Genomic DNA, 72,089 nt, shown 5'->3' with positions numbered 1-72,089 from the left:
TGTTACCTTGATTGTTATGTAGCAATAACAATCCCAAATCTCCTTGTATTGACTTTGGAAGGCTTAGAGTCACAAGTGTCACTCCTCTAATGGCTCACAAACACCATAAGCAAGTAGAGAAGGTATAAGGAGAGAAGTGAGAGGTTAGAATTCGTATCTAGGACCTCTTGGGAAGGGATACACGAATTCATGGCCCTAGGGGTGTTTATATAGGTGTAGAGATAGGGTTTCAGTCATTATCCTTATCTAGTTGATTATCCATTAAGCAACCAATAAGATAATCCTTGAATCCTTATCATACTCGAATTCTAAGGGATTTACACCTCAAATTCGTTCACCATATATATAAGATAATCCTTACCTTATTTTGTAACTATCACATTATTACAATTCAGCCCCTCTAGTTTAATTAATTACATTTGATCACAAAACTAATTCTTAATTAATTATTGACCAATATTAATTAAACAAATATGATTTCTCCTTTAATATATTATTCTTATAACATATTAATAAATCATATTATCCTCTCTCTCTTTATTCATTTCTCCAATCAAGTTGCTTTGGTGAAGGCAACCCAAAAGGACCATGCACCATCGGGTCAAGTACATACCAAAATAGTTATGGACTTAGACACTAATCCAACAGTAATCACTACAACAACCCAAACACACCTGCAACACCTATTAGGACCACCCCTCCCTACTCTGATGATGTTCATCCTCAAAATCACACGTCTTATGTTGTTGTTAACTCCTAGAAAGCCGATCCATACAACATTCATGCCTCTTCTAGTGAGGACACCTCCATTCTTGACCACCCCATACAATCTCAAAGAGCCTCTCGAATATCTCACACCCTTCTCGTTATTCCATACCAACCACCATATACCGCTCCTAGTACATACTCCATGGCTACTTGTGCATCGCACGGTATTTACAAACCTATTGAAAAACTTAATCTTCACACAAACTTCATCTCATCTTCCTCTCCCATTTCGTGTTCTTACGCTCAAGCCTTTCAAGATCCTAATTGGCTAAATGCGATGAAAGACGAATATAATGCACTTATTTCTAACTAGACTCGGCTACTTGTACCTCGGCCTCACAATGCTATCGTGGTTAATTGTATGTTGGTTGTTCATAAAGAAACTTACTGTAGATGGCTGTCTAGCTAGATAGAAGGCGAGATTGGTTGCTAATGGTCATAGCCAACGACAAGTTATATGTAACAGCCCAAAAATCGAGATAAAATTTTTCATTTTTTAATAAGGTTTACAACAAGAATTTTGATACTAAAACTCCATTACATAAAAACCATCATACAAAATCATCAAAGTGTTTATATCAAAGAATGTAGAAAATAGTGGAGAGTGCATGTTACGCCATCAAAAAGGGCCCTTCCCTTTGTAACCAGACGCACCTGAAATTACAATACAAACTGTAAGCAAATCCTTAGTGAGTTTTCCCAAAATAAAACATATCAATCATACAAATGGGCCAAGTACTACGGTTCATTCCAACCCAAAACAAGTATGGGCCCCGCCCTGATAGATCGCAGTGGGGCCCGCCCTAGGGTATATTTCAATCTGTTATGGCATACTGGGCCCCACCATGGGGTATATTTTAACCCAAAAAATGTAACATAAAACAACGATCATACTACATAAATGAATATTGGCTCGGCCTGGGTGCCTTAGACCTGAAGTTATGGTGAGAAGTTAGACCTTAATCTGCTGAAAACAATAGCTGCTCAGCTACCAATCCAAAAATATCACATTGAATAAATATACAAATTACCCTAATTAGGATTATGACACAACCTATCCAAGGGCCAAAAATCCTAAGCCATACTCCTTCAATATGGCCTAAAATCCTTTCTTTCTAAACGGGCCTAATATCCAAGGTCCAAAACAATAATGGGCCACAAGGCTCAATAGACCCAACCATGCCACATATGATTCAAACAAGTACAAAGGCGCAATAATTTTTAATGGGTCTAAGCCCAAGGCTAAATAGGACCTAAATAGCTCAAAAGCCCAATGAAGCCCAAACTCCACTGGGGAGTGTATGTCCAGCATACCTCATCATTACGCTTAGCGTACTGACTCCTTTGGTTGTACGCAAAGCGTACATATCATTACGCCTAAAGTACAAACAGTTGTAGCAAAAAAAGCCCATTAAGTGCTTAATACTCGAAATCTCAACATCTAATTCCAGATCTGAGTCTATTAAGATGTCACAGGGCATAAATTAGGCAACTTAATTCCCTTGCATGCCACATGGGACCCCACCACTTCGTTTTTCTCATTAAGACCCCTTTTAAGACCTTAAACTCACGCATGGTCCCAATACAACCATCAAGTTAGCATTTTTATGCATCTAACATGCCCAAGGAGTTGAGATCTAACATTTCTAACCTTTGGAGTTGATCAAACTCATAAGATTGGGTCCATGGACCAAAAATGGACTCCATAACAAACCCTAACTCAACCTAGCAAAAGAAATAGCAAGGTCTAGACTTTTTAACTCTAGAAGTTCCCTAAGATGAACTAGATGTAGGATCTAGAAGCTCAATAACATCCTAGACCTGATCACCACCTTCTCCTTCTTGCAAACCCACTAAAATGGCCACCAAAAACACTTTTATGCTAAAGGATCACACTCTCATTTAAATCTAGGGTTTTGGTACGATAAAAGGCAATGGAGGCTATCTAGGGTAAGGTCCAAATAGCATAATAGTTTTTAAATAGGGTCCTTGCCCTAAAATTAGGATTTTGGTCTTAAGCCACGTACGCCCCACATACTGCTTGGTATGCCCCACGTAAGTGGTGCATGCCCACATCCAGTCCTCCCTAGTATGCTAAGTGTACGCATATGTACACCCAACATACGTAGGGACCCTCCATGCGAAATATAGAGTGCATATGTCCTCCATGCTAAGTGTACGCATATGTCTCTCATCTCGTCCTCCGGCTCCCAGCTCCATTCGGAGCCCCTTTAGTGCTGCTAGTGCACCTTGACTAGCTTCACCACTTTGTTACAAAGTGCTTTAGTTTTTCTATCTAGAGCTGCAATGGGCTACTCTACATAGTTCAAGCTGTCATACACATCATCCAATGAAATAACTGAACCATCATATGATACCCACTTCTGCAGCTGAGACACATGAAATATGTTATGGATTTGACTCAGCTCATCAGGTGGATCCAACTGCAGCTGAGACACATGGAATATGTTATGGATCTGATATCCATCGGAATACTATGTAATGTCTGTTGATAAGTCTTTGTGACTTTGTGAATAATTATTACAAGAGGATCAATGCATATAAGTTTAAAATCTAACAGATTTCGATAAATGATAGGAATTGGAATTCTTACATTTTCGATAAGGATTTGCGAGTGTGAAAAAAGAATCATTGAAATTTTGTTCAAGTTCACAAAGTAAGGATCATAAACGAACATAGAGTGCATAATTGATGTATGGCAAAGCTATTGTTTAGAAAAACATAGTGTACATGCTTGGAGCATGGGACAACTAGTGTTTTTAATTCAAGTATAAAGTTGATAGTTTGAACCAGTATACAATGAATAATGTATAATCAATATGGTGATAAATAAAACGTATTTTATTTATGTTCATAAGTTCTGAGACCATATGGGATTCGATTATTATTGTGTTTCATTTTGCATGTTTTGACTTCCAGAATAAACAAGATCATTCTTCCCGAATGACTAAGTTATTCAAACCATCCACAGTCAGTCATATGTTGAAGTAGATATGAATCAAGATTGTCATGGGTTGACTTGTAAAGGTCTAAGATGTTGGACAAAGTGGTGATACAACACTCATGAGTGCTCATAAGTTCTGACTATTGGATTCAACCCATGCTCATTGAATCACTTCATGGATTTTATTACGAGTGATCATGAGACGATAATATTTTACATTCTTCAAACCTAGAGATATGAGTTGTTACTATGATTTGGTTATACATTGATTGCATGAAGACGCATTGGTAACTCGATGTTATAAAACGTGCCTTTGTGTATGATTCAACAAGTAGTAGAACAATCCATATGAGTCGAAGTTTATCCATTCCTTTTACCTTTGGGATAAAAGCGATATATGTGGGCCCCTCGATGATTTAATGATGATACATGTGAGTGCTTGGCCAAGCCAGGACTAATTTGATCTGCTCAATCAGTCAGTCATCATGAATAAGAAATCGGGAAACAAAATATGGACAGACATAATGATTTATAATCCATGTCTCAGTCTATATGATATCTAGAATGGAGGAATATATGATCTCTTATCTAATGGACAATTCATTGACAAAGGTCAGAGTTCATCGACAAGGTCAGAGTTCGATAGCGACTTTTGAAAGCTACAATTGCTAGTTGGTTCTTGAAGTCACAGTCAATAATAGTTTTAGACTTATCCAAGTAGGAGACTGTTGGATTAGTGCCTAAGTCCATTACTATAATTGGTATGTACTTGACCCTACTCGGCATGGTCCATTTGAGTTGCATGGAATCGGAACATTTGGATAGACCGTTTATGAGAAGAAGACATTTATGACATATTAATATATTATAAGTTCTAATATATTAATATGAGATCATGTTATTTAATTAGTATTGATCAAGAATTAATTTGGACTTAATTTAGTGATCAAAAAGAGACTAATTAAATATAAGGGGATTAATTGTGTAAACCATTCATTCTTATATATGTGGGCTTATGATCCATGATTCCTTATGTTGGGTTTAACCCATGTGGTCACCCATGGATACTCCATGGAGGTTAAATCCGATGGAGCATAAGGAATGGGTAAAGTCATGGTTACATGGTGTAACCCTAATGTGCACACTATATAAGGACCCCTTTAGTTCTAGAAATTGGCACTAGTGCATAAAATGGAGGACAAGCCGATTTCCATGTATCATGTCTTCTTCTCATGGTTATTTTAAGTGTTGATGATGTTGTGTGAACCATTTGAGGTGTCACACTTGGGGCAATAGGCCCTCGAGCTTCATGGAGTCAAGCTACATCAACAAGGTATGTACTTTATCTATGTTATTACCCAAGTATCATAAAGATTGTATGCTAGTTATAGTAATACCTTGGAATATTCATATTTGCATGTATAATAAAGAAAACATTGATCCAAAGTATTTAGGGTTGTATGTATACCATAGGAGTGTTAGAATGCTCAAAAACCCAATAGTAAACTACGATAGGTATAGTTTAGGAAGTCACTACTCACTATTTCTAGTACAATGAAACATACAAAGAGTCAATTCATACATGAGTCAATACATACTATAAAGAGAAACAGATAGATAATACTATAATGAGAAACAATACATACTATACACTATACAAGAGAACATATTGTGATGAGAAACAAAGAGAACATACTACATACTAGACAAAAAGAACATACATTACACTAGTATATACAATACATATACAAGAATACTATAACATAAATGTTAGTCACTACTTCGGGGCATGGCATCACTACTATGGCTCGTTTTGTAACCAGAGTCTCCTTGTTGGGTCAAAATATGGTTTATACTTTGCTTTTCTTGGAAATTATATTTTTCTGTAATATTTCTGGAGTTTTTCGCCCATGTTTACGGTTGAGTTTACGGCCGTAAACACCTTACGGCCGTAAACCCATTTACGGCCCATGTGTTATCCGGCCCATATTCCAAGTATAAATAGAGGTGTTAGGGTGAGGAGTAGAGATTGATGAACCCCTAAGGAGTTTACGGCTAGAGAGAAAGGCACGTTTGTGTGTGTGAATCTTGTGTAAGGAACTTAATTCATATTATCAATACATTCAAGATTCATCATATTCTTCTTCTCCTTCTCTTCTATTTGATTTAACATCATCAGTTTGATTAGGATTCCGCACCATCAAACGGATCTGACTGATACACAGTCAGATTAGGGACTTACAATTGGTATCAGAGCCAAGTTATATCAGTCAATTTTGTCAGATTTGGGGCATTATTTGATCTTATTTTTGAAATATTTTTGCGTTTTTTGATAGATCTCGCAAAAATAAAGGGGGTTTGTTCTTCGCGTTTTTCGTAAAAACAGGTTTTTGATCGAGTTTTGGAGCAAAAAAGGGCAAAAATCACGGTTTTTGGTCGTAACCTGCGAGGGGTGGCAACCAGCAGCTAGGGTTTCTGAGGAGTTCACGGCACGAGGTTTGCGGCCTCGGAGTTCACGGCCTTCGCGATCACGGTCCGCCTCGGTCAGCAGCGTGTGCGAGACTTCGATCGGGGTCCGAAGTTCGCACGCATACACTTAAAAAAAAGGGGGCGCAGAGCAGTTTTGGGGGCTGCCGGGATTCGAAACCGGGTCTACCCCATAGAAAACCAACGCTTTACCAGTTGAACCAAGGAAAAACTTGATTAAAACCTTTCGTTTTTTTATTCATAAACACTCCTGTCGCACCACTTTTCCTATTTTGACACTTTTAACCCAAAACTCAATTCCTTTTAATTTTAAATTTCTTTTTCATCGAAAATAAAAAATAATAATATTAATAATAATAATAATAATAATAATAATAATAATAATAATAAATAATAATAATAAATTAAATTAAATTAAAATTAATAAATAAAATTATATTTTAATTTTTAACTTTTGACCTGAAATTTTGACTTTGACTTCCAAGTTTGAACTTTAACTTTTTCGTTTAACTTTTAAATTTTCAAGTTTAGTTTTTCGGTTTGACTTTTAAGTTTCACTTTTGAGTTGAACTTTTTAAATTTGACTTTTAAGGTTGACTTTTGAGGTTTATAATCAAAGGGTTTGACTTTTAAGTTTTATTTTATCTTCTAGTTGTGTTTTTTTAATTGATTTTAAAGTCTACGAGGGAGTTGAAAACATGAAAGAGAGTCGTTAGGATATGTTAAGACAAAATTTCAACATATTCGATTATATCCCTGGAGAAACCCTTGAAACTCAGTTGCAACGATTTACTACACTCACTACTGAGATGAATATAGTCGGATCTTCTTGACTAAGTCCGAGATAAACAAAAAGCTGCTAAATTCACTTCCGAAATCGTGGGACATGAACGTGGCTATCATCAAGAAGACAAAAGATCTCAATCATCTTAGTCTTGCTGATGTAATTCAAGAACTTGATGCTTTGAAGTGTAGAGAAATAATGAGTTCTGAAAACATTCCGGTCACTGAAGTTACATGTACTCCAGCTTGTGAAGCTACGATTATATTTCTTCGGGAACAAACTGAATTATTAAAAAGAAAGTTGAGGACCTAAGAAATGAAGGATATCAACTCAGGAAAGGATAGAAACCCTTGAAGGCTGAATTAGAAGGAAAAACCAGGGACTTTAGGAAGCTTCGGGAAGAGTATAGCAACAAGTGTGAAAATTATGATTATACTAAGAGACAACTTGTTGTTGTAACTGAAGAACTTCACGCTTTAAAAATTAAGTGTGGAAAAACATATGTTAGTTTCAAAAATTATACTGCGTCAAGTCAGACAGTCGAGTCCTTGTATGAAAATCAATTAAAATTCAAAGAAAATCAAAATAAGGGTCTAGGGTATGATAGTGTACCTCCTCCTTATAATCATAACTACACATTCATCCCTATGACACAGGACGAAACTGATAAGGAGCAACATCTTCGATATGGCAAACGAGTTGGATTTGTGTCAGGAGGAGTTATTATTGTTGAAAATACTAATGCTTCTGTTTCATGTGCAGGTAAAGTAGCAGAAGATGAAAACAAAGAGAAAACCAATGAACAAACCAACATCTCCTTGAATTCTGAATCTGTTGCTTCGAACTCAACTGCTTCTGATCAACCTTCCGTTGAGAAATACAGGCCTCCAATCCCAATGCAACAGAGTGCCTGTCGCAAGTGCGCATGTGGGAACAATAAGAAACAAGGCAAAGATACGCCACCAGGGGCAGGAAGAAACAACTTCCCGGTGAAGAAAAAGACTTGTTTTCACTGTGGAACACCTGGTCACATTGGCCGAAATTGTCCAAATCGTGCATACGTTCCCTACTATGCACAAGGATGGAAGAACGCACCAAGAGGGCGATACTCCAAAAGAAACCCCTTGAGATCACGGTCAGACGTTGATGACTGGAATGCCAAGAAGGCCAAGAATTCGACTCCAAAGGACAAGAATCAAAATCCCAAAGTCAAGAAGGGAATGTCGGTGAAGAATCCCAATCCAAGAGATGCTCCACCGAAACAAAGACCAGTTAGGTCAAAGTCATCTCAACGGCCGACGTCAACATCAAAAGCAAGTACCGAGCCACCCATCAGATCGAAAAAGAAATGGGTTAAACCCAACTACAAATGGGTACCAAAGGTTCAATCCCCCAAATCAACTAACGACTCAAATATTTCTACATCTTTTGTTTGTGATAAGCAGGACATGTCATGGGAGAGAGTACCGTGCAAGGATGACAAAGGTCGAACCAATTTCAAAATGTACTGGGTTCCAAAGACCAACTGATCCCGCTCTGTGCTGGAGCAGCTATGGAGGCATATCATCAGACTTCAGTTTGTTGGTAGTGGCTGCTCCTGGCATATGATTGGGGACATCTCTCGATTGTATAACATTCAGACCTTTGTTGAGAGTATGTGTTCTTTTGCGGGAAAGGAAGAAAGGAAGAGATCACAAATGGGGTTAGTGCTTAATGATATGAAGAATTTTCGGATCTGTTCTGAGGTTATGCTTGCTGTTCTCAGACCTTCTGAATGCAGATTCAATCGGTGAATTACGGTTTGCGTTTTCTTCTCTATACTCCTGAGTTTTTCTTAAGCTGATTTGCTTTAAAGACTAATTTTTGTTTTAGGATAGTTTAAATTTGCGCATTTACTTTCGTTTCTCTCCTATGCACAAATTTAGGGGGAGAAATAAAAACAAAACAAAAATTAGAAAATTTTCAAAAATCCAAAAACATTAGAAAATCAAAAAATCAAAAATACGTTGGTTATGAAATGTTCTTGAGGGAGATGTTCTGGGAAGTGATATTATCAAGTGACAACAGGCAACCTGAGTCTGCGTAACGTACCCAAAGTTGAAGGGTCTATGCTCTGACTTGATGCGTCGGTAGGCACGAAAAATTCTAAATGGACTTGACTAGGCAGAGTTGAACTTAGGAAATTTATAGACTTGACAAATTTTGACCTAGTTACATCCGTTCAGCCTGACAATACGACGCTTGGATAGGTTGAGCAGGGAGATATATATGAGAATCTACTTGTCACATTAATTGAACCCGTACTTGGAACCGTGTCTTAACTTTTCCTCGATGTGCGGATTCTGTCCTTAATTCCAGTTGGATGGGGCGACTGGTAAATTCCGATAAATTAGGTCTGTAGAATATCATTTTCTTTCTTTCCGTCTGTTAGTCATATGTTGCACCCTTTGCGTGATTGGAAGAGATCCGACCTGGATTGAAACATATGCAACTCTATTTCTCTGCAAGTTATACATGTGAAATACTTCTTATCTGTTAGCCATATGTTGTCTCCTCTGCGTGACTTCTAATCCGACCTGGTACACAGCATATGCAACCTTCTTGCTCTCAACCCCTCTGAAGTAATAAGTAATAGAATTCTGAATCTATATTCTCTATGAATGGTTGTCTGCTCACCCGGTGTAAGGAGTACTCTGGAAGTTCTTGATGGCTGGGGCATATCAGGAAGCGAGAAACACGTTCCAGTACACTTAAAATTGAACTCATACTGATTGTCTATAGATCTCGCTGCTCAATTTAGATGGACAACAATATCCTTAGTCGTCGTCAGATGAATGGTCCTTAAGATATAGTATTTAAAGAATTAGGATCATATGTAAATTTTAGGATTTTAAGTTCACCCTGTCTTGTAACAAATAGTATGTCCTAAATCTGTCATAATTTTTCGTGTTTAAGTGGACCACAATACCGACGATTGACCATACAAAGATGTGAATATGAAAGGTACCAACAAGTGGATAAAGATTGTCTAACAACTTTGATCCCAAATCACTCTTAAAGTTAGATATCATTTTATTTTTGTTAAATTTGTTCATAGTTTCTTCTAATTTAAATATTAGGGGAGAATTAAAATTTTTTAAAAAAATCAAAAATTAAAAATCCAAAAATATTGTTATTTGTGTTTTATTTCTTGTTCAAAAAAATCAAAAAAAAAATCCAAAAATATTTTTGTTACTGTTTTAATTTGTGTGCTAAGTTTTCTTTTAGTTTTGTTTTGTCTTGAAAAGTGATTGCAGATATAGATAAGACTCATGGAGTTTGTGTTGAAGATTTCTGAGCCAAAGCCTCGTCCGTGAGCATCGAAGAATTCACATTCGAAAGAGTAAGAAATGAAGATTATTCTTTCAAATTCAACCTTTCAACCCCAGAAGCAAGGTGAAGCAGAAATTGAAGATTATGTAACGGATTGCATTGAAGCCTCCTCAAACAGTCTGCTACCATCGTTGTACCTACTGAAGTGATCCAGAAGATTTGTTCTCTGTGATGTTTTCTCTGAAGATTCTCAAGCTGAAAGCATCATCTTTCAAGAATCAGTACAAGAAGCCTCCTCACCTAATGTGTGTTCAATGTCAAATTCTGAAGAAAAGCCCAACTGCTCAAGATAAAGTCATTCATTGAAGATTCATCAAGTTCATCTTGAAGTTGTGAAGTTATCGAAGATAAACGCTCAAGATAATTTCCAATTGAAGATTGACAAGAAGAGCCAGCTACTTTTTAGGGGGAGCTTGTTGGTTCATTAAGAAAAGAAAGCTATAAACCAAGGGGGAGATTGTTGGGTCAAAATATGGTTTATACTTTGCTTTTCTGGGAAATTATATTTTTCTGTAATATTTCTGGAGTTTTCGGCCCATATTTACGGTTGAGTTTATGGCCGTAACACCTTACGGCCGTAAACCCATTTACGGCCCATGTGTTATCCGGCCCATATTCCAAGTATAAATAGAGGTGTTAGGGCGAGGAGTAGAGATTGATGAACCCTAAGGAGTTTACGGCTAGAGAGAAAGGAACATTTGTGTGTGTGAATCTTGTGTATGGAACTTAATTCATATTATCAATACATTCAAGATTCATTATATTCTTCTTCTCCTTCTCTTCTATTTGATCTAACATCATCAGTTTGATTGGGATTCCGCACCATCAAACGGATCTGACTGATACACAAGTAGATTAGGGACTTACACTCCTAGAAGGAGAGCATGAATTTTTGTATAGATCTATATGACACTGGCCGTCCTACACCTTGCTGCAAGCTACAGTGGGACCTACAGGTCTACGGGTGATGAATGTCATACCATTTCGATGTCTTCGAACGTCGTGTTTTACTAAGTCGATCAAGTATGGTTACAATTATATCACATTATACCTTAATTAACAATTTGTATAAGGTAGTTAGTACAACAGTAGTCATTATAATACAACACTACAATACTTTATTATTTTCCCATTGCATTCACTTTGTGATCTTCTCACATAAACAGTAATGTAAAAACAATATTTTTGTTAATTATAGTAATGCTTGGGAAAAATACACACTTTTACAAGAAACAAACATACAAAACATTTGATGCCTTGGTAGAAGGCTACTTTTAGTAGAAAATATAGGATTTTCTAGGAGATACAAACATTTACTACAAACTTTTACAAACTTATACTTCAAACACTTACAAACATTTTCATACAAACAATGACACTAAAATACTTATGAACTCACCAGCTTTAAAGCTGATAAACTCTTTCAAAATAACTTGTATTCTCAGGCCATCAGTAGACAGGTACCAATGCCAGGTTTTGAGAAAATGGAGCGTTCAAGACTCATCTCTTATTTTGATTCATGTTTTGTGTGTCTTATAAACTATATAGAACACTCTTGTATTAAATTATATTAGTAATGTAATGGATGATGTTGTTACTTGTTTACTATTATGCTTTGTTGTGGTACTATACATGATGTCCTTCGTCCCGGAACGTTTCTGCCGTTCAGGTTTTGGGCTGTGACATCAACCTTGTCGTGGTCTCCACCCTCAAATCTGAAACATAAGCCAGAAACCCAGAACAACCTTCCTGAAGAAGTCTCCTAGCCCTCGCTGCTGAACAAAGAGTTGGCCCATGCGAAGCTCTCTCACCAGAATGACAAGTTCTCCCCCAATAGGTGTTCGAACTCTCACCAACTATCGCTCACAATCAATCATGGCCCCATTGGTCCCCAACCAATCCGTCCAAATGATCACCTTCAATCCCCTCAAGGGAATTAGTACCAAGTCAATAGGAAACCTCTCTCTGAAAATGTTCAGAATACTCCTCCGAAATACCTTCGCAACGCTCATAGTATGGTCATCCGCAATCTCCACCTCAAGAGGGAAATCCAAAGTCCCCGGAGCATCTCGAAACTTCTTATTAAGCACAACAGATACAAATGATTAGGTAGCCTCCAAATCAAAAAGAACATGAGGCGAAAATCCATTGACCAAAAAGGTCCTACACAAGATTATAACAACATAAGCATAATAATAATAAAACAATAAAGATAAAGATAAATCACATACCAATCATGACATTCGACGCTGCAAGGGCCTCATCCATGGTCAGCTGAAATGCTCTACTCTTCATCGCAGGAGTCTTCACCTTGCCCTGAGGGCCATCTGTAATCCTCAATGTAGTGGGCGTAGGCACCGCCACTGCTCCTCTAGACAACCTCAGACAATCAACCATTTTATGATTGTTCTGGTTGGAGTGAAAAAAAATCAAGGCCTTCCTACGCCAGTCCTTTCTCATATGGACCGCCTGGCCACAACCAAAACATCATAATCCCACTGATCGACAAGGTCCACCGTGAGTCTTGTCACACTTGGCGCATCGGCCTCTGCCCTGTTGGCCTTCTCACTTGGCGCATAGGCCAATCCTCTTCGTGCGGAGCTCTAACTTGATTTTCCGCTCACGGGCCTTCTCAACCATGTCATTCAAGGTTTTGCTTCCTGAGAAACTGACAAACTCCTGGATATCATCCCTTGGCATAGCGTGATATCTCGTCTTCCTCGTATCCTCATCTACATCGTACTATGGAACCAATAGTGCCCTCTCCCTAAACTTGGTGGTAATCTCCGCTATAGACTTCGTGGTCTGGTGAAGGTCATAGAACTGCCTCACTAGTTGTTGCTCCTTTATGGCTACTGCAAACTCCCGATCAAACCTCTTTACAAACTTATCCCATGTCATAATAGTCACACCTACCAACCCTACCTCGCGGGTAACCTCCTCCCACCAGTCCCGCACTCTATCCCTCAACATACAAGATGCGAATCCCACATTTGTTGCATCGGGGAAAAAACTCGTGCACTGAGCATTCTCCATGCCAACGATCCAGCGGCGACTAGCGATGGGATCCTTAACCCCAAAGAACTCGAGCGCACCATACGCTTTGAACTCCCGAAATGAGGGAGTTCGAGTCCCAACCTGACCCGCCGCGATCTCGGCTCGAAAAGACCTAAGCCGCTCCTCCATAATCTCCATGATCCCCTCCTAGACAGTACCGAAAATCACCGGGGTAGCATCAAGGATGCCACGAGTAACCTCAATTGCGATAATCTCGTGTAGCCTCTCATCGATAGGCTCTGCACCAGAGCTTGAACCCAATCATGAACCTCATCCCAAACTTGAACCTCCTTGTGTATCCATCACCATCCTCAACTAAAAATACAACATAGAAAACAGTTGATAAGGAGATTCGAAGGGATTCCTCCCCAATGGAGTCTTTAGAGCTTCCAGGTTTGTCCTTGTCTCGCATACAAGTTCTATGCTTTTAGTAGTATGGGCCCAATACTACCTTCCACACCTACATGTACCTTCCTCATGGCCATACCCGATACCTCTAATTCACCCAACTGTAAATAAAACATGACCTACAACATACATCACATACACATATCCTAGATTCTTCTAGGATTTCTCAATCCTCACAGAACCAGAAACCTCAATCAACACCACAGGTTGCCTTATGCATGTAAGTTCTACATAAATAGAATCACATAGACTGTCAAATAAAGCCTCTACCCTATGACCACAACCAAACAAGGAACAGGAAATAAGGTTGAACTCATCATTCTAGGGCTACGCAATCCTAGACATGTACAACTTGGAAAGGATACACTTATCAAATAACAAAGTCAAACTCAATTCCTAAAAATACATTCATAGAATGGTTAAATTTTGGGAAACACTTACTTCAACTTAGCTGATGTCGCGCATTGCACTCTCCCTTTTTGCTTAAGAAAACCGGTTTTAGAAAAACTTGAATTTTTTTTCTTTTGAAAAAGCCTACCATTCCTCAATTTGAGTTCTGACACACCCGAGAGTATGCCCGAATCCCTCAAACCAAGGCTCTAATACCAACTTGTAACAGCCCAAAAATCCAAATAAAATTTTTCATTTTTAAATAAGGTTTACAACCATAAGTTTGATACTATAAACCCATTACATAAAAACCATCATACAAAATCATGAGTGCCCATATCAATGAACATAGAAAAGTGCTAGCCTATTTTTGTGAAGCAAGGAACCCTCTCTCAACTCCTCCATTGTTGGTGGTGTTGTCTGAAGCATTTGAGGCATCACAATTGGGGTGCTAGGCTCTTAAAGGTCCAAGGAATCAAGCTACAAGAAAAGATATGTCATTCAACTAGATTTTTGTATTGTATATACTCCATAATATGCTAGTTAGGATGATGCCTTGGAAAATTGAAATTTTGCATTTATAATCGAGAAAACAAAGATCCAAGGTATCTAAGGGTGCATGTACACCATAGGAGTGCTAGAATGCTCAAAACCCTTCACTTTATGCCCTTGCATGCCACATGGGACCCTAACATTTCGTTTTTCTCATTAAGAACCCTTTTAAGACCTTAAATCATTCATGATCCTGATACAACCATCAAGTTAGCATTTTTATGCATCTAACATGCCCAAGGAGCTGAGATCTAACATTTCTAACCTTTGGAGTTGCTTAAACTCATAAGAGAGGGTCCATGGACCAAAAATGGACTCCATAACAAACCCTAACACAACCTAGTAAAGAAATAGCAAGGTTTAGACTTTTTACCTCCATAAGTTCCCCAAGATGAACTAGATATAGGATCTAGAAGCTCAATAACATCCTAGACTTGATCACCACCTTCTCCTTCTTGCAAACCTACTAAAATGGCCACCAAAAACACTTTTAAGCTAAAGGATCACACTCTCATACAAATCTAGGGTTTTGGGACGATAAGAGGCAATGAAGGTTGTCTAGGGTAAGGTCCGAATAGCATAATAGTTTTTAAATAGTGTCATTTCCCTAAAATTAGGATTTTGGTCTTAAGCCACGTACGCCCCACATACTGTTTGGTACGCCCCACGTATGTTGTGTGTGCCCGCATGCAGTCCTACCTGATATGCTAAGCGTATGCATATGTACGCATAGCGTACGTAAGTAGCATCCATGCAAAAGAAATTTATTCCAAGGGTAGAAAGGGTAAATACATGTATTCCGACTGTTACAATATAGATTGCGATGAGACGTTCAACCCGGTTGTTAAACCGACAACGATTTAGATTGTTCTGAGTTTGGCAATCTGCCATCACTGTCGGGTTCACCAATTAGATGTGAAGAATGATTTCCTTCACGAGCATCTTCAGGAGACAATCTACATGCATCAACCTCCCGGTTTTCAAGATCCATCGGTCCCCGATCACGTTTGTCTCCTTCAACACTCTCTCTATATGGTCTCAAGCAGGCTCCATGTGCTTGGTACCATAGATTTGCTCAATTTATCACTCATTCAGGTTTCTCAAATAGCAAATTAGATTCATCTCTTGTCATATACAAATCGGGTGATCAGATTGTGTGTCTTCTTCTTTATGTTCATGACATTATCTTGACTGCCTCCTCTACGAATCTCCTTCAGCTGGTTATCTAGATGCCTCAGTCAGAATTCGCCATGATAGATTTGGGATCATTTAATTATTTTCTTGGTGTTACAGTCACGAGAGATATACATGAAATGTTTTTGTCCCAACAAAAATATGCAACTGATATCCTTGAATATGCAAAAATGTTTTGTTGCAAACCCGCTCGGAATCCTACTGACACATCAGCAAAATTTGATGGTACTGGCCCTCCATAGTCTCTGATCTGACTCCTTATCGAAGCCTCGCAAGCGCGTTATAGTACTTGACTTTCACCCGTCCATACATCTCTTATGTCATTCAGCAGGTATGCCTCTACATGCATGAGCCAATAGATCCTCACTTTGTTTCTCTCAAGCAAATTCTATGTTATATTCAGGGCATTATTCATCATAGTCTACAACTCTATGCATCCCCTTCTAGAGGTTTGATTGCATACTCTAATGCCAATTTGGTCGAGTGTCCATCCACCAGACGTTCCACCTCGGGTTATTGTGTTTTTCTGTGAAAATTTTCTCGCTTGGTTATCCAAATGAAATGGTACGATATCTCGGTCTACTACTGAACTCGAGTACCGTAGTGTCGCAAACGCCGTTGCAGAGACCAGTTGGCTTCACAATCTTTTACGAGAGCTTCACTACCCACTGCTTTCTGCTACTCTGCTATATTATGGCAATGTCCACCCAGTTCGACATTAGCATACCAAAACATATTGAGATTGTCATTCACTTTGTGTGAGACAAAGTTAGTTTAAGCCAAATTCATGTCCTTAATGTTCCATTGTCCTCTTAGTATATTGACATCTTCACCAAAGGTCTCCTTTCTTCGCTGTTTCTTGACTTTAGATCTAAACGTCCGTTCCAGACCTCCTTTTGTGACTATGGGGGTTTGTTAGACGTATTTGTAATATTCATATTTATGTTATTTGTTTAGTCAGCCCATTTTGTATTTAGGCTTATATTTTAAATAGCCCATTGTATTTATATTAAGCACACATTGTATTTAGTGTATATAAGTGGCAGAGCTTCAATCTTTCATTGGGGGGGGGGGGGGGGGGGGGGGAATATAATTTGTACAAAAAATGGTGAACAGAAAGAACCATAGTCAAAATTTTATATTTTGGGGCCTAATATGTATAAAACTAAAATATAAAGACTATTTCTGCCAAAAAATAAAGTAGGGCCACAGCCGCCCATGGTGTATATAATAATATCTCAAGGCTATTAGCCGATTCATGGGAAAATATGATCTGCAACAAACAAAACATATTTTCTAGTTACAGATCGATTTGGTATGAACCCAACAAAAACTATGAAATCAGAGAACCAAAAGTATGTCAAAACGCAACATATAATAACAACAAAAAAAAAAAAACAAGAATGTATATTTATTAGTTGAACACGTATGTACGAGAATAACAAAAAAGTCATTTTGATTTTTTTTTTTTTTGTTTTTATAAACATTATTTATTATCAAAAAATATATATATATCAACTAAATATATCAAAAATTATAATTTTGTCAATTACTAATAGATATTTATATCAATATATCTTTTATAATTTCAGCTAGTTCAAATTCACACGAAAATTTATCGTATTTTTTTTACAAAAAAAATGTTTCAGCCTATTCATATCCACATGTGAATCCGAACTATTATTTTTTGTTCAGCTCATTTATATCTACATATGAATCAGAACTATTATTTTTATTTTTTGTTTAAGTTCATTCAAATTCACATTGTAAATCTAAATTATATCTATTTTTACACATTAAAACTTTACATGCACCATATTTATGCAAGCATTGTTGGTCATGCAAGATACCTTTAGATTTTAATGTTGTGATTAATTGTGATGATATTGATAGTAGTGATGAACTATTGAAGAATGTCACCAAATTTGTAAATGTAACTGAAATTTTGATTTGTTTAACTATTAGAATCTCTGATATTTCATAACTTGTGCAAACATTAAACCAATTTATGCATAGACAAAGGAGGACTTTGATATCTCTAAAGTAAATTCATGATAAAGGTATTAGTGCTTCTAGATCAGATTCATTAGCTTTTAAAGGTATCATTCCTTTAATTTATTGGAAGAGTAACAAACAAGATAATGTTTCAAGATATTCCAGTGGATGTGGGTACATGGCTCTTGCATTAATATCATATGAAATAATGTGGATTTTAAAAATTTTGTTGGTTTTGGTATTAAAAATGTAACCCTTCTCGATGTTTTATTATTTTTTTATTTTTTATTTTATTTTATTTTTGCGATAATGAATCATTTATTAAATTGCTTTATCTAGTTTTTCATGAAAAAAACAAGTAGATGTTGTGTGGGTTAACACGTCATAATACATTAACCCAACCCAACTCATATATCTATTCAGGTTGACGGGTTGGCGGATCGTCGGGTTCGCTAGTCAAAAACATCAACCAAACCCAACCTACATAATCCATTTAATTATAAAAGTTCGTGGGTTTACGGGTAGGTTTCACCAATGGTGGTGGTTTAAGGATACAACAAAAAATAGTGATCCAATGGAGCGAATGTATACCATTGGTTTGCGGTTTTGCACCGGTGGGTTGGTGGTGTGTGACGACGATGGGAGGTGGTACCATTAAGTGAGCGGCAGTAAGGTAGTAAGGTAAGGGGGATGAGCAATTTGTGGTCTTTTCGAGTAACAAGTAGTCAATGATTGGATTTTTGATTGAGTAGACAACTTCACCTTGTAAGTTATATTTCATAAATAAATATTAATTTTATAAAAAATATAATATAAATTGGTTGGTTGACCGTTGACTCACAAATCCAAACACATAATCCAAAACAACCAATGAAATAAACAGATTGGTAGATTAACAGATCAAAAATCTCAACTCAAATCCTTTTATTTTCGTATCGGTTACGGGTTTGATCAAGAACTACCACTTATCAAAGGGAATAGGACTTGTTAAGGTAATTAACTTTTCGGGTTATTCATATATAGGTAACTATCTTTTTTTTTGTACACATTTAGGTAACAAACTTTTTGGAATTGTTTACATATGATCATTATAACCTGCTGTAGCAGGTTACGTCTAGCTACAACAGGTCATAATGGTTATATGTGAACACTTTATCAAGTTACTTACCTAAATATGTACAAAAAAAAAAAATAGTTACCTAAATATGAACAAAACCAAAAGTAAGAGTAAATTACATGAATGGTTCCTATGGTTTGGGGGAATTTGTGCATTTGGTCCCTAACTTGTTTTTTTTAACTCGGATAGTCCTTATTGTTTATTTTTGTTGCGCGCTTAGTCTCTGTCTTACTTAAAAAGACTATTGTACCATTATTAATTTATTTTTTTAATTAATTTTCTTATTTATGTTTTTGTTTTTATATATTTAAAAAAAATAATAGACGATACATATATGTATCTTATCACTGTAAACTTGAAACCACATTTGAAAATTTTAATCTGGATCCCACCGGTCACCATCCCATCTCACATCCTCTTCAAACTCTATATTCTTTCAATCTTTAGTGACATGGAAGTCTTCGTCATCCTTTTTTTTGTTTTTGTCCTTCAACTCTGGCGAACAAACACCATAACCCAATGTCTCTTCACTTTATTAGGTTGTGGTGTTGGTTCGCTGGAGTTGAAGGACCGAAAAAAATAGATGGTGAAGACTTCGATGTCATTAAAGATGGAAAAGAAATAGAAGTTGAGGATGATGAAAAATAGGATGGTGAGGAGATACATATACGTGAGGTCTATTAGTTTTTTTAAATATATATAAAAAAAATACATAAATAAGAAAATTAATTAAAAAATTAAATTAATAATGACACACTAATTTTTTTAGATAAGACAGTGACCATCCGAATTTAAAAAAAAAAAAAAAAAAAAAAAAAAAAAAAAAAAAAAAAAGTTAGGGACCAAACACATAAATTCCCCCAAACCACAGGGATCATTCGTGTAATTTACTCTTACTTTTGCTTTTATTCATATTTGGATAACTATTTTTCTTTTGTACACATCTAGGTAAAAAACTTGTTGAAAGTGTTCGCATGTAACCATTATGACTTACTGTAGTCGAATGTAACCTTTTATAGCAAGTCATAAGGATTATATGTCAACAGTTTCAAAAAGTTTATTACCTGCATATGTACAAAAAAAATAATAATGATAATAATGACCTACCTATAAACAAACCAAAAAATTAATTACCTTTCTTAATGTTATTCCCTATCAAAAATCAGCCACAAAACTCAGCAATTAAAAATATCGGTTTTATGTCCATTCTCCATCACCCAAAAAAGGTAAAAGAGCGCCAGCCAAACGATTATTTCAGTGCTATATAATGAGTTTTTATAGTTTGAAGCTGGACAACAAGAACATATGCTTCATTTAAGCCCAAACCCAAAATGTTAAATATAGGAGCCCATTTCACGTCCAAACACGGGAGTGTTAAGTGAACGTAGAACGTAATATAGAAGCATTACATGTGCCACGTGGTACAAACAAAATGTACTCCGAGAAATAGATTTAAACATTTCCATGTTTAAATCTATATTAGCTTAATACAAAATTTTAAAGTTAATATAAATTATGTTTTTTGTAAACAGATGCAATAACCAATTGAGAAATCAAATATGTTGATTTATCGAAGCTTATGTTGCTAAATGCTCATTATCCAACTTGTGAGAGTGAAAACAAAGAAAAAAAAATATATTACTTGCGGTTTAATCTTTTTTCTTCCCGGACTAAAATTGACTGGAGTATTGCTAAGAATGGTTGTTGAAATATAAGGGTAAAAGAGTAATTTTTGTTTTAATTAATTGGTTTAGAGACCTTATTAGATATTGTTAGCCGTATATATTTCCTATATATGTTATTTTATATTGTAGTTTTTTAGTATGTGGTTCATGTATAGTTAGTCCACATTCTTGGTCCTATGATTATTTGTATTATAAATATTTGGTGGAATACAATTTTTGGATATGGGAAATTATTTGTCAACATGGTATCAGGCCAATTGAAACCCTAGTCGTTTCCCTCCTTGTCCTGTTATTTTCTCTTGTCGTCATTCCTCTATTGAAGTTGTCTTCCTTCTCCAACCCTTCACCGCTTAATTCTTTTCTTGTCTGTTCCAACATGATCACTCCTCTTGACAAGTTGTACGGTATCACCTACATAAAATCATATGTTCTACTCATTCTTGATCTCGACATATTGAACAACGATGCATGGCGAGAATAGAATTCTTCAAAGACCATTGTGTGACATACAAGGTTTATGGACAACTTGATGGTACCTTCCACAAACCAACTGATATCGATTGGTGTATTGCCCATTCCATAGTCAAACAATGGCTCTATGGCACTCTAACCTAACATCTTATTCAATCTATCTTAATTCCCAACGCCGTTGATGCACAACTTTGGAAGGTTATTGAAGACTTGTTTCATGACAACAAATAGGCCAATGCAATTGAACTCGAAAATCAACTTCGCAATATTGTTATTGGCGACTCTATAGTAATGGAATACTACACCTGAATCAATACAATTGTTGACCTGTTAGCCAACATCGGTTCAAAGGTACCTGAACGAACCCTAGTCACATATGCACTCAATGGCTTATCCTCCAAGTTCGATCATATTGCCACCACCATTCGCCACAAAGCCCTTTTCCCTACCTTTCTCGAGATGCGGTCCATGCTTACAATTGAAGAACAAACCTTACGAAATCAACAGAATCGTCTTCCCCAAGCATCACATTCCAATTCGCCCTCTTCTCATCATATAATGAATGCTACTCATCAATCCCCATCTACAAATCCAGAGAATTATCGAGGCAATTCTCGTGGTGGCAGTAGGAATCGGGGTGGAGACAGAAATCGAACCGGTGGCAAAGGCTGAGGTAGCCATCGCAACACTGGTGGTGGCTCCAATTTTTCGTCGACACCTACATCTTCCAGCGGTCGCTGGATTTTTATCCCATCCGCTCCAACTGCAGTTGGACTACTTCCTTCACCAAATCAAGCTCGCTAGCCTAATTCCTACCCAGCCCATCAACGATAGCAACAACCTTGGCCCACTTAGCAACCAAGTCAACAAGCCTTTTATGCTAGAAGTCAACCAAATCAACCTCTTAATTGGAAACATGCCCAATTTTTTGCAGATCATCCCACTTCACTCCCGCTAGCATTTAGTACCATGAACCTTCAAGATCCTGCTACTGTTGATTGGTACATGGACATCGGGGTGACTGCTCATCTTCACAATGATTCAGGTATACTAAATTCCATTAAAAATAATTGTAATAATTTTTCAGTCTTAGTTGGTGATGGAACGCATATTTCTGTTACTCATGTTGGTAACTCTTTCATCTCTCAACATCCTTTTTGCCCCATATGTCTAAATAATGTTCTCATTGCTCCCCCCCCCCCCCCCCCCCCCCCAAAAAAAAAATTATTAAAAATCTCATTTATGTTCATCAACTCAATCGTGACAATAAATGCTCTATTTAATTTGACGAATTTGGTTTTTCTGTGAAGGCCTATCTCACAAAACAAACTCTCATCCGATGTGATAGCACGGGTGATCTCTATCCTTTCACCAAACAACTCCCCCAAGTGCTTGTGAGAGTTAGTTCTTTCACGTGGCATCAACGACTTGGTCATCCCGGATCTAAAGTCTTCAAGAATTTATTCTCTAATAATATATTTCGTGTAATAAAAAAAGATCCGAGTATCTTGTGTCACGCTTGTCAAATTGGCAAGCATGTTCGTTTGTCGTTTAACTTGTCTAAAACTAATGCTACGTTTCCTTTTCATGTCATTCATTCCAATGTTTGGACATCTCCAATAACAAGTCATAGTGGAATCAGATATTCTATCAGTTTTCTTGATCAATATTCTCATTTTGTGTGGGTTTATCCTTTGGGACATAAATCTGATGTTTTTTCTAAATTTCTTCATTTTCGCTCATATATTATAAACCAATTCAAAATTTATATCCAAACCTTTCAATTTGACAATGGAAAATAATTTGATAATACTCAATTCCATCATCTTTGTGACTCTAATGGTATTCATATGCGTTTTTCTTGCCCATACACGTCTCAACAAAATGGTAAATCGGAACGCATGCTTCGCACCTAAATAACACTATTCAAACTTTACTCTTTCAAGCTCACCTTCCACCCACCTATTGGGTTGAAGCTCTTCATATGGCAGCTGACATTCTAAATATCCTTCCTTCAACCACTCTAAATCATGATTCACCCTTTCACAAACTCTTTCATAAACATTCGTCTTATTCCCATCTTCATGTCTCAGGTTGTCTTTGTTACCCTCACCTAAACAAAACTCACAAACTTCAGCCTTGCTTCGTTCCATGCATTTTTCTTGGATATCCTACCCATCATAAGGGATATCGATGCCTCAATCTTCATACCAAACAAATTATCATCTCTCGTCATGACATCTTTGACGAATCCATTTTTCCTTTCGGGTCTCTCGCACCCAACAAATCTCTTGACTACGATTTTCTTAATATTGAAGATCAACGCAATATCTTCAATATTCCAACCTTCCCATCTCATCCAACTAATCAATCATCCACTATTAATACACGTACCCACCCAAACTATGACAGTAATGTCGGCACCTCTGCCACCTACACTACCAGCCCTTCCGGAGACCTTATCGATAACGTTCCTATCTCCAACAACCTCCCTCCTTCCTCTTCAGCATCAAATCCACCCCCTTCTGCTCCCACTTCATCTCGCACTCATTGTATGGAAACTCATGCTCGTCATGGAATTTTTCAACCCGTTGATAAATTAAATCTTCATACAGTGTAACGACCTAAAATACAACCCAAAATTTTTTATTTAAACAATACTAAGGTTATCAACAATTTATAATATATCATGAAATCGTACGTCATAAATCCCGAAAAGCTATAACAGATGTGTCATAACAAAAGAAATGTAACAACATTACATAGTATCTGAAATAAACTCCAGGACAAAAGATGAAACTGTGGTGTGTGTAATGCCATCATCCCGAGCTCTTCCCTTTGCTTGCGGAAGTACCTGAAACCAAACTGAAACTGTAAGCACAAAGCTTAGTGAGCTTCCCCCAGACTACTAAGTACCATACAATAACATATAAACACATCTTGGTCCTTGCCCACTGCATCGGACCAAAGTTTGGAAACTGCATCGAACCGAAATCTGGAACTAACCAGGGCCTTGCCCTTTGCATTAAACCGATGTCCGGAAACTGCATCGGACCGAAGTCCGGAACTGACTGGGACCTTGTCCCCTACATCGGACCAAAGTCCGGAACTAACGACATCGGACCGAAATCCGGAACTGACTGGGACCTTGTCCCCTGCATCGGACCGAAGTCTGAAAACTGACTAAGCATAACATAGCATGGCATAAACATATCAACTATCATAAACACATATATTGCATACTACAGCAGACCGAAGTTCGGAACACATAATACAAAGACATGCTTGAATCACAAAGACATCAAGCACACTGAACTACTGCATTGGACCCAAAGTCCGGAAACTACCGCTAACTTAGACGGGCCGGCATTGTGGCCATAAACCCGTTCCTACTGGAAGGAAAACTCACCTTGTACTACTGGTTGCTGAGATGCTAACTCTAAAAGTGGCTGACTGCTGCTCCGTAACTGTTCGGCTACAAATTCCAAAAACACTAGATCAGTTACTGGTAAATGCTCTCAGGTAAAATGACTATTTTACCCCTAGTCAAAGTCAACTTCCAGTCGACCGGACTCGTCGAGTCAGGGCGCAGACTCGTCGCGTCCCTTCATCTCTAAATCTGACTTAAACTCAGCGAGTCCTTTCCCCACTCACAGATTCACCCTGAACTCACAACTCGAAGAAAGATGGGGGACTTGCGACTCGACTCGCCGAGTCCGACGAACAACTCGCCGAGTCCTACTATGCAGATTTCATACAGTCGATTTTAATCCATTCAAGATAATCTAACTCGTAGATCTAAGCTCCTGGGACCATCTGAACACGTAAAGTTGCTAACTTTACGTGTAACTAAGAAGGAATGAAGCTATTTCACTCAAACACTACTTTCCTTGGGAAAACTCATCCGACTCGCCGAGTTGTTCAAACAACTCATCGAGTCTAAGGCAATCTTCATCGGAATCGCCGAGTTGCTCATCCAACTCGTCGAGTCCACGGCTTCATATGACTCGTTGAGTCAAGCTTGCGACTTGCCAATTCCATTCAGTCCCTTTTCCATACAGACTTGATTTGAGACATGTAGCGGCTCCAAATCACAGATCCAAGCTTCTGGGGCATGCTTATCACGTAAAGTTGCAAATTTTACGTTCGTACATGGATTTAAAGGCTTCAAATGTCAACACTAAGCTCTTAATGGGGTTCTAAGCTCAAGAGGGACCTCAATCATGATTTTGAATGAAACTTTACACTTCTAGAATACAATGAGGATCCAGATCTGAAGTTTCCATAAAAAGGGGAGTCCATATCTTAAGTTTGAATCATAAGAGGCTCCAAGGAAGGCATAACAAGCATTTTAATGGAGGAATGCACAAGGTCAAATCTTCATTACCTGAATGAGAAACAGATGGAAGCTAACTCCTAGATCTCCCTTCTCTTCTATGGACCTTCTTTCCTTCTTTCTCTTCCTAAGGCTTCCAAGCTAGCACAAACACACTCAAACTCAACAATGGGGCTAGGGTTTACAGGGGAAATGTTCTGAGAGTGGTAGAGGCGAGGTTGGGGGCGTATAAATGTGTTTAAATAGGGTACAAACCCTTAAAATTAGGTCTTCATCCAGACAGGCGGACTCTCCGATTCCTAGCGTATGGACTCGCCGAGTAGTCAACTCAATCTGGGTGATCATCCTGTCTCTACTCGACGAATCGGGCTACAGACTCATCGAGTACCCCCTTAAGAATGAAATTACTTTATTTAAATCACATACCATAAATGAGGCATTACAACTCTCCCCTACTCATCTTATACTTCATCCTCAAAGTCTGCTGCTGCTGCCGTATTTGAAAATAATTATGAATAATGCTCCCTCATCTCCCCCTCGGACTTCCACGTCCACTCTGAACCCTTCCGGTGCTGCCACTGCACCTTCACTAACGGAACCACCTTGTTCCTCAAGGTCTTCGTGTTTCGATATAAAATCGTCACTGACTCTCGATATAATTCAGGCTGCTATCAACCTGAATATCCTCCAAAGGTACAACTACTGACTCATCCACCAAACACTTTCTCAACTGAGAAACATGGAAAGTGTTGTGGATCTGGCTAAGCTCTTTCGGAAGATCCAACCGATAATCAACCCGACCCACCCGGGCCAAAACCCTAAAAGGACCAATGAACCTGGGTCCCAACTTGCCCCTCTTCCGAAACCTTATAACACCCTTCCAGGGTGATACCTTCAGGAGGACCATATCGCCCACCCGAAACTCCAAATCTGAACGCCTCCTGTCGGCGTAACTCTTTTGCCTACTCTGCACACTCTGTAGTCTGCTATAAACCTGCTGGATCAACTCTGTGGTCTTGAGCACCACCTTGGTGCTCCCGATGACTCGCTGACAGAACTCTCCCTAACAAATCGGGGTCCTACACTTCCATCCATAGAACATATCGAAAGGAGAACAGTCAATGATAGCGTGGTAACTGTTGTTATACGAAAATTCCGCCAATGGAAGATATGTATCCCAACTACCACCAAAGTCTAGAACACATGCCCGGAGCATGTCCTCGAGATTCTGAATCGTCCTCTTGCTCTACCCGTCCGTCTAGGGGTGGAAAGTGGTGCTAAAATGAAGACGGGTCCCCATCTCGTCATGAAACCGATTCCAAAATCTTGAAGTAAAACGTATGTCTCGGTCTGACACTACTGAAACAGGCACTCTGTTCCGTTCCACTACCTCGCATACATAGATGTCAGCCAACTTCTTAGCCGATATGCTCTCCTAGATCGGTATAAAATGCGCGCTCTTGGTCAGCCGATCCACTATGACCCAAATCGAATCCACTCCCCTTGCATTCCTAGGAATCTTAGTCATAAAATTCATGGTAATGTCCTCCCATTTCCATACAGGGATGTCTAACTGTAACGCCCGTAGATCCGGGCTAGTCAATTTAGAGGCAATAGGGGTCGAAAATGACTTTTCAACAAAAGGTTATTTAGAATAAATAATCTTAACCAAGTTGTAGAATATGTCACAAGGTTTCCATACATATAAAGAACGCCGAAATTCGAGTTATAACGAAGAAGTTATGGCCCGTCGAAGTTTCGCGACGGAATCGGCACGGCACCGGGAAGCATAAATAGTGAATTTACGATGGATGACTTTTTAGCCTTAGTGATCTAAATGAAATTCGTAGAATATGTTAAACTAAGAGCATCGATAAAAAGAACGCCCAAATCTGACTTCGTATGACGAAGTTATCATTTTTCTAATATTTGGCTTAGTATCGTACAGCCCGAAACTCGAATCTTAGTTCGAGCGGTTTTTGGCTTACGCGACCTAAATGAGAGTTGAAGATCTCATTAATAGGAACTCAACGGTAAAAAGACAGATGAAAACGGAGTCCATATGAAAGAGTTACGAATTATTCGCGGTTATTTAACAGTCTAATCTCCTCCTACTGTTAAATTTAAGATCGGTCAAGAATTAGCTGATGGAGTCAAAATGAAAGTTGTAGATCTTGTTTTTACTTACGTGTGGAAAAAAAGAACGTCAAAAATGGAGCTCGTATGCGAGAGTTATGATTTTTCTAAGTCGGGAGGCTGGTGTGCGAAATCGGGTGACGTGGCGCAATCCTGGCTGTTGCTTCCTCCCCAAGGCTAGCTACCAGATGGTGACACCTGTCCATAAAACTCGACGAGTTTGAGGTAAACTCGATGAGTTTTGGTGATTTCCAGCCTATAAAAAGGGTGTCGGGGCATCCTCATTTCTCACACCTTCCAACTTCTCTTTCTCTCTCTAGAATCTCTCTCTAAGCCTCCTTAAGCCCCCTAAAGTCTAGGAAAACCCCCTAGCACCTGAAGGAAGCCCCGAGGCTCCCAGAGTCCCAAGAAAAGGGGTCTTTCGACTCGGGAACGCTGCTCCAGCGAAGCCCGGTTTTGCGAAAAACCCGCTGTAAGTAAGCTACGCCTACGCTAGTTTTAATATAGCTTCTAATTAATTATAGTAACATTATTAGGACCTTAAAATAATTATTCGGGCTATTATTATGAGTTATATTGAGTGTTATTTAACGCTTATATAATAATAATAATAGTCAGACTATTAATTTGTCGCGGATATCGGTAGACTAAACCCTAGTGGTGTTGATACTAGGTTTTATCGAAGGAAAGTTGTTTTGAGAGTATCGAAGCGCTGTCCGAGTGTTGAGTCACCACCTATCAGGTGAGTGCATAGTCCCTTTCATCTTACACATAGATATGAAGTATTTTATATAAACTACGTGCTATGTGTGCATATTATCTGAATACTTGCTGTCTATGCTGGATGAACGTCTTATACATGTTTTAAAGGATTTAAACTGTATAACGTATTATATACGAATATGTTGGGTATGATGATGGGTAGATGAATGATGAGAGATAGAGGATGACGTGAGTATACATTCGCAGCTATAGACTTAGTGCCTATGGGACAAACACCGGTAGCTATGGACTTAGTACCTGTCAGACGTTGGTAGCTATGGATTTGGTACCTGTTAGGAGTTGGTAGCTATGGACTTAGTACCTATTAGTTAGACACTGGTAGATATGGATTTAGTACCTGTAGGAATTGGTAGCTATGAACTTAGTACCTGTTGAGCACTGGTAGGTATGGATTTAGTACCCGATGAGTAAGATATAGCAGCTATGGAATTAGTGCTTTACGAACGACCATTGGCAGCTATAGAATTAGTGTCAGTCCTATGACCCTGGAAGTAAGGGACTTCGGAATAAACGAATGCAGGATAGATGACTCTTAGGTTAAATCCTTGAGAGTAAAGAAGATAACGTGGATGGGTAATTGGGTTGATTGTTTGATTGAACATAATAATTATATTATTGTGGGTTGAAAACCCTATGTACTCACCAGGTTTCCCAACCTGACCCACTCAGTTTATGTATATCACAGGTGACGAAGTGAAGTGACATTATACTGAGAGATTTAAAGAGATGTAGATCACTAGTGTAAATCATTGTAAGTTCTGTTTATGCTTATGTTTCGGTATTAACGATGACATCCCAAACGTTTTAAAATGAAATAAATACGTTTCCTCGAAAATGTTTTAATAACGTATTTACCATGTTTTTTTCTGGGAACAAATTCCGCAACCTTTTTATAAAATGAAGTACTCTGATTTTCATAAAGCATAAACAAAAATCGGTCTTTTCTGGCCGTGATTTTGGGGATGTCACACTAACGGCTGCATCTTGCCATGGGGTCTCTAGTGCTCTGCCTTGGCCTTCATGTAGGTCAGGAATCTCTACACATACCAAGCGACATTCCGCTTCATGCAGGGCCACTAATAGTTGGGTTGAAGATCTCTGTACATCTTCGTCGCCCCTGGGTGGATGGAAAATCGAGACTTATGGGCCTCGTCCATCAACACCTATCGTACTTCGCCCCAATACGGTACCCAAATTCTCCCATAAAGGGTCAACAATCCTCGACTATCATAATCAAAAGAAGCTACTCGACCCATGATCCTCTCACACTTCTGCCTCTCCTCCTTGAGGCCCTCGACCTCTGTCTCCCTAATCTGCTCCAACAATGGAGTAATCACTATCATCCTCATGCATATATACCTGATCAGGGTTGCTGCTGCCATACGGCTCAGGACGTTGGCCACTACGTTGGCCTTCCCCGGGTGATAAAGGATCTCTCAATCGTAATCCTTCAGCACATCTAACCACCGATGCTACCTCATGTTAAGATTCGACTGGTCCATGAGGTATCTCAGACTCTTGTGATCCGTGTAGATGGTACAACGGACCCCATAGAGGTAGTGTCTCCAAATCTTGAGAGCGAACACCACTACCCCCAACTCCAAATCGTGTGTCGGATAGTTAGCCTCGTGAGGCTTCAACTGTCTAGAGGCGTAAGCTATCACATGCCCCCACTGCATCAACAATGCTCCCATACCTGTGATCGAGGCATTACAGTAGGCTACAAAATCATCCACTCCCTCTGGCAGGGTCAGAATCGATGCCTCGCATAATCACTGTTTGAGAGTCTCGAATGTTGCCTGTTGCTCAGGCCCCCAACGAAGCACCACCGACTTCTTGGTTAGTTGGGTGAGTAGAACTGCTATCTTGGAAAAAAACCTGGATGAATCTCCTATAGTACCCTGCCAATCCTAGGAAGCTTCGAATCTCATATGGAGACCCCGAGACCTCCCACTGCATCATGGCCTCGATCTTGGACAGATCCACTAGAATACCCTTCTGGTTGACGAGGTATCCAAGGAATTGCACCTCGCGCAACCAGAACTTGCACTTCAAGAAATTAGCAAAAAGTCTCTCCCTCCTCAGTGTCTCTAGAACTTCTCTCAGGTGCCCCTTGTGCTGCTCTTGGGTCTTGGAGTAAACCAAGATTTCGTTGATGAAGACTATCACAGACCGATCCAACATCAGCCTGCATACGCGATTCATGAGGTCCATGAACGTGGATGGAGCGTTGGTGAGACCAAACGACATCACCACAAACTCATAATGACCATAATGGGTCCTAAAAGTTGTCTTCTGAACATCCTCACTCTTGACCCGCATCTGATGATAACTAGAGCGCAGATCAATCTTGGAAAACCAAGATGCTCCCCGAAGCTGATCGAACAAGTCATCTATCCTAGGGAGTGGTAACGGTTCTTTACTGTTACCTTGTTTAACTCTCGGTTGTCTATGCACATACGGTGCGACCCATCCTTCTTCTTCACAAACAGGATCGGGGCTCCCCAAGGAGAACTACTCGGTCTGATGAAACCCTTGTCTAGAAGCTCCTGCAACTGTGTAGACAACTCCTACATTTCTGGAGGAGCCAACCGATATGGTGCCTTGGCTATCGGAGCCGCACCAAGAACCAGATCAATTCTGAACTCAACCTGTGTCTCCGGAGGTACCCCAAACAATTCCTTTGGGAATATGTCTGGGTACTCTCGCACCACTTCTACATCATCCACTGTCATCTTACCCTTATCCTGGGTGTCCATCACATATGCGACATAATCTGCGCCCTGTTGGAAGTAGCGCCTCACTGTCACTGTTGAACAAAGAATTTGTCGGCGTTATGGCCTCTTTCCCTGAATCACTAACTCTCCCGCACTGGGAGTGCGAACCCTCACTATCTGCAACTCACAATCAATCACCACCCCATTGGGGCTCAGCCAATCCATGCCTACTATGACCTTGTTCCCTCGCAAAGGAATAGGGACCAGGTCTACCGAAAACTACTCATTGAATAACTGTAGCGAGCATGCCTTATGCACTCTGGCGACCCTAACGGTCCTATCATCGGCTACCTCCACCTCGAGTAGATAATCCAGCTCACCTGGAGCTCTGCTAAACCTCTTGCTAAGCGCAAGAGAGACAAACGATCGGGTAGCCCCCGAACCAAATAACATTGTAGCTGAAATGTTGTTTACTAAGAACGATCCTATACGCAAACATATAACATTAGAAATAATCAATAATAAATTCAGAGATACCAAGGAAAATACATACCTTTCACCACGTCAGCAGTCGCTCGTGCCTCCTTTGCTGTCATCTGAAAAGCTCTACTCTTCACCACTGGCACCTCGGCCCGACCTTGACGACCGTCTGTAATCCTCAATGTAGCAGGGGCAGGTGCTGACACCTTCCCCGTTGCGACTAAGCTCGGGAACTAGGACTTTTTGTGTCCCCTCTGATTACAATGGAAGCAAATCAGATCTGATGTTGCGGTGGCAATGGTAGAAGCTGTACAATCTATGCTCATATGCCCAGTACGGCCGCACTTGTAACAGTCAGAACTCCCTTCCTTGCACGCCCCATCGTGCAATCTCCCACATTTGCCAAACCGACTGTGGCTCTGTTGACCTCTGGACCTATGATCTGAAACCTTGGGCTTCTTGCCTAAACTCCCTGTACCTAAAGCCACCTCCGTCTTCCTCTTCCTCTTCATCTTAAGACCAATCTCCCTCTCTTGATCCCTAATCATATCATCCAAAACATCTCATGATAATGCGCCTTCTTCATTTCCTCATTAATTGCGTACTGAGGAACAAGAAGAGCCCTTTCTCTGAACTTGGTGGTAATCTCTGCCATTGTCTCTGTAGTCTGAGTAAGGTCCTGAAACTCTCTGGATAACTGTTGCACGTTAATAACCAGTGCAAACTCGGCTCTGAATCTGGTAGTAAAATTAGCCCAAGTCATGGCATCATGTGTTGTGTCATCCCCGATGACATGCCCAACCTCCTCCCACCAATCTCGTGCCCTGTCCTTCAGAAGATATGATACTAATCTGACCTTGTCCCCTTCGGGACATCTGCTGGTGCGGAACGCGTTGGCAACATCTACCAACCACCTAGTTGTAGCATCTAGATATCCAGGTATGGAATTTGAGTATTTTATTTTTGGGGTGTGAAGAGACTCGGCGATTTGACACCCCAACTTGTCAAGCAGGATCGCGATTTGGTGACTTGTGTAATGAAGGGACTCGACAAGTCAAGTATTTGGACTCGTCGAGTCCGCGCTGTTAAGAAAAACCCTAGTTGTTCGGGGTTGAGACCTATTTAAAGGTCCTTATGGCTTTCATTTGCAGCCATTACACCCTAAGAAACTCTAGAGAGAAGATAGGAAGCTTGTGGTGGAAGAGGAAGGTTAATTCTTCATCTTTTAGTGTGCTTTAACAAAGGAAAGGATGGATTTCGAGTTAGGCTATCTTGTGGGACTTAAATCTTCCATTTTTTCGTTCAGAGCTGCTGTGGGAGGTAAGGATTCGTGTCCATCGTCGTTTGTGCGCTACATTTCATGAATCTAGGGTTTCTTCTCTTCTTTTAGTAAGAGATCTAGAGTATGTGATGCCCCATTGTGTTTATATCTTCAGATCTGCACCTTGGAAGGTCCAGAGAGTCCCGATGTCCCACCTGTATGCAAATCCTTTAAGAGTCATGAGCTTTGGTCGCCATTTATGAGTGAATTCTCCATTTTGAGACTTATGAGCGTTGCATGTGTATCAAGGTTGTGCCTTTACGTGTTTGTTGAGTTTAGGAAGGACAAATCTATGGATTAGAGGAACAGATCTGGCCTCAGAAGGTCATTTGAGTATGATCATGAATGCAACTCGTCGAGTTCATAATTGGACTCAACGAGTCGAGTCAGGGTTGCCCCCACGATTCGTGCCAAATGTAACTCGTCGAGCAAGAGGTTGACTCGACGTGTCAAGAGAGGTGAGAAGGAGGATTTTGTGGATGTGTGGACTCGCCGAGTCATCCATTTGCACTCGGCGAGTCGGGTCAAAGTTTGACCGTTGACTTTAGGGTTTTAGTCAAGGCTGACTTAATAGAGTTCAGGGAGGGGTAGAATGGTCTTCTACCCAATCTTTAGAGATGAGACTATGAGAGAGTATTGACCGGGAATGTTATTTGAATAATAGGAGGAGGCTAGGTCGGGGCGATGAGCACGAGAGTTCATCCGACTACGTGTGAGGTGAGTCTTTTCACTATACTTAACCTTGAGTAGGTAACTAGAGTTATGTGATAGAGTATCTTGTATGCTATCTATGTGATGTGTTGCATTGCATTATTTCTATGTGATTTATGTCGTGTGTATATCATAGTATATCAGACTTAGAACCAGAAGGTCCACAGAGTTAGGGCCAAAGGGCCCACAGAGTTATAGCCTCGAGTGGCTAGTAGGTGATATGTGTGGTATTTTGGGGAACTCACTAAGCTTCGTGCTTACAATGTTTTGTGTTACGTGTTTCAGGTACTAGTGAGGATCGCGGGAAGGTGCCAGCATGATGAGTACACACACACGCGGAGTTTTATTTATATGATATGATCTTGGGATTTTTGACTTGTGTTTGAATATATAAAACAATGTTTTTCTAATATTGTGAATTAAGTGGTTTTTAAAATGTGAAAATTTGTTTGAAATTTTTCGGTGTTACAAGTTGGTATCAGAGCCTTGGTTTGAGGGATTCGGACGCACCTTCGGGCGTATCTGAACTCAAACTGAGGATTTGAGGAAATTTTTGATAATGAAATAACTTTCAAAGAGTAAAAGAGTTTCGAGACAAACAGAGCAGAGTCGTGTGTACGATCAGTCAGCGCCCGAATGGTGATTTCCAAAAATACCCTTACTTTTGTGTTATGAGATATTTACGATACATTTTATGAGATATTATGCATGCTAGAGACAGGCTAGGTACTTCATATATTAGGACTAGAGTGGCCTGATTGTGATGCCTTAGCCTAGGAGTTGCTGTTATAGTGATGCGCTTTTAAATATATGTCGAGTAAGAGTATTCAGCTGGAATCCTTTTAGGGTATTTGAGTAGAGGAGTCATCTAGGAGAGATGCCTAGACGAGTATTATGGTGCTTATCGAAAGAATAGTCAGGACCCACGATGGGGTAGAGTTGCAGAGTTCGGTGGTATTTTTTTAGAATGAGCAGAGCAAGCGGAGTTATCACCCAGAGTGAGTTCTATGTATTATTGAATGCCCGAATGTTGCTTGCTTCGTGCTTTGTGGAACTCTCGATGATGGGAGTCAGCTACCAAGTGAATATGACAATATTCAGGAGGTAGATGGCTGGCATCATTAGGAGCTCTTCAGCAACTGATGGCAGAGAAGTGGAAGGACCATGGAAGAACCTAAGGAGTAACCTTAGTCAGATGAGTACACTGGCAGAGTAGAGCATTTCGTTTAAAACCGAGCACGCATGACAGAATTTGGTGAACGAGAAGATTGAGCAGCTACTTAGGAGTTCTGGGATGGTCCTTGTGGAAAGTATGGGTAGATGTGGCAGGTAGTATGGGCCCGTACTACCGAAAGCAGAGGACCCATACTCGAAATAGGGAGTATTCTGAAGGTTCTGAGTAGCAGATTGAGGAGTGATGTTATGGTTCGAGTACCATACATCGTAGCACATTGGGGAGTGATGTTATGGTTCGAGTACCATACATCAGAGCATATTGAGTAGTGATGTTATGGTTCGAGTACCATGCATCGTAGCAAATTGAGGAATGATGTTATGGTTCAAGTACCATACATCGTAGCAGATTGAGGAGTGATGTTATGGTTTGAGTACCATGCATCGTAGCAAATTGATGAATGATGTTATGGTTCGAGTACCGTGCATCGTAGCAGATTGAGGAGTGATGTTATGGTTCGAGTACTATACATCGGAGCAGATTAAGAAGTGATGTTATGGTTCGAGTACCATACGTTGTAGCAGATTGAGAAGAGGTGTCATGGGCTGAGTATCATGATTTGTAGCGAATGACGCTTGTGGTTCTTCGGTTATCCGGTCGGGATTGATTAGGTGGAAATGGGACGCGGTGGGGTTTTAGGCATGAGGGCCATGATTGAATTCGAAGAGGAATCCCTTGAGAGGGAGGTCGAGAGCATTTAAGAGTATTTTTAGTAAGATGTCAGATGTAGTCGCAAGACTCAGGGATTAGTAGAAAAGGCGTTTATGGGGGATTGCGGTCCGTGTGAGCAATCAGCCGATAAAGGAGATGTCACCTTTTATGATCTGAGGGGTGTTATTTATGTTTCCTGTGGGAAACAGGAAAGGCGTGAGATTTCAGTTTAGGGTTTAGGAGTAAACCCTGCAGATTATCATTGATGACGATTTTTCCCACCAGAGTATTAGGCAGCATGTCTTCCGCTAGGAAATGATTTACCATGAGCAGGTAACTGAGATGGTCAAGGACTACATTTCACCCTAATTGAGTATGGAAGGGCGTGTGGTAGAGGGATCAGCGGGTAATTCAGACGAGTATATTAGGGCGGTGGCTCTTCTGTCTTGATGGGTATTGATGGTGGGAGTAGAGTCCCTGTTCTTGTGATGATTCATGTGTTGGAACGTAGGTTGAGAAGTTGAGATTGAGGAGTATGATGACTTATTGCTTCAGTCTAAGAGTCAATAATATTACTGGACAGTTGAGACGTTCGGTATCGGGGATGGTATGAGACTTTGAACGACTAGAAGCAGCCGTGATGAGGAGTTCCTGAGGATTTCATCTGAGATTCAGAGTATTTAAGGTTGCTTGATCTCTTTAAAAGAGATTATCGAGCGTTACGTAGCACCTTCCAATGGCTGGGGCAATGTTGCTAGTGGAAAAAGTTGGTGGGATGGCTTGTGCGCCAATTGGTGATGGTTCGAACCCTAAGTAGGGGAGAACCGGGTACCGTATTGAAAGGAGCAGAGATTTTTTCAAGAGGGGTTATAAAAATGGTATTTAGAGATCTGCGGTATGAATTCATGAGACCAGAGTTGTTGGTGATCGAGGAGAAGTGCAGAGCGAGATGATGAATATGGACGAGTGTCTCCACGGCAGGTGGCCAATGGTCAGGAACCTGGTGGTGGTCAGGGCCATTCCAAGTGGGAGGCTCGTAAGGATGGTATCGGCAGATGAGAACTCCTGAGTCAAAGTATTGATTGTGTATGCCCTTTTGGGGGTAGATAGAAGGGATCGAGCAGCCAACTCCCGGGTCGGTATGTGTATTCTTGCTTGGATTTTGAGTAGTAGAGGGAAGAGTTTTGGAAGATCATCAGCGTGTCCTGAAGCATTAGCACTTTCTCTGTATTCCAATTGAGTGTTGGGATACACCGAAGTTGCGCATTGGGTAAAATGAAGAATTAATTATGGGGTTCAGAGGGAGTGTGTTGTTGTATCTATATGATGCTGGAGTAGGAGATCAGTGGTTGAGGTAGGACATTATGACGTTCTATGTTAGTGCTCCGAGGAATCCGAGTATAATGTCCTGATTTCTGAATTATTTTAGAATCTTGAGTTGGAGACGGAAAGTGGTGTATCAAGAGCTACAGTTCCAGTGGGAGCCCTACAAGTATTGTCATCAAGAGGGATTAGTTAAGAATGTGGATCTCAGCAGGGGAAGGTATTGTTATGGAGGTTTCCGTCTGAGTCTGTGATGCATATTCGGGTCAAGTGTGTGTAGCTATCTATGATAGTCTGGAGCATGAGTTAGTGGACGTAGTGTGGTGTTGTAGTAAGAATGATAGTGTGGGGTGATGAGAGAGGGAGTTGTGATACTAAGAGGAGTCGTAGTATTCACTAGACAGAGGGTGTTGTGATGCTACGGGGAGTCGTAGTACTCACAAGTACGAGAGAGGGAGTCGTGATACTACAAGGAGCCGTAGTATTCACTAGTCAGAGGGTGTTGTGATGCTAAAGGGAGTCGTAGCACTCACAAATTAGAGATAGTGAGTCATGATACTACTAGGAGCCGTAGTGTTCACTAGTCAGAGGGTGTTGTGATGCTACGGGGAGCCATAGTACTCACAAGTCAGAGAGAGGGAGTTGTGATACTACGGGGAGCCGGGGTACTCACTAGTTAGAGGATGTTGTGATGCTATGGGGAGCCGTAATACTCACTATTCAGAGGGTGTCGTGATGCCATGGGGAGCCATAGTACTCGCTAGACGACAAGAGAGGGTGATGTTGAAGTACTCTCCGATCAGAGTAGGATGCAGAAGAGTTTTGGGCTTGAGTAGCCCTAGTATTGAGTTTTTGGAGCCTGGTGGTTGAACCAGGGGCGAGACTGGGGTCTCCGTCTTTGACGGGAATCTTTATATTTTGATTTGAGTGGTGATTGTCGCAACATAAGGGGATTGGAAAGGTGGTATTTGCACGGGGCGCAGGTTGAGTCATGAGATGAATGTTTCATTGGGACACGAGGTACCAACTTTGGGATGGACCAAAATCTTGAGTTGAGTTTGGCATTGATGGTGTGTGGGTAAACGAGATAAGATTTTAGAATTCTGAGGTAAATTCTTGGATGAGGGGTATTGTTCTCGTTGGAAGTCTAAAACCTGTATAGGTCAATACCGGGTACGGGGGATACCGCAAGTTGCGCAGGTGATATGCGCAACAGACATCAGAGGTCAGGGTAGAGTTGATCCTCAGTTGGAGGGTAGTTTTCGTATGAGGAAAAGAGAATTTCGTGACTTGTGTGTCACTGGGCCGAGATAGTTGACGCGGGAAGGAAGTTAGCGAGATATTTTGGATCATGTTATAGGTGACCTTTGGAGGTTCAGTTGTGGAGTCAAAAGTTGACATGGTGCTCAGTATCAATGAGGAATATGAGAAATGAACTAGAGCTAATTATGGTGATGTCTGAGGACACTTCCGAGCAAGCGTGATTATTTCTTTTATGTCCAAGGGCAGAGTGTTAAGGATTCTTTGTTCGGGTGGGTTCTAATAGTAGTTTAATGAATATGCCTCAGTGAGGTGTGAGCCCTTTCGTTCCTGGGGCATGATTCAGATGATTTATCATGACCAGTGGGGCAAGCAATATCCAGTTGTTGGATTTGATCTTATGAGAATCAGAGAGCCAGTGAGTAAACAGGGTTGATATTCGAGGAGTGAATACCAGGGTGATCGCTTGAGTGAGCGGTCTGGCGGCGGGTCAGGCCACTAGAGTTTCCGAGTTTTGGGGAGGAGTATTTTAACGACGAAAGAGTTGGTTAAAATTTTCGTTTTGGAAGTTTTATGTGGTTTCGGGTGTCCACAGATAAAAATGTCAGTGTAATATAAAGATCATTTCAATGGTGCCTTTCAGGTTGATAATTTCAATATATAATGGTTAAGGAGTGATTTCGAGGGTGAAATCTAATTCAAGTGGGGAAGACTTGTAACATCCGGATATCCAGGTATGGAATTAGAGTATTTTACTTTTGGGGTGTGAAGAGACTCGGCGAGTTGATGCCCCAACTCGTCGAGTAGGATCGCTATTTGGTGACTTGTGTAATAAAGGGACTCGACGAGTTGGGTATCTGGACTCGCCGAGTCCGCGTTGTTAAGAAAATTCGTAGTTGTCCGGGGTTGGGACCTATTTAAAGGTCCTTATGGCCTTCATTTGCGGCCATTACACCCTGAGAAACTCTAGAGAGCAAAGAGGAAGCTTGTGGTGCAAGAGGAAGGCTAATTCTTCATCTTTTGGTGTGCTTTAGCAAAGGAAAGGATGGATTTCGAGTTAGGCTATCTTGTGGGACTTAAATCTTCCATATTTTCGTTCAGAGCTGCTGTGGGAGGTAAGGATTCGTGTCCATCTTCGTTTGTGTGCTAGATTTCATGAATCTAGGGTTTCTTCTCTTCTTTTAGTAAGAGATCTAGAGTATGTGATGCCCCATTGTGTTTATATCTTCAGATCTGGACCTTGGAAGGTCCAAAGAATCCCTATACCCCAGCTGTATGCAAATCCTTTAAGAGTCATGAGCTTTCGTCGCCATTTATGAGTGAATTCTCCATTTTGAGACTTATGAGCGTTGCATGTGTAGTAAGGTTGTGCCTTTACGTGTTTTTTGAGTTTGGGAAGGACAGATCCATGGATTCGAGGAACAGATTTGGCCTCAGAAGGTCATTTGAGTATGATCATGGATGCAACTCGCCGAGTTCATAATTGGACTCGATGAGTCGAGTCAGGGTTGCCCCCGCGATTCGTGCTAGATGTAACTCATCGAGCAAGGGTTGACTCGACGTGTCAAGAGAGGTGAGAAGGAGGATTCCATGGACGTGTGGACTCTCCGAGTCATCCATGTGCACTCGGCGAGTCGGGTGAAAGTTTGACCATTGACTTTCATTGACTTTAGGGTTTTAGTCAAGGCTGACTTAATAGAGTTCATGGAGGGGTAGAATGGTCTTCTACCCAATCTTTAGAAATGAGACTATGAAAGAGTATTGACCGGGAATATTATTTGAATAATAGGAGGAGGCTAGGTCGGGGCGATGAGCACGAGAGTTCATCTGACTACGTGTGAGGTGAGTCTTCTCACTATACTTTACCTTGAGTAGGTAACCAGAGTTATGTGATAGAGTATTTTGTATGCTATCTATGTGATGTGTTGCACTGCATTATTTCTATGTCATTTATGCCGTGTGTATATCAGAGTTATAATCGTAAGGTTCACATAGTTAGGACCAGAAGGTCCACAGAGTTAGGGCCCAAGGGCCCAAAGAGTTATAGCCTCGGGTGGCTAGTATGTGCTATGTGTGGTATTTTGGGGAAGTCACTAAGCTTCGTGCTTACAGTGTTTTGTGTTATGTGTTTTAGGTACTAGTGAGGATCGCGGGAAAGCGCCAGCATGATCAGTACACACATATGCGAAGTTTTATTTATATGATATGATCTTGGGATTTTTGACTTATGTTTGATATATGAAACATTGTGTTTTATAATATTGTGAATTAAGTGGTTTTTAAAATGTGAAAATTTGTTTGAAATTTTTCGGTGTTACACTAGTACTTGCAATGGGGTCTTGCACCCCATGATAGTCTAGAGCTCCACAAGCCAGGAACTCCCTGAAGGTGAGTGTGCGCGACCCCGTCATGGCCGCCATCTCAGCATGGAACGTGTTCAACGTCTCATCCATCAACTCTAAAATACCCCCCTTGATCTAACCAAAGATCACAGGAGTCTACTCAAGTATGATACGGGTAACCTTTAAAGTGAAAAACTCCTTAGTCTGCTCATCCAAATGCTCGGCCCCCGAGCCTGATCCTGATCCCTCCCCGGCACCTGAACTGCCGCCTGCTGGTGTAGGACGCAGAACCACCATTCTGAAAACACATCATGATAAACGTCAGAAACACCGATATATCTCGAGGGATCGCTACTACTACATGTTTCCTGGTCTCACCTCATCCTTCCTTGATTCAAGTACAGATCCTCTACTTCCAGTATTATGCGCCCCTACTACCTTCCACATCTATTCGTACTTTCCTCAAGAACTGCCTCGACTCCACCAAGTCACTGCTACTACTACTGATCTCTGTTACTCTCATCCTAGGCTCGCCCTAGGGAAATCTCTGACTCAACCAAAAACTAGTCCTTAGTTGCTGAAGGCCTCCTTGTAATGCCAATTAGTCATCGTCTGAATACCACCACATGTAATGAGGCTCAGATAATCCTTCGAGTAAAAGACTTATTCCTACAACGGTTGGACTCAAACAAGAGCTACGCAGTAGTGCCAAATCCAACACTCTGAGATTATCCAACCATGATCACATGTGATGTGATGTATTCACCTAATGGCTAACTCCCATCGCTTGGAGTCCCACAAACCACAAAGCAAGCAGCATTTGGACACAGGAACTAATCAAGCAACTCTATTCTCGTAACAGGAAACTGTACTAGCATACAATGCTAAGCTCACAATATTAGGCATAACCTAATCAGGCTATCCTACTGCTATCTACTCAATACTAGCATGCAATTCTCATAAGGCTGAAACACATATAGCAGGCACATAAGGCATCTCCCTAGATCCTTAGTCCTATTCTAGCATGCTTTTCTATTGTAACTGAAACAGATAATCATAATGTAAGCTTGTATGGGTAATCTGGGAATACTTACTTGAGCTCAGCTGATCGTATGCACCACACCCTTTTCTCGTTTTCAAAATTCTTTTCTTTTTAAGTCTCTTTTTCAAAAATTCCTTTGAAAACAATTTTCTTTCAAAAATCTTTTACTATTTCCTTAGTTTGAGTTCAGTCATACCCATAAGTGTGCCTTAATCCCTCAAACCAAGGCTCTGATACCAACTTGTAACGACCTAAAATTTTTTATTTAAATAATACTAAGGTTATCAACGATTTATAATATATCATGAAACTGTACGTCATAAATCCCAAAAAGCTATAATAGATGTGTCATAACAAAAACTATAACAACATAACATAGTATCTGAAATAAACTCCCAGGAAAAAAGCTGAAACTGTGGTGTGTGTAATGCCATCATCGCAAGCTTTTCCCTTTGCTTACGGAAGTACCTGAAACCAAACTGAAACTGTAAGCACAAAGCTTAGTGAACTCCCCCAGACTACTACGTACCATACAATAACATATAAACACATATTGGGTCTTGCCCATTGCATCGGACCGAAGTCCGAAAACTGCATCGGACTGAAATCTGGAACTAACCAGGGCCTTGCCCTTTGCATCGGACCGAAGTTTGGAAACTGCATCGGACCGAAGTCGAGAACTGACTGGGACCTTGTCCCCTACATCGGACCAAAGTCTGGAACTAACTGCATCATACCGAAATCCAAAACTGACTCGGACCTTGTCTCCTGCATCAAACCGAAGTCCGAAAACTGATTGAGCATAACATAGCATGGCATAAACATATCAACCAGTATAAACACATATACTGCATACTGCATCGGACCAAAGTTCGGAACACATAATACAAATACATGCTTGAATCACAAAGACATCAAGCACACTGAACTACTGCATCGGACCCAAAGTCCGGAAACTACTGCTAACTTAGACGGGCCGGCATTGTGGCCGTAGACCCGTTCCTACTGGAAGGAAAACTCACCTTGTACTACTGGTTGCTGAGATGCTAACTCCAAAAGTGGCTGACTGTTGCTCCGTAACTGTTCGGCTACAAATTCCAAAAACACTATATCAGTTACTGGTAAATGCTATCAGGGTAAAATGACTATTTTACCCCTAGACAAAGTCAACTCCCTGGTCAAAGTCAACTTCCAGTTGACCGGACTCGCCGAGTCAGGGCGCAGACTCGTCGAGTCCCTTCATCACTAAATCCGACTTAAACTCACCGAGTCCTTTCCCCTCTCACTGATTCACCCTGAACTCACAACTCGAAGAAAGACGGGGGACTTGCGACTCGACTCGCCGAGTCCGACGAACAACTCGCCGAGTCCTAACATGCAGATTTCATACAATCGATTTTAGTCCATTCAAGAGCATCTAACTCGTAGATCTAAGTTTCTGGGACCATCTGAACACGTAAAGTTGCTAACTTTACGTGTAACTAAGAAGGAATGAAGCTATTTCACTCAAACACCACTTTCCTCGGGAAAACTCACCCGAATCGCCGAGTTGTTCAAACAACTCGTCGAGTCTAAGGCAATCATCATTAGAATCGTCGAGTTGCTCATCCAACTCGTCGAGTCCATGGCTATCTTCATATGACTCACCGAGTCAAGATTGCGACTCGCCGAGTCCATTCAATCTCTTTTCCATACAGACTTGATTTGAGCCATGCATCAGCTCCAAATCACAGATCCAAGCTTCTAGGGTATGCTTATCACGTAAAGTTGCAAACTTTACGTGCGTTCATGGATTTAAAGGCTTCAAATGTCAACACTAAGCTCTTAATGGGGTTCTAAGCTCAAGAGGGATATTGATCACGATTTTGACTGAAACTTTACACTTCTAGAATACAATGAGGGTCCAGATCTAAAGTTTCCATAAAAAGGAGAGTCAATATCTCAAGTTTGAATCATAAGAGGCTCCAAAGAAGGCATACCAAAAATTTTAATGGAGGAATGCACAAGGTCAAAATCTTCATTACTTGAATGAAAAACAGATGGAAGCTAACTCCTGGATCTCCCTTCTCTTCTATGGACCTTCTTTCCTTTTTTCTCTTCCTAAGGCTTCCAAGCTATCACAAACACACTCAAACTCAACAATGGGGCTAGGGTTTATAGGGGAAATGTTCTGAGAGTGGTAGAGGCGAGGTTGGGGGCGTATAAGTGTGTTTAACTAGGGTGCAAACCCTTAAAATTAGGGCTTCATCGAGATAGGCAGACTCGCCGAGTCCCAGCGTATGGACTCGCCGAGTAGCCAACTCAATCTGTGTGATCATCCTATCTCTACTCGACGAATCGGGCTACAGACTCGTCGAGTACCCCCTTAAGAATAAAATTACTTTATTTATATCACATACCAGAAATGAGGCGTTACATACTGACTCCTCTTCTTCTCCTCTTTCTAAAAACTATTCCTAAGTGTTTCGCGATCCCAACTGGTATAATGCTATGACTGACGAATTTAATGCACTTATTTCTAATAGGACTTGGGTACTTGTGCCTCGGCCCCCGGACGTGAATATTGTTAATTGTGTCTACCTGTTTAAAAAGAAACATAATGCAGATGGATCGTTAGCTCGGTATAAGGCTCGCCTTGTTGCCAATGGTCACAGTCAGCGACCTAGTATTGATTGTGATGAGATGTTCAGTTCGGTTGTCAAACCGGATACTATCTGGACTGTTCTCAGCTTGGCTATCTCACGCCACTGGTCGGTTCATCAGCTGGATGTGAAAAATGCTTTCCTTCATGGTCATCTTGAGGAGACTGTCTAAATGCATCACCCCCTTGGTTTTTGTGATAAATCTTTTCCTGATCATGTATGCTTACTTCAAAAGTCCTTGTATGGACTCAAGCAGGAACCTCGGGCCTGGTATCATAAGTTTGCTCAGTTTATTATGAGGTTCAAGTTCACTAACAGCAAGTCAGACTCATCTTTGTTTATTTATCGCAAGGGTCACCAAATTGCTTATTTATTGCTATATGTTGATGATATAGTTCTAGCTGCCACATCTCCCAGCCTCCTTTAGCAGGTCATCACCACTCTTCGTTCAGAATTCGCCATGTCTGACCTTGGCACTCTAAACTATTTTTTAGGCATCGCCGTTACTCGATACACCCACGACATGTTTTTATCTCAGCAAAAATATGACACTGAAATTCTTGGGCGTGCTAAGATGCTAAATTGCAAACCAGCTCAAACCCCAGTCGATACTTCAACCAAGTTTAATAGCACAGGACCACTGATCTCTGACCCTACGCTCTATAGGAGCCTTGTTGCGGCTCTTCAATATCTCACATTTACGAGACTTGATATCACTTATCCTATTCAATAAGTTTGTCTCTACATGCATGATCCTCGAGAGCCTCATTTCACCACTCTCAAGCGTATTTTGAGATATATTCATGGTACTCTTGATCATGGTCTCCAGCTATACGCCTCTCCATCTCGTGGTCTCATTGCATATTCTGATGTCGATTAGGTTGGTTATCCTCTCGTGGTCTTCAAAGAGACAGGGTACCATTTCTAGGTCCAGTGTCGAGGCTGAGTATTGAGGCGTTGCAAATGCAGTTGCCGAGACATGTTGGTTGCACAATTTACTTCGTGAGCTTCACTATCCTCCTCTCTCTGCTACTTTGGTATATTGTGACAACGTCAATGTCGTTTATTTGTCCACCAATCCTATTCAGTATCAACGCACAAAACACATTAAGATTGATATTCATTTTGTGTGTGACAAAGTTGCTATGGGTCAGATTCGCGTTCTAGACATCACATCATCGTCTCAGTATGCTGACATCTTCATCAAAGGGCTTCCCTCGACTTTGTTTCTTGAGTTTAGATCCAATCTGAACATTCGATCTCGATCTCCTGTTTCGACTGCGGGTGGATGTTAGCAATATATATTTCCTGTATATGTTATTTTATATTGTAGTCTTTTAGTATGTGGCCCATGTGTATTTAGCCCACATTCTTAGCCCTTTGATTACATGTATTATAAATATTTGGTGGAATACATTTTTTTTATATGGGAAAATTATTTGTCAACAGTTATGTAAGCAACATTTTATCCAAACACATTATTATCGATTCAGCAACTATTCCCATACAGATAAGCTATATATATTAGTATTTTTATTTTTTACTTAATATAAAAATAAAGACCGAATACAATCGGTTTTTCATTTCCCATTAAATATAAACTTTACTCATTTATTATTTCCCAACTATTTTTAACATTTTTTTATCCAGAAAAATAGTTGATGCGAAAATATAAAGAAACACATGTTGGACACAAGAAGTTAAGTTAAACTTTATCGGGAAGCATTATTTATATTTTAAATTTAATATTTGGCTGTTGGAGAAAAGTTTTAAATAACCTTTAATAACACAAAAATAGTAAACCTCCTTCATAAGTGTGGGGATTGATTGATATATATGTGGTAAGCATAACTTATTTGTTATATAATTGAAGTTCAATCGGTTTTAATGCCACAAACTATAACAAACATAAAAGTATATTGTTATTTCTTATATTCTAACACTAAATAAAATTATAATTTACTCGAGAAAAATGTCAACAGCCACACGACTAAAAATAATCTGATGGAAGTGAAAAGGAAACATACAAAATGACCTTTTTAGTGTTAAAATAAATAATAGATCCAATCTTGTGTTTGGATGGATAAATAAAAATGTGCTTAATTGTGGTGCTAGTACTTTGTAGGGACCATATTTGGAAGATGGAATGGTGAACAAGGACTAGATGTGATATAACACTAAAGTAGAAGGGCTTGGGGCTTTCTAAAGTTGAGTTGCTATATAATGAGGAATTACGCAATAGTTTGCCGACTTTTATCTCTTCTTTATTTAGTCTAAATATTTCTAAGAGAAAGTTGTCTCCTTTAAACACAAATCCTAAAAGTTTACTTCACCAGATATATAAATTTGTTGTCTTCTAGTTTTGTTCATTAATCGGTTTTTAATTCTTTAGCTTCTATACGTGATATGTAATATAGATAGCTTAAATAAATAAATAAATAAATATATATATATATATATATATATATATATATATATATATATATATATATATATATATGAAACTAGAGTTAGGGTTTTTAGTGATTTGTATAGAATTGGAGTGAGTGTTTTTTATTTTGTAAAGTATATATATGAAACTAGAGTTAGGGTTTTTAGTGATTTGTATAGAATTGGAGTGAGTGTTTTTTATTTTGTAATTGTACCCAAGAATTCTCGACTTACTAGAGGTTTTTTTTCTTCATATTTATGGGTTGATTTTATAAATTTTAACATTTAGTTCTTATTTTTAAGGTTTAAGGAACCCGAATTGGTAAAAAAAAAAAAAAAAATCTTAATATTAGGACCAAAAATTGGAAAGGTTTTCAATTTTTGGACTAAACATTGTAAAAAAACCAGGGGTATTTTTTGTAATTTAACCGAGCTAATGTGAAATACAAGTAGGATATTATAATGCACAAATACATAAAAGTATGTTGTTATTTTCTATGGATGTATAAGCGGCGGTTTGGTTTGATGGTTACTAGTCAAAACCGAATCATAACCACTACAATTGGTTAATTTATTTCAATAACTATCGGGTAGCGGTTAATATTGGTTTTTTCTAAACGGTTTAGTCGGTTAATGAGTATGGTTAATGGTAAATATCGGTTAACCAAAATGGTCTAAGATGATATAAAAATTGAAAAACGTAAAGTCTATCATTATAAAAAGTGAATGCTTTATATATATATATATATATATATATATATATATATATATATATATATATATATATATATATATATATATATATATATATATATATATATATATTTTTTAAATTTTCAATTCCTAATATAATTAAAAATCAAATATTTAATTTAATATTATATTATATTAATAACATTTATAATATCTAACTCCAAATAATTACTTTTCAAATTTTTTATATATGGATATCCCATCCTTATAGATCTTCTGGTAGCAAGCATAAACAAAAATACAAATCATTTTTATTTAAAATTCAACGGTTTGAAACTTTTTATTCAAAATTAATTTATTAGCCTTGTGCAATTAGATTTTTTTATTTATTTTTATTATTTTTTTTTGGTATGTTTTGACCACCAAATACAAAGCATGAGTGTTTTAGGTACTGTTTGTTTTTCTATAAAACCTCTTCAAACCACTTATTGATGCGCGTCACAACACACACGCAACACTTTCCCTCTCGCAGCAGTTTGTTTTTTGGAAGACTTCAGACTACAAAACCTCTGCGCATATGCTGCGTGGCGCAGCACTTGACTTGCCTCTTCTAACCTCTTCAGCTTTCATTTTTTCTAAGTGTTTTCTTAAGAATTTTTGTATAACTTTTTTTTTAATTTTTTTTTAAAACTTTGATTTTCTTAAATTTTTATTTATGGATTTGATACAATTTATTTTTATAATTTCCACGATTTTTTTTAACTTGATTTGATACAATTTATTTTTATAATTTCTTAATTTTTTTATAATTTTATTTTTTAATGTTTTTTAAAATTAGTTAATTTTTCTAGAATAAAACAATTAGCTTCTTTTACATTTTTTTTAAGTTTTTTTTAAAAAGTTTTATATTTTTGTTTTTTTACATGTTCTTATTATTATTATTTCAATGTTTAAAACTAAAATTATTAAGTTTAAATGTTGAGAACTATTTTCAGTTTATAAAATTAGTTTATTTAAATTTTAGATTACTGCAGCAGTCTGCAGATGTTAAAAAACAAACATGCTTCTTATTATAGGCTGCAGCCGTTTGTTCCACCTCTTCTGCTACAGAGGATTGCAGAGGTGGTCTGCAGCCTTCATGATTTTTCGCTTCGAAAAAACAAACAGCACCTTAGTCATTTTTAGCAATTTTATCGAAATCAGACTTGATGGTGCTTCTATCACATGATAATCAAGATTCTAATATTTAGGCAATTAAGTTTAATTTTGCCAATATATCTAGCACGTATTTTTGAAGTAAAATAACAGAAAAGTCGTTTAAAAGATTGTTATCAATAAAATCAAGATTACAAAACTCACTCAAGCAAATTATCAAACACTTTCCGGGCAAACGAAGCTTTGAGGAATTCCACTTGGAAAAAACCAATTTCAAATTTCTATGTGCGATTTTTTGAGCCTAAAACCCATAAATCGCATGTCCAACGGTCAAAAACTGCAGTAATCTCACCTGTCTTTTTCTTCCCCTTAAAATCGATAACCATAATCGAATATTCTTAGTTGGGAATCCTTCCTATCATGTTCTTGGTTTTGGGTATCACCGGAATCGATTAATCCGAAAATCAAAAACAACAAACAACCAAATTATAAAACATTAGAGCTCAAACGTAGCTTAATCAAGTTCTTGGGTATGACATAGAGTCTTCGAAGAAGGAAGCATGACAGTGAAGAAGAAGAAGAGATCTACAGCAACTTTCGAGGAACTCCGGCAAGTAATCAAACGCTGACGAGCCGCTTCCGGGAAACGCCGTCAAGGAAGAAATCCCACAATACACAAAAAACGAGACACCCAAATACTTACACGATCGTGTTTCAGGTTATACGATCGTGTAAACTAGACGTAGCCTCCTTATATACAGGTTTACACTTCTTTTATCTCACAAATCACTTCCAAACACAAAAAAAAAATCCCAACTTTCTCTCTAGCCTTTTCAGTCAAATCCTTCAGATCTCCTCATATTTCTTGCTTAAAGTTCAAAGATTAATCTTTTAGGAAGCTAAAAAAGTGAAGCATCATACACGAGGAAGAGATTAACGGTTGAAAATTTCAAAAATCCTGCCTTTTTCAGATTTTCTCAAAAACATTACGATTTCTTGAGCACTATCAGGTATATTCGTTTCATATCGTTAAATTTACTTCATTGTTGAAATTAGCTTTACGTTTAACTTAAACCATGTCTAATCGAAATCGTCTGTAACGCCCGCAGGTCCGGGCTAGTCAATTTAGAGACAATAGGGGTCGAAAATGACTTTTCGACAAAAGATTATTTAAATAAATAATCTTAACCAAGTTGTAGAATATGTCTAAAGGTTTCCGTACATATAAAGAATGCCGAAATCCGAGCTATAACGAAGAAGTTATGGCCCGTCGAAGTTTTATGGCAAAACCGGCACGGCACCGGGAAGCGTAAATAGTGAATTTACGATAGAGCGAGATTTAGCCTTAGAAATCTAAACAAAAGTTGTAGAAAATGTTAAACTAAGAGCGTCGATAAAAAGAACGCCCAAATCTGACTTCATATGAGGAAGTTATGATTTTTCTAAGATTCGGCTTAGCAGTGTACAGTTCGAAACTCGAATTTTAGTTCGAGCGGTTTTTGGCTTACGCGACCTAAATGAGAGTTGAAGATCTCATTAATAGGAACTCAACGGTAAAAAGACAGACGAAAACGGAGTTCGTATGAAGGAGTTATGAATTCTTCGCGGTCATTTAACAGTCTAAACGCCTCCTACTGTTAAATTTGAGATCGGTTGAGAATTAGCCGACGGAGTCTAAATGAAAGTTGTAGATCTTGATTTTACCTACGCGTGGATATAAAGAACGTCGAAAACGGAACTCGTATGCGAAAGTTATGATTTTTCTAAGTTCGAAGGCTGATACGCGATAGGGGGTGACGTGGCACCACCATAATTGGACACGTGGCACCACCAGAAGGCCACCACATGGACCAACTCGGTGAGTAGGTCCCCCCTACTCGGCGAGTAGACCAGTCAGCACCCCTATAAATAGAGGTGCCAGGTTCCATTCATTCTCACACCTTCAACCTTCTTCTTTCTCTCTCTATACTCTCTCTCTAAGCTCCCTTGAGCCCCTAAAAGCCTAGGTAAACCCCCTAGCACCCGAAGGAAGCCCCGAGGCTCCCGAAGTCCCGATAAAGAGCCTTTCGGCTCGGGAACGCTGCTCCAACGAAGTCCGGTTTTCGAGAAAACCCGCTGTAAGTGAGCTACGCCTAACCTATCTTTAGTATAGCTTATGTTCTAATATAGTAACATTATTAGGAACTTATAATGAGTATTTGGGCTATTATTATGAGTTATATTGAGTGTTATTTAACGCTTATATAATAATAATAATAGTCAGACTATTAATTTGTCGCGATTATCGTTAGACTAAACCCTAGTGGTATTGGTATTAGGTTTTATCGAAGGAAAATTGTTTTGAGAGTATCGAAGCGCTGTCCGAGTGTTGAATCACCACCTTTCAGGTGATTGCATAGTCCCTTTCATCTTACACATAGATATGAAGTATTTTATATAAACTACGTGCTATGTGTGCATATTATCTGAATACTTGCTGTCTATGCTGGATGAACGTTTTATACATGTTTTAAAGGATTTAAACTGTATACGTATTTTATATATACAAATATGTTGGGTATGATGATGGGTAGATGAATGATGAGAGATAGAAGATGACGTGAGTATACATTGGCAGCTATAGACTTAGTGCCTACGGGACAAACACCGGTAGCTATGGACTTAGTACCTGTCAGACGTTGGTAGCTATGGATTTAGTACCTGTTAGGAGTTGGTAGCTATGGACTTAGTACCTATTAGTTAGACACCGGTAGCTATGGATTTAGTACCTGTAGGAATTGGTAGCTATGGACTTAGTGCCTGTTGAGCACTAGTAAGTATGGATTTAGTACCCGATGAGTAAGATATAGCAGCTATGGAATTAGTGCTTTACGAACGAACATTGGCAACTATGGATTTAGTGTCAGTCCTATGACCCTGGAAGTAAGGGACTTCGGAATAAGCGAATGTAGGATAGACGACTCTTAGGTTAAATCCTTAAGAGTAAAGAAGATAACGGGGATGGGTAATTGGGTTAATTCTTTGATTGAACATAATAATTATATTATTGTGGGTTGAAAACCCTATGTACTCACCAGGTTTCCCAACCTGATCCACTCAGTTTATGTATATCACAGGTGACGAAATGAAGTGACATTACAATGAGAGATTTAAAGAGATGTAGATCACTAGTGTAAATAATTGTAAGTTTTGTTTATGCTTATGTTTTCGTATTAACGATGACATCCCAAACGTTTTAAGATGAATAAAAATACGTTTCTTCGAAAATGTTTTAATAACGTATTTATTGTGTTTTTCTGGGAACAAATTCCGCAACCTTTTTATAAAATGAACTACTCTGGTTTTCATAAAGCATAAACAAAATCGGTCTTTTCTGGCCGTGATTTTGGGGATGTCACAGTTGGTATCAGAGCATTAGTTTAAGCGAACTAGGAATATGGATTTATTTCTAGACTTAAACTTAGAATGCTAAGCGATGATTGTGAGGTGTGAGCACTAGCTTAATTTAGGAATGATGCCTAAATTGCTTTTATGTGCTAAATGATTTGTTATGCCATAATTTGATCGGATCTATGGTCTGTTGCCGACCGGATCTGGAAACCTTATGTGTTTAGGATTCTAAACGTACGAATACGATATTAGAACTAGCATATAAACGTTTCGGAGTGATAAGGATAATTTAAACGCCAATCCTAAGTAAAGATCTAGATTCACCATATTCGGTGTAGAGATCAAGATGACAAGAACCCGTAGCGGAAACGTAAATGCGAATGGGAACCGAAACCAACCCTCAGTAGTTCAGCAAATACCTGTTGTTGAAGAAGTTGCGCCTGAGCCAGTCACCATGGCTGGAGTTCAAGCCATGATTCGGGCTATGTTAGTTGAACAAAGGGAAGAAATGAGACAGATGTTGAATAGGGACGAACCTACCGTACATGTTGAACCGACGGAGCCAGTTCCCGAGCAATCTGAGGAAGGGAACTACAGCCGCCAAGTGAGTCAAGTAGGAACTCAAGGTGAGCAAAAGGATGGCCCAGAAGGGAGAAACAACAAGGATGGGCGGATGTACAAGAATTTCTTGGGTACGAAACCACCAAGCCTCTCAGGAAGCCCGAAGCCGGTTGAGATTATGGATTGGATCTCTGAGATGGAGATGGTGTTTGAGAGCTGCAGCTGTAACGAGAAACAGAAGACTGTCTTCGCAGTAAGACAGCTGAAAACTGGAGTCTTGAGCTGGTGGAAGCTATTGGCATATACGATGCCACGAGGAGAAGCCTTAAAGATGTCGTGGGAAGGGTTTTTGGAACAGTTGAAAATGCAATACTGCTCGGAGATAGATCTGATAGACCTAAATAATGAGTTTCAGAACCTGAAGAAAGGGAAGATGAGTGTTGATGAGTATACCACCGCATTCACCGAAAGGATGAAGCTATTCCCCTACTTGGTGCCTATTGAACTCTCCAAGATTGATAGGTTTGCTAACGGACTGCCCACTGACTTTGGCCCAATGGTCAAAATGCCAACTACTTTGAAAGTAGCTATTAGGGCAGCTAAGAACGTAGAGGCCCAGATAAGAGAAAAGGGTCTAGAAAAAGATAAGGTAGGAGAGAAGCGGAAGTTTGAAGGATCTTCGAGGCCGAACAGGGAAAGCAAATTCTCAAAGCTTGGAGGAGCAGATGGAGGTGAAGCAAGATGGTGTGATAGATGCAAGAAGAAACATGGTGGAAAGTGCAACGAAGAAGTGACTTGTTACAAGTGTGGGAGGACTGGTCACTATTCCAAAGACTGCACACATAATGACAAAGTATGCTACGGATGTGGAGGCAAGGGGCACATGTCCAGAGACTGCCCAAGGAAAAATAAAGCAGCAAGACCAGAAACGCCACCAAGGCCGAGGGCATTTCACATGATCCTTGACGAGGCAGAGAACCATGCAAGGAATCAAGAATGAGGACTTCTTACCCGAAGATCGGATTATGCAGTAGCCATAGTTTCGTATGATGTAGCCTAGTAGAGGAATAGTCTAGGGTAAACTTGAACACCTATGTAATAGTTTTGAGAAATAATAAAATCTTCGTTTTGTTATCTGATGTGTGAAATTGTTGTGTGATTTGCTGCATGGTGACTTGGGAAACTGCGAGACAATACTTGGAACGAGTATGAGTAGGTGTGAAAGGTAGTAGAGGCCTATACTACCGGAAGCACAGGACTCACACTTGGATCAGGGAAAGTCACAAGGTTACCAAGAAGCCAGTAATTGATGTCGTTTTATTCAAGTATGTCGTTACCATCGTTTCGGTAATGACTAAAAAGATTGTTGATATTCCGACCCTAGTGGTCATATCAAATTGAGTCCGACTACGATGAGTATGTTACGTGGTTCAGAGAACCAAGTTCGATGTAGCATCCGATTTAAACCAAACAATTGAAATCAAAGCGATCAATAGAAGTATCGCGCTCGTTGTTAAAGAAGTTGGTAGCTAGAAATGCTACATGTTAAAGTGTGATTATGTCACATTAGAACATGAAAGAAGGCATAATCTGTTTTAGAATTTAACTCTAAGAGACCTGAGTCTAAACGTGAAACACATGATGATACGTCCTAATCTGGAGTCTAACCTGAAGAAGATAGCAGGTGCACAATTAAGTACTTCTTACAGACAATAAGTCTAAAAGATAGACTTGAAGGATTATAGAAGTTACAATTATTACTTAGGATGAAGAGATAACGTATGGAATCATTATACTATCCTGTTTCGTTGATGATTCCGGGACGTAATCATCTTAAGGGGGAGATAATTGTAACGCCCGCAGGTCCGGGCTAGTCAATTTAGAGACAATAGGGGTCGAAAATGACTTTTCGACAAAAGATTATTTAGAATAAATAATCTTAACCAAGTTGTAGAATATGTCTCAAGGTTTCCGTACATATAAAGAATGCCGAAATCCGAGCTATAACGAAGAAGTTATGGCCCGTCGAAGTTTTATGGCAAAACCGGCATGGCACCGGGAAGCGTAAATAGTGAATTTACGATAGAGCGAGATTTAGCCTTAGCAATCTAAAAAAAAGTTGTAGAAAATGTTAAACTAAGAGCGTCGATAAAAAGAACGCCCAAATCTGACTTCGTATGAGGAAGTTATGATTTTTCTAAGATTCGGCTTAGCAGTGTACAGTCCGAAACTCGAATTTTAGTTCGAGCGGTTTTTGGCTTACGCAACCTAAATGAGAGTTGAATATCTCATTAATAGGAACTCAACGGTAAAAAGATAGACGAAAACGGAGTTCGTATGAAGGAGTTATGAATTCTTCGCGGTCATTTAATAGTCTAAACGCCTCCTACTATTAAATTTGAGATCGGTTGAGAATTAGCCGACGGAGTCTAAATGAAAGTTGTAGATCTTGATTTTACCTACGCGTGGATATAAAGAACGTCGAAAACGGAACTCGTATGCGAAAGTTATGATTTTTCTAAGTTCGAAGGCTGATACGCGATATGGGGTGACGTGGCACCACCAGAATTGGACACGTGGCACCACCAGAAGGCCACCACATGGACCAACTCGGCGAGTAGGTCCCCCCTACTCGGCGAGTAGACCAGTCAGCACCCCTATAAATAGAGGTGCCGGGTTCCATTCATTCTCACACCTTCAACCTTCTTCTTTCTCTCTCTATACTCTCTCTCTAAGCTCCCTTAAGCCCCTAAAAGCCTAGGTAAACCCCCCAGCACCCGAAGGAAGCCCCGAGGCTCCCGGAGTCCCGAGAAAGAGCCTTTCGGCTCGGGAACGCTGCTCCAACGAAGCCCGGAACTGCATCGGACCGAAGTCCGGAACTGACTAGGACCTTGTCCCCTACATCGGACCGAAGTCCGGAACTAACTACATCGGACCGAAGTCCGGAACTGACTGCATCGGACCGAAGTCCGGAACTAACTGCATCGGACCGAAGTCCGGAACTAACTGCATCGGATCGAAGTCCGGAACCGACTGGGACCTTGTCCCCTGCATCGGACCGAAGTCCGGAACTGTCTGTCTGAACATCGCATAGCATAACACATCATCTAGCATGAACACATATACTGCATACTACATCGGTCCGTAGCCCGGAACACATAACACTTAACACATAAGACATGGCACACAAATCCTGTCCGAGCCACGAAGGCGTCAAACATACTAGCTACTGCATCAGACCTAAATCCGGAAACTACTGCTAACTAAACGGGCCGGTATTGTGGCCTTAGACCCGTCCCTACTGGAAGGAAACTCACCTCGTAAGTTGGCTGCTGAGTGTGTGGCTCGGGAAGCTAACGGCTGCTGCTCCTGAATCTCCTCGGCTACAAGTCCATAAACACACTCAATCAAATACTAAACACTGCGCTTGGGGTAAAATGACTCTTTTACCCTTGGTCAAAGTCAACTCTCTTTTGGGCTGACTCGCCGAGTTCTACTCTCACTTCTCAGTTCTACTCGCTGCTACTCGTCGAGTGTGGCATCGACTCGACAAGTACCCTCTTGATCCAAGAACTCAGACAATCTTCATCCGACTCACCGAGCCGTATGAACAAACTCGACGAGTTGTTCTTGATCTTAAGAAGATTGCCTTGGACTCGCCGAGTTGTATGAACAACTCGCCGAGTCCCTCCATCACTGAGTCTACCCTCAACTCGCTGAGTCCACTCTCTAACTCACTGGATCCACTCGACACTAGTAAAAATGAAGGAATCGGGAACTCGCGACCCAAGTCGCCGAGTCGTTCTTCCCGACTCGCCGAGTTGCCGCCATGCAACTGATTTTTACTCGATTTTGTTTGAATCCAACACATGCAATTGATAGATCTGAGTCCAATAAGCTGATTTACCACGTAAAGTTTCCAACTTTACGTGTACAACCTCATGAATAAGGGAAATAAGGTTAAAAGATGCACAAAATGGGTAGATCTATGGTTAATATGCAAAGTAACTCCAAAAAGATAGTAGATCTGGGCTCTACAACACCCAATCATTCAGATCTAAAGATAACTCGACTTATTAAGGCATTCATGCAAACATAAGGCTTGGAACAAGCATCAACTAGATCTTAGAAGATCTCTAATGGAGGTTTAAAGCATATAACAAGAGGGGAAATCCGAAAATACCTCAAATAACTCAGATTTGCCCTTGGATCTTTGCACTACAACTCTTCTCCTTGCTCCTTTCTTCTTCTCCTTCTTCACACCTTCACAAAATGGCACAAAAACACTTATAAGCTCTCAAGGTGGATTAGGGTTTTTCTCACAGTGTTCTCAAGGTGAGGGAGGCGAGAATGGGGCTATAAGGTGACTTAAATAGTGGGCAACCCCGGGGATTTAGGGTTTCACCCAGACGGATGGACTCGCTGAGTCAGGGATATGGACTCGCCGAGTCCCCGGCTCACGCGTGCTCGAAGTCGCGACCCCACTCGGCGAGTCAGGCTATGAACTCGCCGAGTCCCTCATGCAAAACTTACAACAATTACCATTGAATTAACATACCGGGAACGGGCCGTTACAATTCTCCCCCACTTGTCTCAGACTTCGTCCTCGAAGTCTGCTTCGGCTGGATCTACAAATATCTCCGGGTAGTGCGCTCTCATCTCCTCCTCAGCCTCCCACGTCCATTCAGACCCCTTCCGGTGCTGCCACTGCACCTTCACTAGCTGAATTACCTTGTTCCTCAAGGTCTTGATCTTCCGCTCCAGAATCGCGACCGGCCTCTCAATATAATTCAGGCCGCTATCAACTTGAATGTCCTCTAGGGGAACGACTGCTGTCTCATCCACCAAACACTTCCTTAACTGCGACACGTGGAAGGTGCTGTGTATCTGACTAAGCTCCTCAGGTAGATCTAACCGATAAGCAACCCGTCCCACCCGGGCCAAAACCCTGAAAGGACCAATAAATCTGGGGCCCAATTTGCCCCTCCTCCGGAACCTGATGACACCTTTCCAAGGTGAGACTTTCAGAAGAACCATTTCTCCCACCTGGAACTCCAAGTCCGAACGCCTCCTGTCGGCGTAGCTCTTCTGCCGACTCTGCGCAGTCTGCAGCCTACTAAGGACCTGCTGGATCAACTCAGTCGTCTTGAGCACCACTTCGGTGCTCCCTATGACTCGCTGACCGACCTCGCCCCAACAAATCGGGGTCCTGCACTTCCTGCCATATAACATCTCAAAAGGAGGTCGATCAATGCTCGCATGATAACTGTTGTTATACGAGAATTCCGCTAACGGAAGATACGTATCCCAACTGCCCCCAAACTCTAGAACACATGCCCTAAGCATGTCCTCAAGAGTCTGAATCGTCCTCTCGCTCTGCCCGTCAGTCTGAGGGTGGAAAGCGGTGCTGAAATGGAGACGAGTACCCATCTCGTCGTGGAACCGCTTCCAGAATCTGGACGTGAAACGAACATCTCGGTCCGACACCACCGATACCGGCACTCCATGACGTGCCACAATCTCCCGCACATAAATATCAGCTAACTTTTCCGCCGATATACTCTCCTGAATCGGAATAAAATGAGCACTCTTCGTCAACCGATCCACCACTACCCATATCGAGTCCACTCCACGTGCGGTCCTGGGGAGTTTGGTGACAAAATCCATGGTGATATCCTCCCATTTCCACACGGGAATGTCTAACGGCTGCATCTTGCCGTGAGGTCTCTGGTGCTCCGCCTTGACCTTCCGGCAAGTCAAACATCTCTCAACATACCAAGCGACGTCCCGCTTCATGCAGGGCCACCAATAATCAGGTCGAAGATCTCGATACATCTTCATCGCTCCTGGGTGGATAGAAAATCGAGACTTATGAGCCTCGTCCATCAATACTTGTCGTACCCCACCCCAGTACGGTACCCACACCCTACCATGAAGCGTCAACAAACCCCGACCGTCGTAATCAAATGAAGCTACTCGGCCCACTATCCTCTCACACTTCTGCCTCTCCTCCTTGAGACCCTCCATCTGAGCCTCCTTGATCCGTTCCAACAACGGAGTGATCACTGTCATCCTCATACACAGATCCCTGATAGGGGCCGCCAACACTTTGCGGCTTAGGGCATCGGCCACCACGTTGGCCTTCCCTGGGTGATAAAGGATCTCACAGTCATAATCCTTCAGCACGTCCAACCATCTCCTCTGCCTCATGTTCAAACTCGGCTGATCCATAAGATATCGCAAACTCTTGTGATCCGTGTATATAGTACAGCGGACCCCATAAAGGTAATGTCTCCAAATCTTGAGGGCAAATACAACTGCCCCCAGCTCCAAGTCGTGGGTAGGATAATTAGCCTCGTGAGGCTTCAACTGTCTCTAGGCATAAGCTACCACATGGCCTCGCTGCATCAATACTGCTCCCATACCTGTGATCGAGGCATCACAATAGACTACGAAATCCTCTACTCCCTCTGGCAAGGTAAGGATCGGAGCCTCGCACAATCTCTGCCTGAGAGTCTCGAACGCCGCCTGCTGCTCAGGCCCCCAACGAAAAGCCACCAACTTCTTGGTTAGTCGGGTGAGCGGCACTGCTATCTTGGAGAAGTCCTGAATAAATCTCCGATAATACCCTGCCAGCCCTAGGAAGCTCCGAATCTCAGATGGAGACCTCGGGACCTCCCACTGCATCACGGCCTCAATCTTGGCCGGATCTACCAAAATACCCTTCTGGTTGACGAGATGACCAAGAAACTGCACCTCGCGCAACTAGAACTCACACTTGGAGAACTTTGCAAAAAGTCTCTCCCTCCTCAAAATCTCCAACACCTCCCGCAGGTGCTCCTCGTGCTGCCCCTGTGCCTTGGAATATACCAAGATGTCATCTATGAATACTATCACCGACCGATCCAACATCGGTCTGCACACGCGGTTCATGAGATCCATGAACGCGGTTAGGGCATTGGTGAGCCCAAATGGCATCACCATGAACTCATAATGACCATACCGGGTCCTGAAAGCAGTCTTCTGTACATCCTCATCTCTAACCCTCATCTGATGATAACCGGAGCGTAGATCGATCTTGGAAAACCAAGACGCTCCCTGAAGCTGATCAAACAAGTCATCTATCCTCGGAAGTGGGTAACGGTTCTTTACCGTTACTTTGTTCAACTCCCGGTAATCAATGCACATACGATGCGACCCATCCTTCTTCCTCACAAATAAGATCGGCGCTCCCCAAGGCGAACTGCTCGGCCGAATGAAACCCTTGTCTAACAGCTCCTGAAGCTGTGTAGACAACTCCTGTATCTCAGGGGGAGCAAGTCAATACGGTGCTTTGGCTATCGGAGCCGCACCAGGAACTAGGTCGATCCTGAACTCAACCTGCCTCTCTGGAGGTATCCCCGGCAAATCCTCGGGAAACACATCCGAGTAGTCACGAACAATAGGAACATCATCAATCGTCGTCTTGCCCTTCTCCCGGGCATCCAAGACATAAGCTGCAAAACCGGTGCAACCCTGCTGAACATAGCGCCTCGCCCTTGCGGCGGAACAAAAGGTCGGTCCTCGCTGGGGCCTCTCGCCCTGAATCACTATCTCTCCCCCACTGGGAGTGCGAACCCTCACTAGCTGGAGCTCACAATCAATCACCGCCCCATTGGGGCTTAGCCAATCCATACCCACAATCACTTTATTCCCTCGCAGGGGAATAGGAACTAGGTCCACTGAAAACTACTCATCAAATATCTGAAGGGAACACCCTCTATGTACTCTGCCGACCCTCACGGTCCTATCATCTGCTATCTCAACCTCTAATGGACAATCCAGCTCCCCTGGAGCTCTGCTAAATCTCTTGCTAAGCGCAAGCGATACAAATGATCGGGTAGCCCCCGAATCGAACAATACCAAAGCAGAGATGCCGTTCACCGAGAACGACCCTAAATAAAACATATCATCAAGTAATATTCAAACGATATAATAACAATTAAAGATGGAGGAAAGATACATACCCATCACCACATCAGGAGTCGCTCGCGCCTCCTCTGTTGTCATCTGAAACGCCCTGCTCTTCGCCACTGGCGCATAAGATCGGCCCTGCCGGCCATCCGTAATCCTCAAGGTGGCAGGGGCAGGTGCAACCACCTTCCCTGCTGCAGCTCAACTGGGACACTGGGACTTTTTATGTCCCCTCTGATTGCACTGAAAGCAAATCAGATCTGATGCTGCAACCGTAGTAGCAGGGGCCGTACAATCCCTGCTCAAATGCCCAATCCGACCGCACTTGTAGCAGCCGGAACTCCCTGCCTTGCACGCCCCCTCGTGCAATCTCCCACACTTGCCACACCGACCGTGGCTCTGCTGACTCCTAGACTTGTGATCTGAAACCTTGGGCTTTTTGCCCACACTGCCTGAACCCGGAACCGCCTCCGGTTTCCTCTTCTTCTCCATCTCGAGATCAATCTCCCTCTCTCTAGCTCTGGCAATCATGTCGTCCAGCGTTTTACAACTGGACCGGCTCACAAACATGCGGATGTCACTCTGCAACATCTCATGATAGCGGGCCTTCATCTCCTCATCGGCTGCATACTGTGGAACAAGAAGAGCCCTCTCCCTGAACTTGGCGGTGATCTCCGCCACTGTCTCTGTAGTCTGGGTAAGGTCCTGAAACTCCCTAGCTAACTGCTGCACCTCAATGACTGGTGCAAACTCCGCCCTGAACCTGGTAGAGAAATCAGCCCAGGTCATGGAGTCCAATGCCACATCATCCCCGATGGCATGTCCGACCTCCTCCCACCAATCCCATGCCCTGTCCTTCAGAAGACAGGACGCCAATCTGACCTTGTCCCCCTCGGGACACCTGCTAGTGCGGAAAGCATTGGCCACATCCGCCAACCATCTGGTACTTGCTATGGGGTCCCGCGCCCCATGATAGTCTGGAGCTCCGCATGCCCTGAACTCCCTCAACGTAAGTGTGCGCGACCCCATCACGGCCGCCATCTCAGCACGGAAAGTACTCAACCTCTCATCCATCAGCTCTAAAATACCCTCCTTGATCGAACCGAAGATTACAGGAGTCTGCTCCAGTATGATGCGGGTAACCTCTGAAGAAAGGAACTCTCTGGTCTGCTCATCCATCTGCCCGACCTCCGGGCCTGATCCCGATCCTGATCCCCCTCCGGCATCTGAGCTGCCGACTGCTGGTCTCGGACGCAAAACTACCATTCTGAAACATTTCATAACAACATCAGAACACTGAAATATCTCAAGGGATCATGATACTACTACTAGCTTCCTGGTCTTGTCTTGGCCTTCCTTGATTCGAGTACGGATCCTCTGCTTTCAGTAGTACGGGCCCATACTACCTTCCACATCTATCCGTACTTTCCTCAAGAACTGCCTTGACTCCACCAAGTCACTTCTACTACTGCCATTCTCTGCTACTCTCATCCTAGGCTTGCCCTAGGGAAACCTCAAGCTCAACACAACTGGTCCTCAGCTGCTGTAGGTCTCCTCATAATGCCAGCTAGCCACCACCTAAACACCATCACATGTGATGAGGATCAGATAATCCTTCAAGTAAAAGATCCGTCCCTACAACGGTTGGACTCAAACAAGAGCTGCGCAATAGGGCCAGTTCCAGCACTCTGGGATTATTCAAACCTGATTACATGTGGTGTGACGTGTTCACCTAATGGCTAACTCCCAGTACTCAGAACCCCACCAAGCACGAAGCAAGCAGCATTCGGATAAGGGAAATAGACTCAGGCAAAAGCTATTCTCATAACAAGAACTGCACTAGCATAGGATGCTAAGCTCATACTATCAGGCATAACCTAAACAGGCTATCCTACTGCTATCTACTCAATTCTAGCATGCAATACTCATAAAGCTGTAACACATAAGCAGGCACATAAGGCATTCTCCTAGATCCTTAGCCCTATACTAGCATGCTGTTCTACTGAAACTGAAACTGAACAAATAACTTGTATGGGTAATTTGGGAGTACTTACTTGAGCTCGACTGACCGCATGCACACACCTCTATCTTGTTAAAAACAATTCTTTCTTTCTAAGTGCTTTCAAAATTCTTTTTGTAAAACATTTTTATTTTACTAAAATCTTTTATTTCCCTTAATTTGAGTTCAGATACACCCGGAAGTGTATCCGAATCCCTCAAACCAGGGCTCTGATACCAACTTGAAACGACCCAAAAATACGACCCAAAAATTTCGTTTTTTTTTTTTTCAATAATACCAAAACCATAATATGAGTATCATAACATAAAAACATGCGCGGTGTATCCCAAATCATAATAAAATATTGTGCGGAAAATGGTATCATACTATATCAAATCCAAAACAACTAAAACCATCCCCACGATAAGAGCTAAACTGTGGTGTGTGCGATGCTATCACCCCGAGCTCTTCCCTTTGCTTGCGGAAGTACCTGAAACCAAAACTGAAACTGTAAGCACGAAGCTTAGTGAGCTCCCCCATACTACCACATACCATACAATAACATATCATCACATATTGGGCCTTGCCCACTGCATCGGGCCGAAGCCCGGAACTGCATCGGACCGAAGTCCGGAACTGACTAGGACCTTGTCCCCTACATCGGACCGAAGTCCGGAACTAACTGCATCGGACAGAAGTCCGGAACTGACTGCATCGGACCGAAGTCCGGAAGTAACTGCATCGGACCGAAGTCCGGAACTAACTGCATCGGACCAAGGTCCGGAACTAACTGCATCGGATCGAAGTCTGGAACCGACTGAGACCTTGTCCCCTGCATCGGACCGAAGTCCGGAACTGTCTGTCTGAACATCGCATAGCATAACACATCATCTAGCATGAACACATATACTGCATACTACATCGGGTCGTAGCCCGGAACACATAACACTTAACACATAAGACATGGCACACAAATCCTGTCCGAGCCACGAAGGCGTCAAACATACTAGCTACTGCATCAGACCTAAATCCGGAAACTACTGCTAACTAAACGGGCCGGCATTGTGGCCTTAGACCCGTCCCTACTGGAAGGAAACTCACCTCGTAAGCTGGCTGCTGAGTGTGTGGCTCGGGAAGCTAACGGCTGCTGCTCCTGAATCTCCTCGGCTACAAGTCCATAAACACACTCAATCAAATACTAAACACTGCGCTTGGGGTAAAATGACTCTTTTACCCTTGGTCAAAGTCAACTCTCTTTTGGGCTGACTCGCCGAGTTGGGCCGCCCAACTCGCCGAGTTCTACTCTCACTTCTCAGTTCTACTCGCTGCTACTCGTCGAGTGTGGCATCGACTCGACGAGTACCCTCTTGATCCAAGAACTCAGACAATCTTCATCCGACTCGCCGAGCCGTATGAACAAACTCGACGAGTTGTTCTTGATCTTAAGAAGATTGCCTTGGACTCGCCGAGTTGTATGAACAACTCGCCGAGTCCCTCCATCACTGAGTCTACCCTCAACTCGCTGAGTCCACTCTCTAACTCACTGGATCCACTCGACACTAGTAAAAATGAAGGAATCGGGAACTCGCGACCCAACTTGTCGAGTCGTTCTTCCCAACTCGTCGAGTTGCCGCCATGCAACTGATTTTTACTCGATTTTGTTTGAATCCAACACATACAATTGATAGATCTGAGTCCAATAAGCTGATTTACCACGTAAAGTTTCCAACTTTACGTGTACAACCTCATGAATAAGGGAAATAAGGTTAAAAGATGCACAAAATGGGTAGATCTATGGTTAATATGCAAAGTAACTCCAAAAAGATAGTAGATCTGGGCTCTACAACACCCAATCATTCAGATCTAAAGATATCTCGACTTATTAAGGCATTCATGCAAACATAAGGCTTGGAACAAGCATCAACTAGATCTTAGAAGAGCTCTAATGGAGGTTTAAAGCATATAACAAGAGGGGAAATCCGAAAATACCTCAAATAACTCAGATTTGCCCTTGGATCTTTGCACTACAACTCTTCTCCTTGCTCCTTTCTTCTTCTCCTTCTTCACACCTTCACAAAATGGCACAAAAACACTTATAAGCTCTCAAGGTGGATTAGGGTTTTTCTCACAGTGTTCTCAGGGTGAGGGAGGCGAGAATGGGGCTATAAGGTGACTTAAATAGTGGGCAACCCCGGGGATTTAGGGTTTCACCCAGACGGATGGACTCGCCGAGTCCCCGGCTCACGCGTGCTCGAAGTCGCGACCCCACTCGGTGAGTCAGGCTATGAACTCGCCGAGTCCCTCATGCAAAACTTACAACAATTACCATTGAATTAACATACCGGAAACGGGCCGTTACAATGGGTTAGATCTGATCTCACATCGGCTGGGAAGGAGAACTAAGCATTCTTATAAGGGGTGTGGATACCTTCCCTAACACAATGTGTTTTAAAGCCGTGAGGGCAGCAGATCCCATAAGAACTCTGCAGTTAAGCGTGCTCGGGCGGGAGTAGTACCGGGATGGGTGACCCCCAGGGAAGTCCTCGTGTCGAGTGGCCCAAAGCGGACAATATTGTGATACGTGCCAGAGGGGGATGTTACAAATGGTATCAGAGCTAGGGCACGAGTCGATGTGTTCGACGGGGACGTCGAACCCTATAATGGGGGGGGGTGAAAGTGGATTAGATCTGATCTCACATCGGCTGGGAAGGAGAACTAAGCATTCCTTATAAGGGGTGTGGATACCTTCCCTAACACAACACGTTTTAAAGCCGTGAGGGCAGCAGATCCCATAAGAACTCTGCAGTTAAGCGTGCTCGGGCAGGAGTAGTACCGGGATGGGTGACCCCCTGGGAAGTCCTCGTGCCGAGTGGCCCAAAGCGGACAATATTGTGATACGTGCCAGAGGGGGATGTTACACGCTTATATAATAATAATAATAGTCAGACTATTAATTTGTCGCGATTATCATTAGACTAAACCCTAGTGGTATTGGTATTAGGTTTTATCGAAGGAAAATTGTTTTGAGAGTATCGAAGCGCTGTCCGAGTGTTGAATCACCACCTTTCAGGTGAGTGCATAGTCCCTTTCATCTTACACATAGATATGAAGTATTTTATATAAAGTACGTGCTATGTGTGCATATTATCTGAATACTTGCTGTCTATGCTGGATGAACGTTTTATACATGTTTTAAAGGATTTAAATTGTATACGTATTTTATATATACAAATATGTTGGGTATGATGATGGGTAGATGAATGATGAGAGATAGAAGATGACATGAGTATACATTGGCAGCTATAGACTTAGTGCCTACAGGACAAACACCGGTAGCTATGGACTTAGTACCTGTCAGACGTTGGTAGCTATGGATTTAGTACCTGTTAGGAGTTGGTAGCTATGGACTTAGTACCTATTAGTTAGACACCGGTAGCTATGGATTTAGTACCTGTAGGAATTGGTAGCTATGGACTTAGTACCTGTTGAGCACTGGTAGCTATGGATTTAGTACCCGATGAGTAAGATATAGCAGCTATGGAATTAGTGCTTTACGAACGAACATTGGCAGCTATGGATTTAGTGTCAGTCCTATGACCTTGGAAGTAAGGGACTTCGGAATAAACGAATGCAGGATAGACGACTCTTAGGTTAAATCCTTAAGAGTAAAGAAGATAACGGGGATGGGTAATTGGGTTAATTCTTTGATTGAACATAATAATTATATTATTGTGGGTTGAAAACCCAATGTACTCACCAGGTTTCCCAACCTGATCCACTCAGTTTATGTATATCACAGGTGACGAAATGAAGTGACATTACAATGAGAGATTTAAAGAGATGTAGATCACTAGTGTAAATAATTGTAAGTTCTGTTTATGCTTATGTTTTCGTATTAACGATGACATCCCAAACGTTTTAAGATGAATAAAAATACGTTTCTTCGAAAATGTTTTAATAACGTATTTACCATGTTTTTTTCTGGGAACAAATTCCGCAACCTTTTTATAAAATGAAGTACTCTGGTTTTCATAAAGCATAAACAAAATCGGTCTTTTCTGGCCGTGATTTTGGGGATGTCACATCGTCCACCTTTCCAAGACCCACAATTTCAAGTTTGGGTCGATAAATATCCATTTTATTTCGAAACAAGTGATTCTATGACCCGATTTCAAGGCTTTCACAACCGAGAATTTTTCCCCCAAAAATTTCCTGATGTCGCGACACTTCAATCCCTTCACGTTTACGATGGGGTTCGCACCCTTTTTGCCAAGATTGGGTGGGAAAAACTTTTGAATCTTCATGCTCCTAGTTCAGCTCTCCTCACTCGAGAGTTTTTAGCCACTATGTCTGGTTTTACCAAATCTGGGTATTTTATCTTTCGTGTCATGAACACAACTCATGAGTTGCACATTGATGATCTATGTAATATGGTTCATGCCCCTATTGATGGGACTTATGGTCCTAATATGTCACCCCACAAATTTAACCAACCTTTTGAACCAACAAGTTTTTGGAGAGCTATTACCAGGTTGAATGATTATAACCCTTCTCTTTCTAAACAATCACAAATCATTCACCTGGTTTTGAAAATGACACTTCGACTTATTTGTATTATTCTTTTCCCACAAGAGGACAAGAGTAAGGCTGGCAAAAAAGAGCTTGAACTACTTTGGTGCATGGTTAGTCGAAACCGGAAACCCCATCTTGGGGCGTTGCTTATGTGGAAACTATTGAAAACGACTCGTAGCACTATTGGTCAAATTCATTGTTGTGGATTGGTGTCGTTGCTAGCGAGTGTCGTTCACCAACAAGTTCCTGTGGGTTTCCCATTTTTTCGAGGTGAAACGCGCTTGACTTTGGGTAATTTGAAATCGACGAACGTGTTTCGATCAAGTGCGCAGGGTTATGTTTGGATGCGGGAGAGGTCTAGATATCTTATAGTATCTGAACCTGTCATGCTTACTCTTAGTGACCCACCTGAGACCACTGTTTGGGTTCTTCCTTCGAATATTGCACAAGTAGTTGTTGAGTACGAAATTCAGCCGTGGTGCCGACGTCGTGCCCAGATGATCAAATCACCAACCTCACCCAACCCTGACGTCCCATCTTCTTCTCATCAACCTTTTCCAGACCGCGATCAAGATTTTCATCAACCACAACAGGCTGAACTTCATGAGCACTCTGAACAACCTGATCCCAACCCACAACAAGCTGAACTTCATGAGCATTGTGAACAGACTAATCTCAACCCACAACAGGTTGAACTTCATGAGCATTGTGAACAACTGGATCCCAACCCACAACAAGCTGAACTTCATGAGCATTGTGAACAGACTGATCCTAACCCACAACCTAACCCACAACAGACTGAACTTCACGAGTATTGTAAACGAGTGGATCCCAGCCCACAACAAGCTGAACTTCATGAGCATTGTGAACAAACTGACCCCAATCCACACTAGACTGAACTTCATGAGCATTGTGAACAAATTGATCCCAACCCACAACAGGCTGAACTTTATGAGCATTGTGAACAACCTGATCCCATGCAGGCTGATTTTCAGAACCATTCACAACCCAATTTTAATCCGCAGTTTGACCCCTACGCTCCCATTAATCACCAACAATATCAAGAGCTTTGCGAGGATATCGTTGCCCTACGTAGTGATACGGAGCACTTTGATAATAATTATTGGGACCTTCGGAATGATTTTGATGATTTTCGCCGCGATACTTCTCGTGAATTTAGGGCTATTTGTACTTTGCTCGTTGATATTTACAATAACACGTGGTCTGGTACTTCGCAACCACAGCCATCATCCCCTCCTTGTGTTGCTCGTTACCGACGTTTTCCACACCCTCTGCCTTAGTGAGTCGTTAATTATGCTCCTCCCTAAGCATTTGGGGAAGCTATATTTTAAGACTGGGGAAGAGATTTATCAACTTTTGTAAAATAAAATATTATTTTTATTTTCATTTTCAGCTGCAGTTTTCATAAGAAGAAAAAAAGAATCAAAAACTACAAAAAAATCCATAAAAAGAATTTTATTTTTCTTGATAATTTTTTATTTTATTTTCAAAAAAAGAAATATTTTTCTATTTTGCATTAGTTTCGACATCATCATAAAAATTCAAAAACAAATACCAAAATATTTTTATTTTCCTTCATTTCTAATTTTTTATTGTTGCATTGAAAATAAAGTTTTGAATGCGTGAGATGATGAAATTCTTTACTTCCAAACGTGCTCTGAAAATGTGGAAAATAATATTTCTTCATAACTAGAGTTGTTAGACATGTAATCTGTTAAACCAATTATTAAAAGAAAATAAATAAATAAATAAATAAACTCTAATATCAAAACACCGTATGAACCAAAATAAAACAATTTTCGAACTAATTTCTCAATACTTCTAAGTAAGCCCCCAACTTGATAAGTTTCAATCAGCATAAACTTGGTCGTATTCAGTGGCGGAGCCAGGAAATTTTATATGGACAAGCATAATCAAAATTTAAAATAACATTTGAACGATCGTAAAAACATGAAGCCTCTTGAAATTGTATTTTTTAACAAAAGTTTTCGATTGGATGGTGGAATACTGATCTTGCTATTGTCTATAAACTCTGAGCACCAATCACTTCGATTCATGAGACGAAGAAAAAGCACGCAGCAAGATTTAATGTTTTGAGTTGGGGTTGCAAGGTAGTTAAGCTTACTTACATATAGAAAATTAATATGTAAAGTTTAATATATATAAAATTTATTTTAGGGGTAATGCCTCATCTAGCTCCGCCACTGGTCGTATTGTTAACACGCCTTACCCTTCGGGGAAAACCCGAGACTCTTATAATGTATTCATTCAACCAACAAAAAAATTGAAAAAACAACCAAAGTGTAAACTGAAGCTCAAAACGGGTACCAACCATCAAACTTGCTACCCGACTCAACTTCCAAAAACTTAAACAAAGAAATCCTCAAGAAGTACTCAAACAAAAAACGATTGAAAAAACTAAAAGTCAAAGGTAAAAGAAGAAGTCTAAGTTTCATATGTGTGTTGCGGTATATGATACTTTTAAAACAATGGAAGAGCATAGGAGTTGGGCTTTTCGGGTGGGCTGGCAGCTTTAGCTATAGCTGATATGCCTTGTTGGAGTGGGTCAAGTTTGAGACTTACGGTGAAGTTGAAATGAAATAAAATTTTAAAATATGATATTTTGTGAATAAAATATATTAAGATATAAGGAATATTTAATTTTATGGTTGGTTTATCGATTTTCATCTTTAAGCATCTTTCTTACTTTGGGGTTTTAGGATTGCACCGGAGCTTTTCTCACCTGATCATGATAAGAAAATTGAAACGAGTGATTTTGATTTATAGTTGCTTTATCTTTTGTATTGCATTTGTATGTTATTTTTCCATGGTTATCGTTTAAGTTAGCATAGGATTTTCAAATAGATAGATATTTTTTTTCTTGGTTTATCCACATTTGTTCCACCTGATTCTAAAGCCAATTCTTTCCTTACTTAATTTCTAGTAAGATTTAAGTTTTGAGAGATTTGTTAGATGCGTTTCCGTGCATTTTTTATGCATCTTTTAGCATGTTTTTAATACTTTTAGCTTAGTCACTAGATTTTCTCTTGTATTTCAATGAATTGTGTATTACTTGTTTTATTTGCAGAATGTCCTGTACTACTCATTTTTTTGTGTTTTCATGGTAAATGGATTAGAACAAGAACATGAAGATTTACATATGCACTTAAGGAAGCACTTTCATTATTTACACAATATTGTTTTCCCATTACACGATTGTGTAAGTCTTCGAGTCATTAGCTGTGGTTGCCTACTCTCATAAATGCTATATGTTTACCCGAGATGAAGTTAAGCAGACGAAATCTTGGCGACTTTCAGACGATTAATGGAGATAATCGAAGATCCGAAGAACACGATTTGACTTGTTGCTTTTGTTTAGTAAGTAAGATTTGTAGTTTAGACTTTAACTTACTGCTTTTAATTCGTTTTTAGCCATGCATGTTGAAAAACTCTAGATTTCAGTGACTAGACTTTTCTTGCAAGTAGTCATTACTAGGCTTGATGTTTTAGTTGTGATTCTTACTAGTTCATATGTTATGTTCTTAATAAGTTGTTTGGTTTTTATACGGTTTAGCCACTAAAATAAAGCTATAATCATTCTAGTTAATCGATTATTAAAATTCATAATTCTTTTCATTAAATTGTAATAAGTAGTAAATATTATTTTCAATGTTCAAGGAATTATTTATAATAATATAAACTAATTGAACAACTTTTTATGTTTTCTGAACATGTAAGAAGTATTGAACTTACTAGGAATTTTACACTATTCTTAATGCAACGTTTCTAATTTAATTAAGAATTTATTTATAAGTTAGTAAAAAGTTAGGTTTAACTCAAAGATCTTGGTTTAGTTAAATGATTTGGTAAAAGATAAATGTTAGAACTTGTTAGTGATTTTTAGTATTAGTTTAGGCAGAATGCAATGTAAATAATCAAGCTGAAGCTTATTCACATGATTAGGATAATAGGGTGAACATGGGTTGGTATGAACCTAAAATCGAACCCAAGCCGATATTATTGGTTTTCAAATATTTAAAACCAAACCCTACATCCAAACTGATGGGTTTGGTTTCGTGGTTTTTTGGTTTTCAAGGTTTGGTTTTGGGTTTACCTAAACCCATTTCCCACTTAACTTGATAATAATTGAGAACTTGGTGTTACCTTATATAAGAGATGAAGAAGGGCATATGTTTCATGTGAGATCCGACATGGAACAAGTTTGAGAGTTAAAGAAACAACTAATAAAACGCTCCAAGTGCAAGGCAAGATTCTTACTTAGGATGTGTGGTTTATCTTACATACTCCTAAGTATACGAGATATTGCAAGTAATATAGTCGTAAGACCAGATCTCGGACCTTGCAAAAGTGACTGGGATCTTGCAAAAGTGACTAATCTGATTAACCTAAGAAAACTAAATTTTCAAAACTAAACTAAAAGAAAATTCAGCAAAGCTAAAACGATAACCAAATTCACTCCAATTTTCATCAAATTAAAATTCGTAACAACAAGCAAAAAAAAGTTAGCGTAATATTTCAGTTCAACTTCTAAACAGAAAAAATTACTTGAAAGATGGAAATAAAAAGCAACTAAATATAGCAAAAGATAATAATAAACTAAAATAATATACACATAAAAAGAAAAAGAATACAAAAAAAATGTTTTGTGTTACGCGCGTAAAAGGACCTATGGTCGTTGACTCGTTGTCCTTCTTCCTCCTTGTGTAACTCTCTCTTTTCTTGTTTCTTTATTTTTTTAGTTACAAGATGATGATATGTTTGATGATGGCCAAATGAGTTATTAGTGATCAGTAATGAGGAGGTATAAAGGAATGTCAATTGGAATGATGAGAAACACTTTGGACAATAGGAGGTATACAGGAATGGCTATTGGAATGATGAGAAACACTTTGGACGTAGGTTTTTCATGAATGGTGTGACTTGATAACGGTTGTATAAAGGTATATGACTACTAGATAAATATCCATGCGTTACAAGAAATAAAATTATGTAGTTAAACTTTTGGTAATCGTATATTATTAAAAATATTTATATATTTTATATTATCTAAAAAATAATAATTATTATGCAC

This window comes from Lactuca saligna, chromosome 3 (assembly GCF_052625555.1).
Source record: "Lactuca saligna cultivar CGN05327 chromosome 3, ASM5262555v1, whole genome shotgun sequence".
Lineage (NCBI taxonomy): Eukaryota > Viridiplantae > Streptophyta > Magnoliopsida > Asterales > Asteraceae > Lactuca > Lactuca saligna.
Note: the sequence above shows the minus strand (reverse complement) of the source record.